This window comes from Microcaecilia unicolor, chromosome 1, assembly GCF_901765095.1.
Source record: "Microcaecilia unicolor chromosome 1, aMicUni1.1, whole genome shotgun sequence".
NCBI classification, from domain to species: Eukaryota; Metazoa; Chordata; class Amphibia; order Gymnophiona; family Siphonopidae; genus Microcaecilia; species Microcaecilia unicolor.
Genome location: NC_044031.1, coordinates 342,753,329 through 342,819,882, shown reverse-complemented (window position 1 = coordinate 342,819,882; position 66,554 = coordinate 342,753,329). Strand labels below are relative to the sequence as shown.

General features: G+C 46.2%; 1 long non-coding RNA gene across 1 annotated transcript; it reads left to right on the top strand.

The window, feature by feature from the left end:
- The first annotated feature begins 32,320 nt into the window (after positions 1 to 32,320).
- Positions 32,321 to 43,177, top strand: LOC115460257. The gene is made up of 3 exons (XR_003940435.1): positions 32,321 to 32,454; positions 33,183 to 33,185; positions 43,164 to 43,177. It is a non-coding gene; the product is annotated as an uncharacterized LOC115460257 (long non-coding RNA).
- Positions 43,178 to 66,554: the final 23,377 nt, after the last annotated feature.

Here is a 66,554-nt window from a genome sequence, read left to right as displayed (position 1 = left end):
ATGATGTTTCCAACACATCTTATAGTGTACTCCTTTTCAGACCAGATTCCAGTGTTCCGTCATGTCATCTCATAATAACTAACATAGTAACATAGTAGATGACGGCAGAAAAAGACCTGCACAGTCCATCCAGTCTGCCCAACAAGACAACTGATATGTGCTACTTTTTGTGTATACCCTACTTTGATTTGTACCTGTGCTCTTCAGGGCACAGACCGTATAAGTCTGCCCAGCACTCTCCCTGCCTCCCAACCACCAGCCCCGCCTCCCACCACTGGCTCTGGCACAGACCGTATAAGTCTGCCCAGCACTATCCCTGCCTCCCACCACCGACTCTGGCACAGACCGTATAAGTCTGCCCAGCATTATCCCTGCCTCCCAACCACCAGTCCTGCCTCCCACCACCGGCTCTGGCACAGGACCGTATAAGTCTGCCCAGCACTATCCCCGCCTCCCAACCACCAGCGCTGCCTCCCGATCTCGACTAAGCTCCTGAGGATCCAATCCTTCGGCACAGGATTCCTTTATGCTTATCCACGCATGTTTGAATTCCGTTACCGTTTTCATTTCCACCACCTCCCGTGGGAGGGCATTCCAAGCATCCAGTACTCTCTCTGTGAAAAATACTTCCTGACATTTTTCTTGAGTCTGTCCCCCCTTCAATCTCATTTCATGTCCTCTCGTTCTACCACCTTCGCATCTCCTGAAAAGGTTCGTTTGCGGATTAATACTTTCCAAATATTTGAACGTCTGTTAGGCTGTATAGAGAGAGGTGTGACCAGCAGAAGAAAGGGGGTGTTGATGCCCCTGTATAAGTCATTGGTGAGGCCCCACCTGGAGTATTGTGTTCAGTTTTGGAGGCCGTATCTTGCTAAGGATGTAAAAAAGAATTGAAGCGGTGCAAAGAAAAGCTACAAGAATGGTATGGGATTTGCGTTACAAGACTTATGAGGAGAGACTTGCTGAACTAAACATGTATACTCTGGAGGAAAGGAGAAACAGGGGTGATATGATCTCATGCATCTCACACCCATGTGTCTAGCCCAGGGCTCACCACTGACCCCACCTTTCCCCATTCCTGCCTCATGCCAGCCAGCTGCTGCACTTTGCAATGATGTTGAATGTGCTGATCTCAAGGACAATCCTTTTACATACACAGGGCGCCAGCAGCAGGAGGAAGAGGCAGGACTGCCTGTCCAGTGGTGGAGGAGGAGCAGGAGGAGGACCCCTGGCAGGACATGCTTCCGCATGAGGAGGAGGAAGGCTGAACTACTCCAGCCCTCTCGACACCAGCTCCAGTACCAACACTGCGCCTCCTGCAGCAACTTGTAAATAGCCAAAACCAGTTGCTGCTGGAGGTATCAGAGATGCGGCAGGCTAACGAGCAGCACTTCAGGGCACAGAGGCTGCTCCTGGTGCTGCTAGTTAGCCTGCTGCACAAGGCTATGCAGGGAGGAGGACGTGACCTCCCTTGAAGGACTTTGGTGGGGGGGGGGGGGGGTGGAATTGTACAGAGTTCCTTTTTTTTTTTTTGTTAAATACATGTTGGATACTTTTTCATATAACAGGGTGTGTGTCTCTATTTTGTGCACTACATCAAATGCTGGGGTTGATGTGAGAGGAGTCAGCAATCTGGGTTGCATGACAGATGAATTGTGACAAAGAAACTTTGGTACATATGTGTCATAAGTGTGGCCGTACAGAAGGCCATCTGTTCCTTCCAAACTGCATGGCTGTATGGTAATGGGGGGGGGGGGGGGGAGGCTGGGTGGGCATTTCTGTTGAGGAACAGAAATGCCATCCAGCCTCTCCCCCCTTACCATAGAGCCCCACAGCACAGAGTTGTGTACTGTAAATAATAGGTATGTTGTCTAGCACTCTCTCCTCTGTCCGAAGGCGCTGCACGGGCAAGAAGAAAGCTGAATCAGCTGATGCCTGCCTTCGCGATGGCGCGTCTTTCTCCTGCTGCGCCCGCCCCTGTCTGATGTCAGTAACCTACGTAGGTTACTGACGTCAGACAGGGCGGGCCCAGGAGGAGAAAGACGCTCTATCGAAGCTAGGCGAAGGCAGGCATCAGCTGATTCAGCTTTCTTCTTGCCCGTGCAGCGCCTTCGGACAGAGGAGAGAGGCGCTGCACGGGCCCGGTAAGAGGAAGGGGGGCCCGATGGAGGAGGGGAATGGCGGCGACGACCCCAAAAGGGGGCGGGGCACGGACGGAGGATGTCGGGAGGCGGAGCTGAGGTGAGAGAATAGTGAGGAAGGGAGGGGGGCAGGGGCTTCTAGAAGTTTGCTTTTTCGGGGGGGGGGGAGCGGCGGAAAGTGGGGAGCAGCGGGGGGGGGGGGGCAAGGCCGTCCGTACAGGACGCTCCTGATGAGCGCCCTTGCCCCCTCCCAATCCTTTTTTTATTTTTATTTTTTTATGTGTTTTCTGAGGTCCTTTGGACCAATCACAGCGCTTTTAGCTCTGCTAATGCGCTGGGATTGGCTCAAAGTTTGTTTATTTTTTCACTTAACACTTTTTCCTGGCACAGAGCTGTCCTAACGAGAGGTCCAGACCTCTCGTTAGTTTTCCTGCCTTTTTCCTGCGTAAAGGCAATCGGAAAAGGTTAGTGTATGTCGTTTCAATGGGGTTTTCACACTAATTGCTCATCTCCATTCCGTTTTCGTTAGCTGCTACTACCGTCGAAAAATAGGCTTTAGTGCATGGAAAGGATCGGAAATTCTTCCTTAAGGGCTCATTTAACGATGAAAAACGTTTAGTGCATCTGGGCCTATGTTTGTTCTCTGATCAGCAGACACCCTTACCCACAACCAAATCACATTGGTGAGGGCCAGAAAGGAGCTACAAACAGCTGGGTCATCTTTGTCACATTGAATATATCAGCAATGGTATATAATGCTGAGGAGAAAAGGGAAAACAACAGTAAAAGCATTAGATGGATGTTTAGTTCATCACAATTGCAATATAATACATCAGGTACAGAAGGGCACAGGCTGTAGCCACCTGCAGGTTATTTAGAATAGGAGCTGTAACCAGAACCCCTCTCCCTCACCATGACTTAAGGGCTCAAGGCTGTGGTAGGCACGCATCTGTGGCCACCTTGAAAATGGTTTGCAGGATAGAATTTAGAAATGTTGTTGTTCCATAACTATGGAGGATTGTAGGGCTGTGTTGAATAATGTGTAAAAGACATTCAGTGCATATATGCTCCCCTCCCCCTCCCCACCCTCAGCAACCTTGAGAATGGGTGGGCACTTCATAAAAGGGGACTGGGGTTCACCACATAAAGAAGGATGGAACCTAGTGGGGAGACACATGAGGTGCAAAGCGGGAGAAAAACTACTAGCTGTGGATACCCGTGAACCTGGTGAAAATAGAGGTAAGATTTGAATGCAGAGAACATACAGAGAATGAGGAGCCCTTGACCATGAGGGATACACATATCCATTCTCAGGGCCTCTTCCCCTCCCCCACCCCACAGGCAGCCACAACTGAGTGTGTCCAATAGAGAATGAGACATCTGTACAATGAATGGGGTAGAAACAATCATGGCTCTCAAGAGTCCAGTTTATTACAGTCCACTGCTGTCTCTTGCAATCCTCTTAACCAGCTGTCCTGCAAGATGCAAGAAGTGTTTGTTTAGCACCTACATAGCAGAAAGGGAAGAGGTGGCTGAGAGGTATGAGCTTACCTTGAACTTGTGGTGCAAGAATCTGTTGGCTCCAAGGGACCAGAGGCTGCCTACTTCAACAAAGGAGAGAGAGAATGGGGAGCAGCGAGGGAGCACATCAAACACAGCAAGGAGCTCCTAGAGGGTAGACAATGGAGAGTTGGTCAGATGTAGAAAATGCAGAGCTAACACCCAGTCTGAAACAAAGCCCACACATGGTTATCTTTCAAGAATTGGCCAAAAAGTAACCCCCCCCCCCCCCAAAAAAAAAAAACCCAAACAGGTATACAAAAGCATACAGTGGCAAAAACAAGGTTTACTATAACTGAAGCTAAAATGCTTTGAAATACCACCCCATAATCTAAAGAAAAACCTCTAAAGTACAAGCACAGAGAAAGCTGTTTTAAAGAGGCGCCAATAAAGGGAATGCAAACTTCCAAATGGGAAGACCAGCTGGGGACGTTTATCATTATCACCCATAATTGAAATGAGGACGCCCAAAACACAGCAGCTGGGGACGTCCATAGTTCCCTACCCATGATCGAAATGAGGACACCCAAATCGGAGGGAGCATCTGGGGACGTTTAGGGATTTTGTCAATAATCAAAATTAGGATGCCCATTGCATTCTTACATGAGCGTCCCTGGGATAGTATGTAAGCGCCCTTCTCTGTATTTTTGATTCTTTGCATTGCATTGGTACAATGGCACCAAAGCATCCACCCACCCGCAAGGGTAATTTCAGCGACCCTGAAATTGAACTGCTGGTTCAGGAAATCCAGAGGAGGCACATGCATCTATTTGCTCCCAAGGGCCAGAGGCTGGCTGCTACAACGAAGCAGCGAGAATGGGAGGCAGTAAGGGACCGGCTCAACGTGGTCTTCCACTGTGGCAGGGATGTGGAAGACTGCAAACGGAAGTGGTGCCGGCTCAGGCGTGATGTGAGGAAGAAAGCTGGTGCCACCTCCCCAGCAGATGACACCGCTAACTTGACCCCCATCTAGCGCATCATTCATGGGCTCTTGCCCCAGCAGGGGATGCACAGCATTGGGTCCCTTGACACATCAGCATAGCCTGAGGGCTCAGGTAGGTTGACCATTAAGAAGCTGGGGTATCACCACAGTGTGGTGCTCCTCAGTAGGGGAAGGGGTGAGAACACCACATGCAATACAAACCACTATTCATTACAGACCATGACACAGGGAGTAGCCGGGGGGAGGGGGAGGATTTCCAGCAATGTGTGTGTAGGTTACCACTGTTTCACAGCTTTGGGGGCCTTCCCCACTCCCTCCTCTTTTCCCATCACCAAATTGTGCATATATCCTTCCCACACCTCTGTGCTGTAGCCACTGTGTCCTCTGCACTCCTTCCACAGTTCTATGTCTACCCACCTGCCTGTGTGGCTCTCTTCCACATCAGTCTCTGTAGTACACTGCGCCCCTCATCTCCAGCTCTGTACCATGTACAATGACATCTGTGGCTTGCCTGCCAATCCCATCCCTCACCATCTGTTTGCTGGGTCTTTGCGTGTGGGGCTATGTATATGAATGCTGAAAAACAAAAGTGGGTTATTTTGACCAACACACTTCCTCCCCTTTTGCTATGCAGGTGATGACAGCCAGTCAGAGGAAGAAGCTGGCCCTAGTGGCCACCAGCCCCAGCGCACAGAGCAGCAAACCAGTGGGCCTGCACAAGAAAGCACACAGGACCATGGAGTGGAACCACAGGCAGGGCCACCGAGAGACTGGGCCGGGCCCGGGCCCCATCCCTGCAGACGCCCCGAGGTCCCACCCACGCCGCCGCTCCACCCCCCCCTTCTGTCCGCCACCGGGCTGGGCCCCCTGTATTGAAATCACAGCGCCTCTCACCTCCGTGTGAAAGCACTGCAGGCACCAGGGCAGCAGATCACCTCCATTCAGGCCTCCTTCCCTCCCGCCTTCACGGAAGTTACGTCACACGAGAGCGGGACACAGGGCAGGAAGGAGGCCTGAAAGGAGGCGGTCTGCTGCCTGCCTTGCTTTCACACAGAGGTGAGAGGCAGTGGCGTACCAAGGGGGGGGGGGCGGTGGGGGCGGTCCGTCCCGGGTGCCAGTGGGTGGGGGGTGCTCCGCTCCCGCCGCCTCCCGTGGCCGTTCCCGCGGTGCCGCAGATTAAAAAAACCGGCGAGGCAGCACCTCGTGCCCTGCTTGTAAAAAAAAAAATCAAATCTCCTTCCTTCTCCTCCTCGTCTTGACGTCGACTCGGGCCTTCCAATCAATTTGATTGAAAGGCCCGAGTCGACGTCAAGACGAGGAGAAGGAAGGAGATTTGATTTTTTTTTTTACAAGCAGGGCACGAGGCGCTGCCTGCGACGCTGCTTCGCCGGTTTTAACGGGACTGAGGTGGGGAAGGAGAGGGGCGAAAGGGACTCGGGTGGGGGTGTTCAGAGGGGAGAAGGGGACTCGGGTGGGGGTCTCAGACGGGAGGGGAGAAGGGGACGGGTGGGGATCTCAGAGGGGAGAAGGGAAGGGGAGGGGAGAAGGGGACTGGGATGGGGGTGTTCAGAGGGGAAAAGGGGAAGGGAGAAGGGGACTGGGGTGGGGAGAAGGGGACGGGTGGGGGTCTCAGACGGGGGGAGGGGAGAAGGGGACTGGGGTGGGGATCTCAGACGGGGGAGGGGAGAAGGGGACTGGGGTGGGGGTGTTCAGAGGGGAAAAGGGGAGGGGAGAAGGGGACTGGGGTGGGGATCTCAGACGGGAGAGGAGAAGGGGACTGGGGTGGGGATCTCAGAGGAGAGAAGGGAAGGGGAGGGGAGAAGGGGACTGGGGTGGGGGTGTTCAGAGAAGAGAAGGGGACCGGGGTGGGGTCTCAGACAGGGGAGGGGAGAAGGGGACTGTGGTGGGGGTCTCAGATAGGAGACGGGGAGGGGAGAAGGGGACTGGGGTGGGGGTATTCAGAGGGGAGAAGGGGGCTGGAACTGGGGGCTGAAAAAAGGGGCAGAGAGAGAGAGGGGACAGATCCTAGATGGAAGGGGGAGTGAGAGGGAGGGCAGACCCTGGATGGATGGGAGAGGGAGGGCAAATGGTGGATTGAAGGGGCAGAGAGAAAGGGCAGGCAGTGGATGGAAGGGACGGCAGAGAGGGCAGACACTGGATGGCAGAGAGAGAGTGAAGACAGATGCTGGATGGAAGGAAGATGGTGAAAAGAAGATGAGGAAAGCAGAAACCAGAGACAACAAACTGTAAATAAATATATTTTTTTATTTTTTTTGCTTTAGGATAAAGTATTGTAGATGTGTTAAATGTTTATAATAGAACATGTAAATAAGGTAATCTTTTTATTGGACTAATTTTAATACATTTTGACTAACTTTCGGAGAACAAAACCCCCTTCCTCAGATCAGGATAGGATACTGTAACAGCACTATACTGTACTGACCCGAGGACGGAGGTTTTGGCCTCTGAAAGCTAAATGTATTAGTCCAATAAAATGGTATTATTTTACTTTCTATATTTGTTTTATTTCTATTTGTTATTTGTAAAGTGGTGATTGGTACTTGTTAGTTTTTTTCAAATTTACATCTGCTGTCTTTATATTTTGCACAGTACTAGGGGACAGTTTCTGTTTCTGTGGTGTTGCATTGTATGCAGAGTCTGGCATTGGGGGTTCAGTTTAATTTTTGTCTAAATAGAAAGTTTATGATTACTTATTCTATAGTGGATTAGGGTGTATCTGTGTTTGTGAAAAAGACATGGCTTTCAGTTGGCATTGACTGTGCAGGATCTACGATCTGTACTATTCTGTCTGGTTTCATTTTACAATAGGTGAATTGATGTTCTAGTGCTCACTGTAATGTTTAAGATGCTTTCCTTTTCCTTGTGTGACTCGTAGAAATTACTGTTTATGGTATGGTAGAATTGCTCTATAGGTCCTGAGTGTTTTGTATTCTCGGCATGCCTAGTACTGGATTTGGGGGGGGGGGGGGGTAAAAAATGACCGGCCCCGGGTGTCAACTACCCTAGGTACGCCACTGGTGAGAGGTGCTGTGATTTCAATGCAGGGGGCCCGGCCTGGTGGTCGACGATGGAGGGCGGGTTGAACTGTGGTGCTGGGCCCAGGGAATTTTCTCCCCCCTTCCTGCCCCCCTCTCGATGGCCCTGACCACAGGACCCATCAAGCAGCAGCAGCGCCAGCTCTCCCTCCACCACCTGCAGCAGAGACTCTCCCTCCACCACCCACAGCCTTTGCCGATGGTGGCACTAAAAAGGAAGAAGATGCAGAAGGGGGCACCTCCTCAGCAAAGGCCATCCAGCCAGAGGAGGCAGCTACTGCGCCTCGCCACACAATTGATGGGCCAGAATGTGCACATGGAAGATTACCGGCGCCAGAAATTGGAGCTGCAACGGGAAGTGCTTCAGGTCCAATGTGAAGTGGTACAGCAGCTCCAACGGCTGGAGCACAGCATCGAGGGCCTACACCATGACCTGAAAGCACCTAGTACAGCCCTGATGCAGCATCAAGTGGCGTCTACTTCCACCACTGCACAGCAACCACCCACTAAGAAGAGGAGCTTGAGATCCTCATCCTCCCCAGCCACTGGCCCGGCAGCCACCACACCAGCTCCCCTTTTGAGTCCTGTGCCCAGGTTGCAGGGCAAGCCACAGACTGCAAGGTGGCCGGACTTCCACAGGGCAGCCGAGGCAGCAGGCTGCCTCGTGGACACAGAGGAGGAGAGTGGGAGCTCATTAGAGGACTATCAATAGAGTTCCCCTGCAGCTCCAGCTGCAAAGGAACACAGTGGGAGGGGTAGGAGGGACGGGGCCAGGGGAGGGGACGGGACGGGGAAAGTGATGGGACATGCTGGGGGGGGGGGGTGAGGGTTGGAGGGAGGGGAATATGCACAGAGCGGGTGATGGTGGTGGGAGGGGGGGGGGTGGTGGTGTGTAAATCCTATGTCATAGAAATAAATGTGAACTTACTCTCACACAAAACTTGTCTTGATCAGTCTTTGCCTGGCTCTGACCCCCAGCTGGTGTGCGCTCTGTCTGTGGGCGGGAGGTGGAGGGGGCTCCTCATCCTGTTCATCTGGGGCTTGCTGTTGTGGTGGCTGTGACTCTTCTGGGAGGGCCTGTCCTCTGCGCATTGACAAATTATGTAGCATGCAGCAGGCCAGGAATATCTTTGCCACCTTTTGGGGGCTATGCAGGAGCTCCCCTCCAGAACGGTTCAGACATCGGAACCTGTTCTTAAGTTGTCCGAAGGTGCGCTCGATGATGCCACGGGTGGTCCAATGTCTACTGTTGTAGTTCTCCTCTGACCCTGTTTCTGGGTGCACTATGGGGGTCATGAGCCAACTCCGCTGTGGGTATCCTCTGTCACCTTTGGGGAGAAGCAGGATGAGAAAGATGAGTAGGTACCTTGTGGAGGGTGGGGGGGGGGGGGGGGGGGGGGAATAGTGGGTTGTGGAGGGTTGCCCGGTGGAGGAGGTATAGTTTGGGCAGATCCATGCTGCACTTACCTAGGAGCCATCCGCCAGTGATCTCCCCTCGGTCAAACCTGCGGAAGATTCCTGAGTGCTGCAATATATAGGCGTCATGGGTGGAACCTGGGTATTGGGCACACACGTCTAGAATCTTCCCCTGGGCATCAGACCATCTAGAATCTCCCCCTGGGCGTCACACACAACTTGCATATTGAGTGGGTGGAATGCTTTTCTTTTCCTATAAGTGGTCTTTCGTGCCCGGGGGTTCTGAGTGCGACATGTGTGCAGTCAATGGCGCTTATGACCGAGGGGAAGCGAGCCAGGGGCGTAGCCAGACAACAGATTGTGGGTGGGCTTAGGCAAGAAGTGGGTGGGCACCAAATGTTCTCCATCCCCCCAACCACCAAAAAAATATCTAAACTGGCAGGAAACTGCTTCTTTCCACCTTGGCAGCCTGCAAAGGCATGCGCTGAAAACTGAGCATGCGCAGGTTCCGGTATCATTGCGAATAGCGTTTTTGTTACCTCTATTTTTTTATTTATTTTGTTACATTTGTACCCCGCGCTTTCCCACTCATGGCAGGTTCAATGCGGCTTACATGGGGCATTGGAGGGTTAAGTGACTTGCCCAGAGTCACAAGGAGCTGCCTGTGCCTGAACTGGGAATCGAACTCACTAGGCAGAAGTCTTCAGCTGGCGGAGCTTGGGATCTCCACCAGTTTCAGCTGGCGGAGCTTGGGATCTCCACCAGCTACCACTAAACTTGTGCTACTGTTGGGTGGGCCTAAGTCCTAAGTAGGTGGGCCCTGGCCCACCCAGGCCCACCTGTGGCTACGCCACTGAAGCGAGCTACAGCATAGAAGACAGCAATGTTGTTCTGCAGGGCCTGCGGAGTGGTGGGGAAGGTGATGTACTCAGAGGTGTGGGTAAGGAAGGCATCAAGGAACTGGGTGAGGCAGTTAGAAATGGAAGCCTGGGTGAGACCCGTGTTCACAGATAGGACAGACTGGAAACTCCCAGTGGCCAGAAATGATAGAGAAGCAGTGATCTTTTGGTGCACAGGGATGGGGTTGTTCTTATGGGTCCTGGGCTGCAGGAGGGATTTGAGCTGATCACAAAGGTGCTGAATGGCAGCCCTATCAAAGCGGTACCTAGTGAGATACTGCAGGTCAGTGAGGTCTAGGAAACTGCTACAGGGCCTGAAAACTCTGGGGCATGAGTACCTCCTGCGGTGCCTCCCCTCTTCCTCCAACATGTAAGCCACCTGGCATTTAGTGCCTCCATTTCCCCACATTTCAGGTGCAATGCAGTGACACCAGTGCTCACCTTTCCCTTCCAACTTGGTGAAACACATCAGCAACAAACAGAAACTGACACTCAGGCCAGATGCAATAAACGTAAGGAGCCATTAATGAGCAAGTAGTAAACCCTGGCATGCACTAAAGACTTTTTTCCGACCACAGAGTAGCAGCTAACGAAAACGGAATGCAGATGAGCAAATTGTGTAGAAACCCCATTGTAATGAGATGCACTAAACCTTTTCCGATTGCCTTAACGCTGGAAAATCTAACGAGAGGTCTGTACCTCTCGCTGGGGCTGCGCAGGATTGGAAAAATTATTAAATGTTAAAAAAAAAATCAGGGGGCAAGAACGGCCAAGTGCTCGTCAGGAGCGTCCTTTATGGACGTTCTTCACTATATATTAAAAAAAATCAAACAGGCTCCGATGCTGCAGGTTCTTTTATGGACATCATTCAACCCCAGAATAATAAAAACGTCTTTTCTGGCAGTGCTTCACTCAGCTCAGATACCAGGAAGTCTCTGAGCCAATCACAACGCGCTTAGCTCGGCTAAACGTGCTGTGATTGGCTCAGAGACTTCCTGGTCTCTCAGCTGTGAGCACTGCCAAAAAAGCGTTTTATTATTAAAAAAGGGGGGAATGGCCGGCCATCCGAAAAAAACAACCATTTTGGCCCCTTGCAATAATAAAAACGTCTTTTCTGGCAGTGCGTCACTCAGGTCAGATACCAGGAAGTCTCTGAGCCAATCACAACACGTTTAGCTCGGCTAAACGCGTTGTGATTGGCTCAGAGACTTCCTGGTCTCTCAGCTGTGAAGCACTGCCAAAAAAAAACGTTTTTATTATTGCAAGGGGGGAATGACAGCCAAAATGGACATTTTTTTTTTGGATGGCCGGCCATTCTGGCCGTCATTCCCCCCTTTTTAATAATAAAAACGTCTTTTTTAGCAGTGCTTCACAGCTGAGAGACCAGGAAGTCTCTGAGCCAATCACAGCGCGTTTAGCCAAGCTAACCGCATTGTGATTGGCTCAGAGACTTCCTGGTATCTGAGCTGAGTGAAGCACTGCCAGAAAAGATGTTTTTATTATTGCAAGGGGTGAAAGACTGCTAAAATGGGCGTTTTTTTGAATGGGTGTCCTCAACTGCACTTCTGCTGGATCGAGCTACATCGGAGGGGAGTGAGCAACGTGGCTTCTTCCGGTGGCACAGGGAGGCGTATTTGCCATATGCAGAGCAGCCAGCATAATGCTTTGCTGCTCTGCGCATGCTCGACCGGCCAATTGGCCGACTGTTTTTACGATGGAATAGAGAATGCAAGTGAGCTACATGAGTAACTCATTTACATTCCCTTTCCTTGATGCATAGCCATTCCCTACCGATTCGCTATGGAATTCGGTAGGGAACGGCTCTAACGACGATTTAGTGCATCTGGCCTTCAGTCTCCCACCACCGACAAACAATGCGGTCACACACAACAGAGCCACACTGCAACCACTCTCTGACCCACTACAAACTCTCCTGCCACACCCTCTAGCCACTCACTTTCTAAGCAGTCTTCACAAACACGCTGCAGCAGTACACAGGACAAAGAGACAAACAGAGACTACAAACAGGTAAGGGAATGAAATATGAACTTGGGGACAGTGAATGGAGAGGGATAGGGGGAGGAGATGGGGGAGATAGAGGAAGGAGTAGTGGTGTCTGGGTTTGGGGACTAGAAGGGGTAGGGAAAGCTGAAAAGGTAAAACACAAATGAGGCAGGTGAGGGTGAAAACGCTTTGACTACGGCACACAGACAAAGGTAACAGGTACTCAACAAACTCTCAGCTTTCTCTGCAAACAATGATTCAGCTTCTCTCCCAACAACGCTCTCGCCGTTCTCCAACTCCATCAAATCGCTAATGGGTCTAAGACGACTTCCCCCTTACCCTGGTCGCTTTTATTTCAGGTCTAACTAAAGTCGCCATGTTCCCACCCATGCGGAACCATTCACAAGCCGTCTGCAGAGGGGGGGCACCCAACTCGTAACGCCGCCCATAACACGCCCCTGTGGGGACGACCATAGATGGGCATCCTCGCAATGAGGACGTCCTTATGGCCCTGTTTCGATTATTGGATTTGGGCAACTTTCTTTCACGGGGACGCCCATGTGTCTTTTGTGTCGCTTTTTGGACGCCCTTCTTTTTTGAAAATGAGCCTGAAGGTAACCAGAACTGAATGCAATACTCAAGGTGCAGACGCACTATGGAGCGATACAAAGGCATTACAGTATTTTTGATCATATTCACCATCCCTTTCCTAATAATTCCTAGCATCCTGTTTGCTTTCTTGGCTGCCGCCGCACACTGAGCAGATTTCAGCATAATATCTACATTGACACCCAGATCTTTTTTGAGCGCTGACCCCCAAGGTGGACCCTAGCATCAGATAACTATGATTCGGATTATTCTTTCTAATGTGCATCACCTTGCATTTGTCCACATTAAATTTCATCTGCCATTTGGATGCCCAGTCTTTCAATTTTCTAAGGTCTTCCTACAATATTTCACAATCCACACGTGTTTTAACAATCTTCAATAGTTTTGTATCATCTGCAAATTTGATCACCCCACTCGTCGTTTGGATTTCCATATCATTTATAAATATTTTAAATAGTACCAGTCCCAGTACAGATCCCTGTGGCACTCCACTGTTCACCCTCCTCCATTGAGAGAAATTACCATTTAACCCTACCCTCTGTTTTCTGTCCAATAACCAATTCCTAATCCACAGAAAGACATTGCCTCCTATCCCATGACTCTAATTTTTTCAGCAGTCTCTCAGAGGAACTTTATCAAAAGCTTTCTGAAAATCTAGATACACTGCATCAACTGGCTCACCTTTTTATCCACATGTTTATTTACACCTTCAAAGAAATGAAGCAAATTGATGAGGCAAGACTTCCCTCTGCTGAACCCATACTGAATCTGTCCCATTAAACCATGTTTGTCTATGTGTTCTGTAATTTTATTCTTTATAATAGTTTCCACTATTTTGTCCAGCACCGACATCAGGCTTGCCGGTCTATAATTTCCCGGATCACCCCTAAAAATCGGTGTCACACTGGCCACCCTCCAGCCTTCAGGTACTATGGACAATTTTTATGACAGGTTACATATTACTAACAGTAGTTGTCTCTGTGAGTTTTAGCCTCTGCGGCAAGTTTCTCTTCATATTCTCTTTTAGCCTTCTTTATTAATGCTTTGCATCTGACTTGCCAGTGCTTATGTTGCTTCTTATTTTCTTTATTTGGGTCCTTTTTCCAAACCTTAGAAAATTCTTCTAATTTTTGTAGATCCCTTCTCATGTTGTCCACTCACGGGGTGTCCACTCTGTTGAAAATTTTGGTGTCATTTGCAAAAAGGCAAACTTTTCCTTCTAACCCTTCAGCAATGTCACTCGTAAATACGTTGTATAGAATTGGTCCCAGTACCAATTCTTCAGGCACTCCACTACTTACCTTTCTATCCTCTGAGTAAACTCCATTTACCACCACCCTCTGCTGTCTCTCAGACAACCAGTTTCTGATCCAGTTTACCACCTTAGGTCATAACGTAAGCCCATTGAGTTTATTTATGAGCCTCCTATGAGGAACCATATCAAAGGCCTTACTGAAATCTAAGTAGACTACACCTAGCGTGTGTCTTTTATCCAGTTCTCTGGTCACCTCGTCAAAGAAATCAGATTCATTTGGTATGATTTTCCTTTGGTAAAACCATTAAATTCCAGGAAAATCACTATCCTTTCCTTGAGCAGTGCCGCCATTATCTTTCCAACCACTGAAGTAAGACTTACGAGCCTGTAGTTTCCCACATCTTCTCTGTCTCTGTTTTTGTGAAGAGGGACCACATCTGCTCTCCTTCAATCCCATGGAACTTCCCCCATCTCTAAGGATTTATTAAACGAATCTTTAAGAGGACTGTGAGGGAGGGAGTGGTATAGCAGCAGGTGTCCCTAAGAACACTCCCTCAATGAGGTTGCAGTTTAGCCACTTTACAGCAGGTGGTGCTACACCAGCCATGTCAGAGGCTGAAGCAGAACCAATGTAAGCATGGGGATGTTGAGCCCCATCCTCCTGGCCAGATAGCCTAGCAGTGAGCAGGAAGTAAAAGCCCTCTGGCAGAACAGAACAGAGAAGCTACCAGAACCTAGCTAAGGTAGGCTATGCTTTAACTTTAGCTGTACAAGAAGTTGTGCAACCCAGCAAGTAGCTGTGTGTACTGTGGGCTTGAGGACTCTCAGTTGCAGGCCTGTGTGAACTTTGCCTCTGAAACTAAAGAGACCTTATTCTTTACTGTATCTGTGAGGTAATAGGGTCAGTATTTGTTTAATAAAATAAATTATGTTTTTAGTTTTCCTTGTCTGTATTTTGTGAAGGCCTCCCGCTCCAACCCCACTCACAGTATCATATATTGTGGCAGTGGTGTCTCAACCCACAGATCAGGGTTGGAGGCCTCAGTACAGCTTGGGGAAGAGTTTTGTAGAAAAGGTTAAGAGGATTAGTTTTGCCCTTAGAGAAAAAACACAAAAGTTAGTAAAAGCTGGACAGGCAGTTTTTTTAAAAAGTATTTATTTATTAGGATTTATTTACCACATTTTTGAAGGAATCAAGGTGGTGTACAGCAAGAATAAGTCAAATAAGCAATAGACAATTACAGCAATAAAAATATTCAAATAATACAAAGTATGGCATAGTATGCTTATGTCAACTCAATACACAATAAAACATTTTAATAGACAGTGTATATTCCTCCCTATACTTGCCCTGTAAGATGGGCCTACTAGCCCTCAGATTTGCTGTCATCAGCATAAATTTAGTTTCTCCCTGCAGCTGCATGTAAGCAGAGTGCTTGATCAGTACATGGAAAGTATTGGTCACATGTCGAGGAGGAACTGAGGCTATGCGGCCCATATATGGCAGATACAAATGGATATAACCTTGATGGTGAAGAGAGACTGAGGACCCTCCAAAGAAGGAATTGTTCCTCCAAAAATATGTGGTCAGATAGAAGGACACCAGGTGTTTCATACTACTTGTTTGTTTGCTGGTTTTGCATGCTGGGATCACGCTTTACTGATAAAGGATTAGCCAATGGCCACTAAGTGTACATGTGAAAACAAGCAGGAGAGGATGATAGAATAGAGGAAATTGCCATTTTTGTATACATATAAAAATAGCATAATATTACTATATTGTGTAAGAAGAAAACAGGAAAATCCTTATATGAACACAAGTTAGATTAGGAGAAATCACAGGATTTTGGAGAAATTAAACTTGTAACAGTATATAAATGACAACTGAGAAAGTTTTGCTGAGCAGATTTTGTTATTCAGTCTTTGCATCTGGCTTTTCTGTGTGACAACCTGCTCCAGAGAGAACAATTATTTTGTATTGGCTTAGAGAAATACCAATAAAGATTTTTACTGGTTGCGCCATATCTATGTCTGAATTGTCTCTCTTATTCCAGCTAAGGAGTTTATCTCTGAGGGCTAAAGTGTCCTCTTCTCCTAGGGGGCAAGGGACCGAGGGGACATTACAACAGCACAGGCTGTAAACAAATATGGCACAGGTAAACAGAAAAACTATCCTCCACAAAAACAAAGAACACCAGATACAGCAAATGTGATGAATGTCAAACGAAATTGTAAGGTGTGGCGATCAACTTTATTGATTGGCAGAATCAAGACTCAATACAAATCATGTTTCGGCCAAAAAGGCTTTCCTTAGGAGTAGACTTGACACGGACTGTGTTTTGGTAATAATATCGCCTGCCTCAGGAGTCAAGTGTCTGTTGTTCAACTGTTAATAAAACTGGTGGACCCAAGGCTTCACTGGTAAATCGAAAAACATGCCTCTAAGTGTCTTAGCTTCTGAAAAATATGTGCCCACTCAAATGCGTTGCAACAGGGTATTCAATTGCTTTTCATCTTTAGTTTTAAAATATACAGGTAACATTTGAAACCCATACAACCAGCAGGGTGCCAAGAACATATTAAAGAGACTAATCCATCCCAGGAGAGAAAGGGGATATGTCTGCAATGTGGATTTGGTGGCTACCAATAAGGAAGCTACATTAAGGGAATATAAGTGTGATAAATTAGCAGGAATATGCACCCCTAAGTACTTAAGACTACTCTCCACCCACTGCAGTGGAAAGGGACCCGTCCAATATGCCCGAACTGAGGGAAGAGCCAGCAAGGATAAGATTTAACTGAAAGCCGGATAAAAAGCCATATTTCTCCATCAGCTAGATCACCACTGGCGATGACTGTTGTGGGGAAGTAAGGATAAGGAGCAGGTCATCTGCAAACTTGTGCACTGCGCACTTTTTGGAGCTAATGCTACAGTAAAAACATGGAAAGATTTCTCCAGGCCTTAGTGGAGGGACAACAGCAGTTGCAACAAGTAGTACAGAGGCAATGGGAGCACCAGCAATCTCTGGAAGCCCAGCAGAGCTCCCTGAGCCAAGTGACAAGCTTTGCAGACTTCCAGGTTACATATTCCCATCCAAGTGTTACCAAAGATGACACCAGATTATGACCCGGACTATGTCCTGACCAATTTTGAAAAAAACACCCATCTTGTTGGTTGGCCAGAAGCATCCTGGACATCTTATTTAGGGAATTTGCTAACCGAAAGCAGCCAAACTTAATTTCAAGATGTCAATTCTGGTGGGATGACCTCCTATGCAGAAGTAAAAGCTGTCATTCTGGGGAAGGCAGGCTGGACTCAAGAGGCATACTGGCAGTATTTCCAGCGGGGAATCGGACTGTGACATTAGCCTGTCTGCATGGCAGCAAGTATACCTGCAGGTTACAGTAGGATAAGGAGTTCCTCCAAACTCAACTGGCAAAAGCTGAGGAGATTAGAAGGCAAGCTGAGAAATATGCGGAGGAACTCCAAGCTGTCTGCATTGCTGTGGAAATGGAGGAAAGGGAGCTAAATGAAATCATCGAGCAGAAACAGTAGGAAATCAAGCAGTTGGGGCCTAAAGGAGAGGCCTGGGAGGACTATATGGCATTTGAAAGAGGACACTCAGTCACCGAAACAGGTTGACAAGCTGCTCCAGGAATTGCAGGAAGCAAAGAAGATTGCCTGACTGGCAGAGGAACAAAATGAGAAGGCCAGGGGTGAGGTCAAATGGATGCAACAGCAGCTGGTAGGTACAGTACCTCTGTGGCAGTACTCCAAGCTGCAAAGGGAACTAAGAGGAACCTGGTAGAGCTACAGTACAGTGCTAGAACGACTTCAAATGCTGACCAGCATGAATACTGTACTGCAACTTCAAGTGCAAGAATGCCAGTGGGAAATAGCAGCCCTGGACCATACACCCAAGGCCTACTGCTTTGGAGTGGAAACTTTTGCCTATTGTTAAAAGTTCATCCAATTCCAAGAGTCTGCAATGGAGGAAAAGGGTGGAACTGATGAAGATGACAAAGGCGAAGTGGTTGCCCTAGATGGTCCCCAGGTCCTGGTCGGAGAGAACAAAGGGACATGCAAATTGGTAGATGAGAAGCCTGTACCCCACTGCCTATCACTGTGGCTGGTGCCACATGCCCAGAATCTGGCTGGTTTGAGGCCATTAGTGTGACGGGGCCCAGTGGCTGCTATGAGTTAATTGCCCCTATGTTTTAATGCTCGGAAGCCTTGCCTGTCTAGGGTGAGGGAGGGGTTTCTGAGTTTCCTCAACAGTTTTGTATGCACTGGGTGTTAGTGGCAGCCCTTGCCTTAGTTGCCAGGTATGGTTGAGCTGAGGGACGGGTATGTGAGGGAGTAAGTGGTATAACAGCAGGTGTTCCTATGAACACTCCCGTACTGAGGTTGCAGTTTAGATACATTACAGCAGGTGGCGATAAACCAGTCATGTCAGAGGCTGAAGCAGAGCCGATGTAAACATACCGATGTAAGGCTGTCTGGCCAGGAGGACGGGGCTCAACATTGAGCAGGAAGTAAAAGCCCTCTGGCAGAATAGAACAGAGAGGCCCTGGGAGGAGAAAAGTATAAGTCTCCCCTGCTTATGTGTAAGCTACCAGAACCTGGCTAAGGTAGGCTAAGCTTTAACTTTAGCTGTACAAGAATGCTATCCTTGAGGTCTGGCTGGAGCCAGACCTGTGTTCTGCAACCCTGCAAGTAGCTGTGTGTAGTGTGGGCTTGAGGCCTGTGAGCTGTAGGCCTGTGTGAGCTTTGCCTCTGAAACTAAAGAGACCTTATTCTTTACTTTATTGTACCTGTGAGGTAATAGGGTTCAGTATTTGTTTAATGAAAGGAGTTTTGTTTTTATTTTTCCTTGTCTGGCTGTATTTTATGAAGGCCTTTCCACTCTAACCCCTCTCACACTACCAGAAGGACCAACGAGAACCAATTGATGGAGCTTCCAGATGCATTTCTCGATGTAGACCCAGACATGAAGACTTCCAGGAGGCTTTGGAGACGGTGCATGCCATTACAGTGGTGATTGATCATGCTGATCATGGCATTACTTTCATTCAAGAATATAGTGGCCTCATGACAAGACAAGTCACAATTTCAGTTCTTTTTGCAAATTGAGTGGCACCAGCAAGTTTATCAAGTTAGCAAGAAACTGACATTGGCAGGACTACACTAATTTTGTTGCCTTTCTACAGCAATTCTGCATTATAGACTTGTACGTGCCAAAATGTTTGTCTGTATATGTTTTATAATTGATACAGAACTTATTCATCAAACAAGTTTGTGTTTCAGCATTTTTGTTAATAAATGTGTTATTTTCATCAACTGAGATAATTGAGCTACCTCCAGATATTCAAATAAAAGGTTTAAAGATTTGGTAAATATATTTAGCTAAGGTGGAACAGGTCTAGGGGTAAAACTATTGAAAATCAGCATATTTATTCTTTCAGTTCTTTAAGCTTCACCCTATTGTATATTCTTTTAATTCTTTCCTTCTCTGCAGCTTTGCATAAGATGGATCATTATACAGTTTTGGTCGTGCCTCTCTCTGTAATAGATTACTTATTATTTGGGCCTTGTTTAAGATTATCTCAAAGCAAAATTATGCAAACAAGCTATGATATCTTGTGGAATATTTAAGGATCTGCAAGGGCCCAGCACTGTGTCCTATGGGCTTTCATCTATACCAGCAGCAAGCACTGTTTTATGAATCTCCTTTTCTAGCTCCTCACAATTTTCTGTGCTCGATTTTGGGACTTCCTGGATCCACAAGTTATTTTCCCCAGAACAATTCTCCAAGTCCTCTGTTTTATTTTGTCCCACCAATTTCATAGCATGGGCCTCTAGCTCCTTCAATAAATCTGCTTGCTTATTTTTTGCTCCACCTCCTCTATCCGCTGATCCAGCTCTGCTTGCTCAATCAGCATTTTTTTTTTTTACCTCCTGCACACTCAGAAGCTGATGCAGAAAGTTACCATGGTTGACAGTGTGTGGTTAGTGAGAGATTAACATCAGTTTAAGAGCCACCTGATGCAAATAGAGGTTTTATGCTGAATGAAGGCAAGCACAATGTGAAAATTTTACTGTCAAGTCAGGTAGCATAGAAGGGTTGACTCGCCCTCTGTGTTGGGACAGAAAGACCAATAGCCCACTGCACAGGACCCCTCAAAAAGTTGTCAAGACATTGAACCCTCCCCCTCTTCCTACTCCAGATGACACTCCTCCCCCCAATCTCCTACCTCCAATACCTCAACAACTCCCTCAGAAAAATATCCCTGGTGACTTCTACCACTGAACATGGCATTTAAAAGTTATATCTGGATATTCAGCAGAGGCCGGTACCCAGATACCAATTCTGAATCTGAGTTATGGCTTATGGTTTGTTAGAACTTACTGAAATGCCTTCCCTCAATAAGATAACAAGGCGATGTATATAAAAAAATAGAAAGGTCAGAAAGGAACACCATCAAAATTGTAAAAGGAAAGAGAAGAGACACTGATAGAAAGACAAAATTGTGGACTAGTGGACCCCTCAGAGATCATCAGGTCCCTGATGAACAGCATAGGCTTTTTCAAATAAATGCCTCTTTAGTAATATTTTAAATAGGGTGTAAGAGCACTCAAGACAGATTGCAGAAGGAGGGGAATTCCATAACGATGGAGCCTGCCAAAAAAAAAAGGCACCGTCCATAACCGGGTCTGAATCCAGATTGACATGGATCTAGCCAGTTTCTCTCTTTTAGCCAATCAATAAGTTGAACACAAACTGTTCTATGAGTTTTCCTAGAAACGAGATGTTGGATACTGGCCTGTAACTTTCAAGTTTGACCTGATAAGATTGTTTTTCTTTAGCAGAGGGCGAACCACTGCCTTTTTTAATACTGTTGGTAGTTGCCCATTAGAAAGGTGTTCACAGTTTTTGTGGCGCCTTCTATAAGGCCCATACTTGCCTGCTGCACTATCTTTGATGGGCAGGGGTCGAGGGAGCAGGCAGTTGATCGAAGGACTCTTAGGATTTTGTCAAGGCTCTCCTCTGCCATTGGGTTAAAAGTGTCCTGTCTGTCTCTGTCAGGAGGTGGCGAGTTTGGGTTGGGGACTGGGTGGGGATTGCCTTTAAATCCTGGTAGAGACTTTTAATTTTGTTGGCAAAGTATGCAGCAAAATCATTGCAGTTCAGTTTAGACTGGGCAGGCTGGTTGTTGTGGGGGTTGCAGTAGGCTGTTTACTATACTGAACAACTTGGCAGCCTGTGCAATGCATTGAGAGAAATACTGGTTTTTGGTTGCTGTTAAGGCTTGGCGGTACTTTGCCATGTGCTTCCTACGGTTTAGCGTGTCTTTATCCTGGTGAGATTTACACCATCTCCTTTCTAGTTTTCATCCTTCGCGTTTAAGGATCCGAAGCTCTGGAGAAAGCCAAAGTGAACGTTTGTGAGTGGGGCATAATACCTTTTTAGTGGTGCTGTTTTCTCTAGGGTCTTGGCTAAGTGTGTATTCCAGAATCAACTTGTTCTGACACTGTTCTCTTTTCATCTACATGTGGATAGTCCAAGGCCTCTAGGAAATTCTCAGCAGTCAGCTTTTTTTTTTTTTCTCTGATCTCTTTCCAAACTCTGGGAGGTGCCATTTGTTTCAAGTGGTCACTTAGGGAGAGTTTAATTAGAAAATGGTCTGACCGTGATAGGGGTGTTATTTCAATAATGTTATCCCAGAATTCTGGGATATCCACTCATTTGTAGAATACCAGATCTAGTATGTGACCCTTTTCTTGGGTTGGAGAATTGATCACCTGTGTAAATCCTAGTGCTGTCATCGTGTCCAGAAAGGCAGCTGTGGTGGTGTTTGGGGTTTTGATGTGTAGCTTGAAGTCTCCCATGATCACCAGCCTAGGGTAATTCAGGGTCACTTGAGTAATCAGGTCTAGGTGTCACGTCCGTGGCCGTGACAACCCTCAGACTTACCCTGTTTCTGGGAGTCAGTGTCTGTGCTGGCTTCTGCTTGTCTCTGTGTCTGTGTCTGTCTTAGGTTCTCTCTGGCTCTGTGTGCTGATTGCCCTACTGAACCTCACCTGTGTGGGCTATGCCTCTTCCAAGATGGCTGCCGCCTCCTCCTCTTTGCCAGTATCCAAGATGGCTCCCGCTGTTCCTTCCTATGGGCTGACTGCTCTGTGTGTCAAGCCTCTGTTTGGTTGCAAGGTGATTGCTGCAGCTGTGGCTCTAGAGTTGAAGGGCTTTATTAATCACTTGGAGACTACAGTCCTGGCCTTTGCATCTCATCTAAAGGTCCTGGTGTATAGAGTGCTCTGTACACGGTTTCAGTGTTTGCTCTGTGTGAGTTTCTATGTTTGTCTAGCTAGCTTAGGCACCGTGTGGCTTGTAGCCTGTGTATAGCTTTGCTAGTGCTCTGTGTTTGTTTAGACTAGCTAGCTTAGGCACCGTCTGGCTTGTAGCCTGTGTATAGCTTTGCTAGTGCTCTGTGTTTGTTTAGACTAGCTAGCTTAGGCACCGTCTGGCTTGTTAGCCTGTGCATAGCTCTGCTAGTTCTCTGTGTTTGTTCCTAGTGTTAGACTAGCCAGCTTAGGCACCGTCTGGCTTGTTAGCCTGTGCATAGCTCTGCTAGTTCTCTGTGTTTGTTCCTAGTGTTAGACTAGCCAGCTTAGGCACCGTCTGGCTTGTTAGCCTGTGCATAGCTCTGCTAGTTCTCTGTGTTTGTTCCTAGTGTTAGACTAGCCAGCTTAGGCACCGTGTGGCTTGTCAGCCTGTGTATAGCTTTGCTAGTTCCCTGTGTTTGTTCCTAATACTTGACTAGCCAGCTTAAGCACCGTGTGGCTTGTAGCCTGTGTATAGCTTTGCTAGTGTTCTGTGTTTGTTTCCAGGGTATGACTTGTTAGCTTGGGCACAGCTTTGTTGTTAGCTGGTGTATAGCTTTACTAAGTCTCCTGAGTTTGCTCTGTGTATGTTTCTTGTGTATGACTGGTTTGCCTGGGTATAGCGTTCCTATTAGCCTGGGTACAGTTTACTAGTCATTGTGTTGAAACCTGCCGACTGCCAGAACCCGGACAGTCTCTGCCTGTCTGCCTTGCCTTCGCCTAGGTGCCAGGGGGCACTCCTGGATCTTCATTCCTGCTGTTCCTGCTTGCAAGTTCCAGTTCCGGGTTTTCCTGTAAGTCCTACCGGCTGCCAGAACCTGAGGGCTCAACCCTCGGGGAAAGGTGGTCAAGCATAGGTGAAGCCAAGGTCCAGTGTGTTCCAGTCCAGCGGGTTCCAGTCCCGTGGGTTCCGCTCCAGTGTGTTCCAGTCCAGCGGGTTTCACTCCTGTATGTTCCAGCCCAGTGGGGCCACTCCAGTGTGTTCCAGTCCAGTGGGCCCCACTCCAGTGCGCACCCGTCCGGTGCGTTCCAGTTCCGAGTATTCCTGTGTAGAACTCCAGTCCGGGGTTCCGGTCCAGTTTTGTCTCATCTCCACCTGGAAGGTGATCTTGCCTGCCACTGCCGCTCCACGGTAGTGGCCTATGGACTCACAAACCCCGTGCTCCCGGGGAAGAAGCCTGAAAGTATGCCAAGGTCCTCGAGAGCGCGGCAGGCGCGAGAGACGTGACAGGATGCAAAGGCCATGAGTTCGGCGAGATCATCGGTCCAGGTGGGCTACATGCCCATAAGTTCGTGCCCTATGGACAATCCGAGGGTAACTTCTGATTTTTTTTTTTATTCCAAGGACAGCCCAGTTTCTTTTTTGGATCCCTTTCTAAGGCTGTGGGAGTACCGAGAGGAACCTCTGTCGAATCCAGCCTTGAAAGCTATTCCTGAAGCAGTAGCGGAAAGAAAGCGTGTCTACTGGAGTCTGGTCCACCATAGCCCAGTTTCTGACATGAATCCGGCTATCTCGCTCTGCGAGTACCGCCTCAGACTTCTGGAAGACCCAGCTCTGCGGGATACTCCGGAAGCTGAGGCCGAAAGAAGACGCCGGGGACTTCTTCCGCTCGGGTCTCTTCAGCCACCTCAGCCGAGCAGCCGGCCGTACTATGGTGGGTTAGCTCTTCTTCAGGATCCCAGTCCACCTGTGTTGAGTCCAGTTCGAGGAGGGTTTCCAGTGGAGCCTTGGAAGCCTTTTCGAGGGAAACCTCCAGCTGAGCCGCTGAGGTCAGGCCGAGGGACGGTCCTGACCATGTCTGTGAGGACAGGCCGAGTGAGGCGTCGGACCAAGCCCCTGACCCCAGTTCAAGTAGCGCTACCTCTTAAGCGTCTGAGTCCAGTCCAGGGGATGCTTCATACTGAGCCTCCAATTCCAGTCCAAGTAACGATGCCACTTAAGTCTCCGAGGCAAGTCCGAGGGAGGCTTTCGATGGAGCCTCGGATTCCTGTTCGAGTGGCGCTCCTGGTCGAGCCTCCAGTCCTCGTTCAAGTGGCACGCCCTTTGAAGTCTCCGAGGGAAGCTTTCGATGGAGCCTCGGATTCCTGTGCAAGTGGCACTCCGGGTCGAGTCTCCGGTTCCTGTCCAAGTGACCCGTCCAGTCAAGCCACTGAGTCCAGTTCGAGGGGGGCTTCTAACCAAGTCTCCGGTGCCAGTCCACAGGGTGGTTCAGGTGGCACCTCCGCTTCCAGTCTTGAGGGCACCTCCAATCAAGCTCCGAAGGCCAGTTCGAGGGGCACTTCAGATTGAGCCGCCGATCCCTGTCCAAAGGGTGTGTTCTTCCAAACCTCAGTTAAAGTTCCGTCCCTGCCAGGAGGCAGAAGGCGTCTCGAGTTGCAGTTCCAGTCAAGATGAGGAGTCTGGACCGAGTTGCAGTTCCAGTCAAGATGAGGAGTCTGGATCGAGTTGCAGTTCCAGTCAAGATGCTGAGTCTGGATCGAGTTGTAGTTCCAGTCAAGATGCTGAGTCTGCACCGAGTGCAGAGGCCAGTCGAGATACTGAGTCCATGACGAGTGCTGAGTCTGCACAGAGTGCAGAGGCCAGCCAAGATATTGAGTCTGCTTTTGAGGATGAGATGACGTTCCAAGGGCACCGTGATAAACTTTGTTCTGATCCTGCCCTGGGGAATATTCCTGAAGCTAAGGCTAGAGAGACGTCCCAGTCCGGCCAGAGGGGTGCGTCCAGCCTTGCAGCTGAATCTCTTCCCAGTTCCAGGTCCAACCAAGATGTTGAGGTCGTCCTAAGTTCCAGTGTCCGTCAGGAGGCTGACCTTCTGCTGAGTTCCCGTTCCAGTCAGGCTCCTGAATCCAGTTCCAGTCAAGGGGTTGAGGCCAGTCCGGGTTCCTATCCCGGCTCCATGTTGTATGCCAACCCGGGGGCTAGTTCCAGATCCATTTCTGTTCAGACTCCTAGCTCCTGTCAAGATGGGAATGCCACTTCGAGCCTCAGCCCAGCTTCTGATGTCAGCTGGGGTAGTGACTCCAGCCCTGTTCCTGTCATTTCATGGATTTGCCAAGAGGTTCAGGACATTGTGGGTTCCCTCAGGGGAGGGTTACTTTTGAATTGTGTTCCTCTTGATGCATCCATGTTCCTGAGGTTGCCCCGTGGTGACTCGAAGGAGCTTCCTGGTCACAAGTTCTACTTTTGTCTGCCAGTTTTGAACTTCCTTGTGACTTCCAGCCCAGTGATCTATGTCTGGCTTTTGAGACCTATCAAGAAGTTTCATCATAGTTACCCCTGGATACCCGACCGCCTCCGGGAGACCGAGAGGGGGGTCTTGAGGAAGGGATACTGTCACGTCCGTGGCCGTGACAACCCTCAGACTTACCCTGTTTCTGGGAGTCAGTGTCTGTGCTGGCTTCTGCTTGTCTCTGTGTCTGTGTCTGTCTTAGGTTCTCTCTGGCTCTGTGTGCTGATTGCCCTACTGAACCTCACCTGTGTGGGCTATGCCTCTTCCAAGATGGCTGCCGCCTCCTCTTTGCCGGTATCCAAGATGGCTCCCGCTGTTCCTTCCTATGGGCTGACTGCTCTGTGTGTCAAGCCTCTGTTTGGTTGCAAGGTGATTGCTGCAGCTGTGGCTCTGGTGTTGAAGGGCTTTATTAATCACTTGGAGACTACAGTCCTGGCCTTTGCATCTCATCTAAAGGTCCTGGTGTATAGAGTGCTCTGTACACGGTTTCAGTGTTTGCTCTGTGTGAGTTTCTATGTTTGTCTAGCTAGCTTAGGCACCGTGTGGCTTGTAGCCTGTGTATAGCTTTGCTAGTGCTCTGTGTTTGTTTAGACTAGCTAGCTTAGGCACCGTCTGGCTTGTAGCCTGCGTATAGCTTTGCTAGTGCTCTGTGTTTGTTTAGACTAGTTAGCTTAGGCACCGTGTGGCTTGTAGCCTGTGTATAGCTTTGCTAGTGCTCTGTGTTTGTTTAGACTAGCTAGCTTAGGCACCGTCTGGCTTGTTAGCCTGTGCATAGCTCTGCTAGTTCTCTGTGTTTGTTCCTAGTGTTAGACTAGCCAGCTTAGGCACCGTGTGGCTTGTCAGCCTGTGTATAGCTTTGCTAGTTCCCTGTGTTTGTTCCTAATACTTGACTAGCCAGCTTAAGCACCGTGTGGCTTGTAGCCTGTGTATAGCTTTGCTAGTGTTCTGTGTTTGTTTCCAGGGTATGACTTGTTAGCTTGGGCACAGCTTTGTTGTTAGCTGGTGTATAGCTTTACTACGTCTCCTGAGTTTGCTCTGTGTATGTTTCTTGTGTATGACTGGTTTGCCTGGGTATAGCGTTCCTATTAGCCTGGGTACAGTTTACTAGTCATTGTGTTGAAACCTGCCGACTGCCAGAACCCGGACAGTCTCTGCCTGTCTGCCTTGCCTTCGCCTAGGTGCCAGGGGGCACTCCTGGATCTTCATTCCTGCTGTTCCTGCTTGCAAGTTCCAGTTCCGGGTTTTCCTGTAAGTCCTACCGGCTGCCAGAACCTGAGGGCTCAACCCTCGGGGGAAAGGTGGTCAAGCGTAGGTGAAGCCAAGGTCCAGTGTGTTCCAGTCCAGCGGGTTCCGGTCCCGTGGGTTCCGCTCCAGTGTGTTCCAGTCCAGCGGGTTTCACTCCTGTATGTTCCAGCCCAGTGGGGCCACTCCAGTGTGTTCCAGTCCAGTGGGCCCCACTCCAGTGCGCACCCGTCCGGTGCGTTCCAGTTCCGAGTATTCCTGTGTAGAACTCCAGTCCAGGGTTCCGGTCCAGTTTTGTCTCATCTCCACCTGGAAGGTGATCTTGCCTGCCACTGCCGCTCCACGGTAGTGGCCTATGGACTCACAAACCCCGTGCTCCCGGGGAAGAAGCCTGAAAGTATGCCAAGGTCCTCGAGAGCGAGGCAGGCGCGAGAAACGCGACACTAGTTCTTGCACAGATAATGTGTTGTTACGAGGTACTCGATATACCATGAGCAGCCAGATTGGTTTCTCCTCTGCAAGTTGGATTAAAAGAGATTCTGATTCATGTAGATGGGGCATGGATATTCTGTGCAGTTTGATTGTATCCCGAATCAAGACTGCTGCCCCTCCACCCCATCTTTCTGGTCTTGGTTGATGTTGGATGTTGAAACCTGTTGGGCATAGTTCAGCCAGTGGTAAACCCCCAGTTTCATCTAGCCAGGTTTCATTTATTCCTAGGATGTCAAGATGCCGTTCATTTATGGCATCATGGATCAAGAATTTCTTTGCAGCTGATCTGGCATTCACCAGTCCTATAGTTCGCAAGGGTGGTCTGGGGGTGCTAGGGGTAGCTTTGGTGTGGTAATGAAGTGATCTTTAAAGTACTGCTATGTAGGTATTTGATCTCTTGAACTTTTGCCTTCAATTTGGTTGGTGGGGATTATGGTTTCCTCGCCTACACACCACTTGCATGCTCGCATAGTCTTTGGACCAATGCACATTTTTTTGTGTCAGAAGCTAGTTAGGCAAAATTTCACTGGGTGGCACTGCAGTTCACCCTGTGGAGTTCACCCTGTAGAACAGCAATCTTACTAGTTGGCAATGCAGGGTTAAGGCTTTAAATAATCTAAAAGAACAGGCCTTTTTAAAGTTGTAAATTCAGACCATACCTGAGAGGTAAAAGGCTTCCAGCAATAGAGAAACAAATGGCTGTACTTAGCACTTCTATGTGAATTTCTTTGCAGAGAGATTGATAGTTGCCTTTAGTTTTAAGGAATCTAACATTCAGAATTTTAGAAATAGATTATACAGTTAAAATAAAATTTTAATTCATGGATTGCAGGTATGAACTTTAGAGTTTCTGGTTCTGATATCCTTGGATGGTCCAATCGATGCAGGTTGCTGTATGCTTTTTCTTTGTTTTCCAGGAGGAAGGTTAGATGTAAATAAGGATCCAGCTCTGATCACACGGCATGAGGAGAGTTATTTGTAAGGTGAAGGGAAAATAACATTTCCTTTCTCTAGCCAAAATAAATGGAAGAAGTTCAATGTAAAATTGAGGACTGGGTGCGTCAACACTGACTGAGCAGAAGACAGTAAAAGTTTGGGTTGTAAATAAGCAGAAAATGTAATTATTTAAGTTGCAGAGCCTGATATGAACCCAGCCAGCCAGCCAACCAACCGTTACCGTTAGTTTAGATGCATAGTGTACATCCCCACCACCGAAAGCCTGTTTATCCAGAGTGAAATAAATACAGTGGTACCTTATCATTTTATAATGATTTTCTTTAACTTGTAACTTCCTCTATCCCATGTGTCCTTCCATTTGGCAACATTAAAGGTGAGCTGACATTATGCTCCTGTTCCTACATATATATACTTCTGACAATCCCTCTTCCTCTGAATTGAAAGATATTTTCACACTCATGGTCAATTTTGGTTTCTCTCAACTTGTCAGTGGTCCTTCTCACATTGCCAGACACCTGTTTGACTATCTTCTCCTGCAACGTTTCACATATTCAACCTAATTCCTTAAACATGATTTCTCTTTCTTGGCCTGATCCATCCCTAGTTTACTTCATCTTGTTTTGTTCTCAGATGTTTCTTTCTCCATATTCTTGCTCTGTCCTTGCTACCCTTTCCCTGATAACTTGTAATATAATCCAATGAAACTCAAGTGTCGCTATGGAATTCTATATTAATAAATGGTCTAAACAAGGTCACACCTCTAAAACCTACTCATTTGCCTCTAACAAAGATTCCACATAGTTCTTACTGTGAGCTCTGGCAATACTATGCACAGAGGCAATGGAGGAAACATGTATTGTGTGAACTTACTTAAGTGTAAAGAATATGCTAGGTGTAAATAAAACAAGCAAAGAATACCTAGAAAAAATTGATCCACCATTATAGCCACCCTGCCAGTCTATTTAAGCTCCTAAGACCAAAAGAGGCAAAACGTTTAATATGCCAAAATGAATTGTAGCAGTTTGTGTTCAAAGTCCCCTGGTAAACTGTACCACCCAGTTTTAAGCCCAATCAAATATTTACTCATCAGTTCTAAGTGCTGCAAGATTTCTGCAGCCTAATTATGTTAAATTATATTTTCTCATGATAGGTACCATATTTATAAATTAAACAAAACTCTAAAGTATCATTTTCAGGTGCAAAGCCAAATTAAATAGCCTTTATACATGAACCGTAAAACAAAGCACCAGTGAAAGCACTGGTTTAGATTTGTATCCCACATCCGGCAGTTGTGCTTGAGCTATGGGACAAGAGCTGATTTTTGAACGTTACTTTGTCATGTGGAAAGTAAATTTATAACAGGTCAATTCAGAACTGGTGCAAGGATAGTGGACGCTCTAGGCGAGTGTTTCCAAATCTCTGCCTGTGACCCAATGATTGCAGCCAAATAAAATTGTGTGACAATAATGTGCACCTATGGAGAGTCCACCTAGTTCGGACCCCAAACTTAGGTTTTGTGACACATTTGAGTCCCAACCCACCGTTTGTGAAGCTCTGCTCTAGGCAAACCTTCAACCTTATACCACCCCTTCCTGCAATTAACGTTCATGATCATTGCACACAAATCTTGTAAAAATTCAGATTAAACTATGAGGTGATGGTTCCTTGCATGTATGCGGCTGTCGGGATCTATTGTTTTGCCATACTGCAGCTGTATCACGGTCGTCGACATCCGTGCCTTGCTCGTCAGTGCCCTATTCCATTTAGACCCATTAGATTTACCTGCAGTTCTAGACAGTGACCTGTGGGATCACTGTAGTGTGGTGGAAGCCAAGCTGGTGATGTCATTAGTGCTGAGCCCTTCTTAAGCTGGTTTCTGTGTGCACTCAGTGTTCTGGCAATAATCCTTGATTGAGCTTAGGCCTGCCTTCGGCTCTGTTGGTTCCCTCTTCTGTTTCCTTGTCAGGCCATGGCCTGAAGCATTGCTGCAGCTTTCTTCTTCTTGCTTTGTTCCAGTGCAGCCTGCTTCCTTGCCTTGAAGTCCTGAGAGCTACTTGCCCTTCAGCTGAGTCCCCAGTCGTCCACAGTGAGTCCCTGGTCGCTGGCTGCAGTGAGTAGGCTCTGTGCTGAGTTTTGGACTGTGTGTGCTGGAAGCGTGGAGGGATCCGCGCGGGTTGTTCCTGTTTGCTGCACTGTGCCTGTGTGTGTCTTTTGCCTTGGGAGCATTCGGCTCAGGCATTTTCAGAGACTGTTATTGATTTGCTTGCTTTGGGAGCATTTGGCTCAGGCATTTTCAGAGACTGTTATTGATTTACTTGCTTTGGGAGCATTTGGCTCGGGCATTTTCAGAGACTGTTATTGATTTGCTTGCTTTGGGAGCATTTGGCTCAGGCATTTTCAGAGACTGTTATTGATTTACTTGCTTTGGGAGCATTTGGCTCGGGCATTTTCAGAGACTTATTGATTTACTTGCTTTGGGAGCATTTGGCTCGGGCATTTCAGAGACTGTTACTGAAAGGCTTGCTTTGGGAGCGTTCGGCTCAGGCATCTCAGAGACTGTTATTGATTTGCTTGCTTTGGGAGTGTTCAGCTCAGGTGGTTCAGGGACTGTTCGTTTCTACAAGAGACTATTTTGAGTTCCTTTTGCTACCATTAAAGCTACCTTAGTTCACCTCCGCTTGGAATCCAGTCCAGTTCTTTGAGATACTCTTGGGATTCCGTCTACCCAGAGGTGGTTGAGTGATCCTCACGCAGCCGCCTCTGGGCCAAGGGCTCACAAATGTCACAAGCTGCTGTTTGCGGCTTCAAAGAAGCTGCTGCCCTGGATAACTGCTTAGTCTTGCCTAATGGTTAGGTCAGCCCTGGGTCAACTAAGTTGAAAGTCAAGTTAGGCATCTATTTTGAGGCTAATCTATAAAGGCACATAGGCACCTATGTGTCATTATAGAACAGCTTCACAGAATCTGTATAATCACAATTGCGAGCCATGTACTGCTATACCTGCGCAAGAGCTCCATCTGTACAAGTACTCCAGGACTTCACTCACAGTCCATCCAAACTACACCTCTGAACATGCTTACAGATGTGGTGTGTAAACATATTTGCCTTGTTGCCATGTATAACCTGAGGGGTAATTTTTTTTTATATATCTTTATTTATACGAGAGAGGATTACAATGAACAATAATCACTTGTAACATTTTCCAACATTTGAGGGGTAATATTTTTAAAAGGCCTTTTATATATGGGGAAATGTACAAAGAGTGCTTGGAACTTCTATCTTATTTTGCCAGAACCAGAGCTCTAGAGGTAGATCTGGGTCATTTTGCACTGTTCCCACCTATCTATCACTTTTGCTGGTTGTTCCTTCATTCCTATAAATTGTGATATATGCTTTTGTAGGTTCAGTTCTTTTACACTTCACTGGAAGGAGCAGACAATACAGCAAGGAGAAAGGGGCATAGAATGTGATGGGCTTTAACTTAATAAGGATCTGGGTTTTCTAACTCATTATAAAACATAAAGCTGTATTTCTCTGTTTATTTCTCTGTTTATTACCCTCCTCTCACCTACCAACACCCATTCTGTTAGAATATCAATGAAATGCTTTGATGTCCCCATGTATACCCCCACCCTCCCACTCTGTCAGACTGTCAAAGTAATGCTTTGATGTTTCTCTCATATATACTATCTGCTACCACATTTGCTTATTTCCAATCTGAGGAAGAAGGGCAACCTTCGAAAGCTAATCAAGAAATGTATTAAGTTATGTCCAATAAAAAGGTATCATCTTATTTTCTTTTCCATGTTTTATTTTGTTTGATTTCTATTACCATATGGAAGAATTCATTGAATGGTGGTATGAAATAATACTTGTTCTCTCTGTGTGGCTAAAACTGGATTAAGGGGTTTCTAAGGGGTTGGGACTTATGTTTTATAGCTGATTTAAAGGGGGGAGGAGAGGGGTATGATGTGCAGAAATGATGCTTTGACTTGCCTCTCCCAATACATGGGTTGCCTTCCCTGTGCCCAACAAATACTGTTGTCTAGTGACAGCATTGTCCTCCCCAGGAACTCCATTTATCTTATCTGTTCTCTTCTCTTCCACTGCTAATTCCTTTTATCCTACTGCATTGTTTGCCTGGAATAGACTTCCTGAGTCACTACGTCAAGTTCTGTCTCTAGCTGTATTCAAATCTTAGCTAAAAGCCCATGTTCTTGAGGCTGCTTTTAACTCCTAGCTTCCTATTCACTTGTTCTGTACCCATGTCTGTTTTATCATTTCCACATAAGTAATTCCCTAATCCTATATAAGTGCATAAGTATTGCCATACTGGGAAAGACCAAAGGTCCATCAAGCCTGGCCTCCTGTTTCCAACAGTGGCCAATCCAGGTCACAAATACCTGGCAAGATCCCAAAAAAGTACAAAACATTTTATACTGCTTATCCCAGAAATAGTGGATTTTCCCTAAGTCCATTTAATAACGGTCTATGGACTTTTCCTTTAGGAAGCCGGCCAAACCTATTTTAAACTCCGCAAAGCTAACCGCCTTTACCACATTCTCTGGCAACAAATTCCACAGTTTAATTACACGTTGAGTGAAGAAAAATTTTCTCCGATTCGTTTCAAATTTACTACATTGTAGCTTCATCGCATGTCCCCTAGTCCTAGTAGTTTTGGAAAGCGTGAACAGACGCTTCACATCTACCCATTCAACTCCACTCATTATTTTATAGACCTCTATCATATCTCCTCTCAGCCGCCTTTTCTCCAAGCTGAAGAGCCCTAGCCGCTTTAGCCTTTCCTTATAGGGAAGTCATCCCATCCCCTTTATCATTTTCATCGCCCTTCTCTGCACCTTTTCTTATTCTACTATATCTTTTTTGAGATGCGGCGACCAGAATTGAACACAATATTCGAGGTGCGGTCGCACCATGGAGCGATACAAAGGCATTATAATATCCTCATTTATTTGTCTTGTTTGTCTTGATTAGATTGTATGCTCTGTCGAGCAGTCACTGTCTTACATGTTTAGTGTACAGTGCTGCGTACATCTAGTAGTGCTATAGAAATGCTACTACTTGTTGACTTAAACCACAATGTATGATACCGCCATAGATACTGATGTTAGTTTTTCACATACCATGACAGAAAAGAACCTCACCTCTATTGCAGCCTAAATTTGAAAGAATGCCAATCTCTCGGATTCCATACTAATACTTGCATTGTTCAAAAGAAAGCCACCTTCCGGAGTTCATAAGGTTTAATAGATACGGGCAACATAACGAGATACATCTTTTTTTTTTTTTTGTTTACAAGAAGTCTTTATTAAACCAAATATCAATACAATACAGCTTCATATTAGTTGGGTACAATGCGCTTCTGGTGTGGATAGTAGAAAAAGAATAAACACCTACCCAGCACGCTACATTTACATTGTAACTTTCCCATAGGTAACTTCTGAATTGTTTTTTATTTTTTTTTATTTATGTTAATTGTTTTATATTACATGTATTGATTAACTGGAACTTAAATGAACAATGGGAATCCCTAGCCCCCAACCCCCCACCCTCCCTGACCTTCCCATACCCCTGCTCTTTGACCCTATAGTCCAAATGTAACAGTTCATCTTTCGTTTGACCTGTAAAGCTTACTTTCTCAAAAAGTACTCCCATATAGACTGCCATCTGTGCAGCTGATGTTTTCTTTCGGCCATCAGCCGCTCCATTTCACATATGTATGTCAACTTGTTTTCCCACTTCTTAATGGGAGGAACCCCCTTCTGCTTCCAATGTGCTGCGATTACTACTCTAGCAGCCCCCACCGCCTGCCGCAACAGAGCTTGATGATGTGGTTTTAAGCCATGCATGTCTGCAGAGAACAAGAAAAACTTGGGGGTCCACGGAACCACAAACCCCACCCAACTCTGTAGCCGGTGGTGTACTGAATTCCAAAACGCCCGAATCTTCACACATCCCCACCACACATGCCCCATAGTCCCCTTATGGCCACACCCTCTCCAGCACAGGCCCAGTGTGGTCGGAAAGATGCGCTGGAGACGATCCGGTGTAAGGTACCACCGAAACAGAACCTTCAACGCATTCTCTTTAAGGGGGACATGAACAGACACACCACTCGCTGCTCTTTCTATTCTCTCCCACTCGGGTCCACCCAGAGACACTCCTAGTTCCCGCTCCCAACTGGACCTATGCTGGGTGTAGCTGGAAACCTGTGCATTGACACTTTTGTATAAGCGTCCTATCAAGCCTCTTGATGAAACAAATTTAAAACAAATCTCCTCCACTTCCAGTCTTTGCCTCTGTATTACCTGACCCACCGCCTTCGTTTTAAGGAAGTGGGTAAGTTGCTGATAGGCATATGCGTCCCCCTCTCTAACTGAATATGTAGATTGCAGTGTGGCAAAAGACATCAGCGAACCGTTCTCTAACAATTGTCCTCAATCCCTCCCTATACCACCTCCTGAAAGGTCCAGCTACTGTCCCTGGCTTAAGCAATGGGTTAAAGGCTATGGGTGACATCTGGGTTAGCACACAATGACCCTGGGGAAATAGACTATCCCAATAGTGGAATGTGACACATATGGACGGACACACCTCCTCACCCAGCTGTCGAAACTGCCTAGGCAGCCACATGAGGGCCCCCAACGGCGTGGACCCCAAAGAGTGTTGCTCCAGGTGCACCCATTGTCGATCAGGGTATTCTTGGTACCATTCAATGGCGGCTCTTCCCTGACTAGCCCTATAGTACCAATTAAGGTTAGGGACCCCCATCCCCCCCCTTTTCTTGTCTTGATAAAGCAGCTTACGAGCTAGCCTTGGACGCTTGCCTGCCCAGACGAAGCGCATTACTGAATCCTGTAAGGAAGCAAGGAATCGCCTGGGCATCATCACAGGCAGGGCCTGAAATAAATAAAGCAGCCGCCGCAACACGTTCATCTTGACGATGACTATCCGCCCGAACCAGGAAAATTCCTGATCCCCCCCATTTTTCCAAATCTCCCCTTATCCTGCTAGCCAGCCCTTTATAATTAGCTACAAATAACTCTGACAAATCTGTTGTTATATTTACCCCTAAATATTTAATGCTCTTGGTTGCCCACCGAAAAGGCGCCGACGCTTTCATGGAAGAAACTACTTCTGCCGGGAGTGTCACATTCAAAGCTTCTGACTTGCTCATATTAACTTTAAATCCCGACACTGCTGAATACTCCTCTATGTGATTCAACAAGGCAGGGACCGTAGTCACTGGGCGAGTAATATACAACAGGATATCATCTGCAAAAAGGGCCATCTTATGCGTAGTCTCTGCCACTCGGGCTCCTGAAATGCCCACATGAGACCGCACCCGGGCGGCGAAGGGCTCCATAACCATGGCGAACAATAGCGGTGAAAGCGGGCAGCCCTGTCTTGTCCCCCTATGCAACGCAAACAGAGCGGAGTTACTTCCATTCACCCTGACACAAGCCTTGGGTTCCGCATAAAATGCCCTAATCCAACTTCGAAAGTGTGCACCAAAGCCCATAACCTCTAGGACCTTATACATAAAAGGCCAGTGGACTCTATCAAAGGCCTTCTCAGCATCTAAGCCGAGAAGGCACAATGGTTTCTGACTTCTTTTTGCAAAGAACATAAGGTCCAATGTATGCCGAATATTATCTATGGCCTTACGATGGGCCACAAAGCCCACTTGGTCAGGGTGAATAAGAGTCGGCATGAGAGGTCCAAGTCTATTAGCTAATACCTTAGCCAGTATTTTTACGTCTGCGTTCAAAACCGAAATGGGTCGGTATGAGCCGCATTCCGCTAGATCTTTATCGGGTTTGGGCAATACCGCGATCCATGCCTCCATCATAGAGGAAGGCAGAGCACCCTCCCCTCCCACCTGGTTAAAAAGATCAGCAAGCAATGGCACCAAGTCAGGGGCAAACTTTTTATAGAATTCATTGGGCAATCCATCCAGCCCAGGGGACTTGCTGGAGGGCAAACCTCTAATAGCCTCCTGCACCTCAAGCGGGGTAACCGGTTCCTCAAGCTGGTCCCTATGCCGACCCGCCAGAGGCGCAAGTGGGCAGTTCGCCAAATAGTCCTCGATAGATTCCATAGAGGGGTGAATCTCATGATTGTATAGTGTGGTATAAAATTCCACAAAACGGTTACGAATCTGCTCAGAGGTAAACAGCACTTCGCCACTCTCATTTCTCACCTGCTTCACCATGCGGTCTACCTTCTGCCTACGTAGCTTAGTAGCAAGGAGCCTACCCGCCTTATTAGAGAACTCATACGTTCCCACTCTATGCCTGTCCCGTGTCCAACTCAGCTGCTCTGAGTAAATAGAATCTAACTTCATCCGTTCCCCACTCAGTTGTTGAAGGGTATGGGGAGATCGGTCTACTTTATGTTGGCTCTTGTTTATTTTCTCCGAATCTGCCTTTGCTAATCCAGCAGCGGAAGCAGTGGCCCGTCTCATCTCTCTCTGGGCAAAGTTACACATGCCCTCCAAATATCTAGCTTTCCCAACTTTGAATCTGCTCATGACAGGCTTACACCATCAGGCAGTATGGACTCTTGTAATTAGAAAGGAACCCAGTATGTAGTAGATATAATAAGATAGTTTATTACAATCTTACCAATGGTAATACAGGTAGGTTAAGCATTCACATAATGGAACCGCATATCATGGCATGTCCTCTCTCTCTCTAGCCTTCTGGAGTCTCCCTTCTCTGTTCGTCTTCTCCTCTCATCTCCATCTTCTTCTCGTCTCGTCTGAACTAATACTCCTCAAACTGCTGCTTATATACAATTTTGGCCCTATTCATTTCAATGGATCCCAGCTGTCTCAACTGGGCTCCTAGTCCTTATCAGTTGATCAGAATGACTTGACATGTACCCAAACCTTCCTGTAGCCCCCCCTTTGGATGTTCTCACCCGGGGTGCAGCTGACCCAGCACTATCTCTATGTAACCATAGCAACTCTTGCTTATGACGTCTTGCAGGTGCCAATCTCAGGATTGTTTATAGAGTAGATTGCCCCCACCCTTGCCAGTTCAGCACTTGCCACAGTGAAATGTAACTGTGTCAAAGGTGATCTCTGATTTTTACAAGCTAGCTCTCTTTTGTATCAGAGATGATTCTGATTTTAAGAAGCCTAGCTCTTATTATGAGCCATTTGCTTGCAGAGGCCTAGCTCTTTAGCCTGAGCCATTGACCTGTATTTTACTGAGAGCAAGGGCGGCCATATATATACATTTCCCCTCTTGCCAGGCCCCTCAGAGGGGGCTGGCACACATGACTACTAGTGGGTGTGGCCGTCCTTTCCAGAGGGCTCTTAGAGTTCTGTGGGGGGGAATGTATAGGATTGAGGTGACATGGGTGCTCTGGCACAATAAGGAACAAGGCCATAGCAAGAGTCAGTATGTGGATACATAATTATATGCTGGATGAAATGCAGCATTAGGTTTCCCCTTTTATCATAACCAACCCAAGGGGCCCAACTTTCTTACACCCACCCCTCTAGGGCGGAGCTAGACTTGGAAACATGTGAAGTCAATTAAGTCTAGGTACCATACAATGGAATCAATAAGGTCAAGTGCATATGATTGTGATTGATTAATATATCATGATTACAAAGCTGATGTTGGAAGGCGGGGGAAAGAAAACTTTCAATCAAAGTTTATCATTAGTCAAACTTTGAATGTGTAAATATAGCTAAAACTGGTGTTAATAGGGAACAAATATTTCATTTTAGCATTGAAAAAGGATTAATATTGGCCAAATAATGAATAACTACTGCAAATTCAGGAGCATTATAATTACAAGTATTGCAAAGGCTAAGCTATGGGTGTTATAGGCCTACATTATATATGAAGTGCCTGCTGCTTAAACTGCAGTAGTCTTATAATTATGGGCAAGATAATAGTTTTGTCATTATCTTACTGCTAGGTGTAATGGATCTAGATCATATATGAAGGCACTATTGAGTTATAGTGTTTTTGGAAAATACATAGGAACATAATCTTCTTGTTCCTTTATACAGAATATGAAGCAAATATGTGTTAAAGAAATGAATTGATCTGCTTCACTTTCACTTGATGATTAAGAAATCATCAACAGTAGAAAACAGTCTGCTTAGTTACTATTTGAGGTATAGTGATGAAAGGTACAACAGTTAAAAAATGGAAGGAAAACAATCTAAACCTGTCTATACAAATTAGCAAAATGTAACAAACTAGAAAGAAACATATGATAGTTCGATTAAACAGCATAAGCAGAATAAATATCTTCCTTAATAAAAGAGGTGTACTTGCGTTACAGGCAATAAGAGTAAAATAAGTAAAATAAATAGCAGTGGTCCTACATTTATGGTGGAAATGTAGTTTGTCTTGTACTGAGAGTAGTAACAAGGAGGCTTAAAACAAACCTCTGAACATAGGGAATAATGTACCAGATAACAGTATCAACACCTGATTTAGTAGCTAATTCTGTAGGCTAAGGCAAAAAGGTCTTATAATGCCTTTATGATGGAACCTATCAGTGTCAATATTATTGGGAATGTAAGTATAACAATGATTTCTGGTTTTAAATTAATCAAGTACCCCTCTTGATAGTGACAATAGAGGATGAAAAACCAAGGATGCCACCTACTTTGACCAATGTTATAAGTGACATACCAAAAATATACAGGTTCTCTGATAGAGGGTCTGATTATTGGATATGTACTCCGTTAATTTTAATTTGTCCACATCCCTGAAAATTTTCAAAGTTATCAAACAAAACAAATGATGATTGGTATTGTCAGGAATTATGTTTCAATGTTTTTTATTCAAGCTGTGACACATTAACCAATTAACATTCAATGTTCATAATCTTTTTATAACATGTCTTTCCTGGTTAAACAATAGCAACACTTCATCAACTTTCCCCCCCCCCCTCCTCCCCCTCCTTATTCCCAACCAATTAATTAACATCAGATTACCCACCTAGATTATGTGACTTTTAACAGTAGTTAGATTTTCTAATATCATTGAACAGTATACTTTTCTTTTCAAAAGGTGGTTCAATTATCTAACTCCCCTTTTCCTTGCTTCGTAACAGCACAACTACCCACCCTTCCCCCTTCCCTTCTCTCTGCATTATAAATTCTCTTCCTGCGGTAATCACAGTCAACATTCCATTCAAATGTTCAGTAAATAACTTCTGGCCGCTGGGGTCATTGTGTCCCAAAAAGGGCTCCACCTTTGTTGAAATTTTTTCCCTTGTTCAGAGTCAAGTGGTGTTGCACCTAGTCTCTCCATACGCACCAAAACCAGCATGCGTGTGCGCCATTGTTGTTTCGTTGGGTATCTGTTTGTTAACCATTCCGCCAAAATGACTTGTTTTCCAATTATTACGGATCTCTTCACAAATGCTTTATAGCCTTTCTTTAATGATGAACCAAGGTCCAGGCTTCCGAACAGCATGGCCGGGTCACTCCTCCAGGTCTGCCCCCACATGCTGGAAACACATGTTGTTATCAATGTCCAAAATTTCTGGATACCTGTGCATGCCCAGAACATGTGGCCCAATGTTGCTCCACTCTGTCCACATTTTGGGCATTCCCCCCAAGGGGAGAGTCCCATATGGAACGCCCGTCTTGGTGGTATATATATGCGCAAGGCCATTTTATACTGCAGTTCCCAATGTGAGGACCAATTTGTAGTTTTTCTAATCTCCAATAAATGCTTTTTTAACAGTGTCTCTTGTACCGGTGTTTGTAAATCCGTGGACCACCGTTGTGCCAATTTGTGGAATTCCAATTCCGGTGTTGTCTCTCGTATCTGCCGGTGGTGGAACGACATGGGCACTCTTTGTTGCGATCCTAAAGAAAAAACTGATGATAATTCCTCCTGAACGTCCTCTGTAAGAGAAGTCCATGGTAAAGTGGACACGTAATGGCTCAGCTGCGTATAATAAAATTTGTCTTTACTTGGGATATCGAATTCCCGTTGCAAGTCTGCAAATGACCTCATACATCCTTCCCGGGTCACCACCTGCAGCAAATATATAACTCCTCTCTTTCGCCAGTTTTTAAAGACGGTATATATCTGACCAGGTATAAAAGCTGGGTTGTCACATATTGACAGAAACGGTGTAGCTTTTGCTGAGAAACTATGTAGACTGCATATCCATTTCCATGTTGTCCTTGCATTCCCCATAATTCCAGAGAGTTGTAAGGCATATGGTGTTAGTATCTCGGTCCCGTGTAGGAAATTGCTGAAATGAGTCTTTGGTGTTAATCCCAGCTCTATACTAGTATTTGTATAGTCCTCGGTATTCCGATACCAGTCATTAATAATTCTCATGCCTGCAGCTATGTTAAGGTACTTCAGATTTAGTAGCCCCAGGCCTCCGTATTCTACTGGGATACTCAATATTGAGATGGAAAGCCGAGCCTTCTTCCTTTTCCAAAGAAACTTTTGTAACGTTGCATTATGGATACGTTCATCCTTTTTTTTCAAGGATACTGGAATTGTTTGAAAGATATATATCCATTTTGGTACTATTATCATGTTGTATAGGGCTATGCGTCCCAGCAGCGATATAGGGAGTTCAGTCCAGGCTTGTAGTTTTGTTTTACTTTCCGACATCAATCGTTGTATGTTTAACTCATATAAATCTTCTAATCTAGCTGGGACACACACTCCCAAATATTTAATGTGCGTGGTAGCCCATGTGAACGGCAGTGTTTGTTTCCAGTTATTACTACTAGCCTCTACCACTTCCAGGGCTGATGATTTTGTTAAGTTCAGTTTAAAACCTGACAATTGGCCAAATATTTCTAGTTCTTCCAGTAGTTTTCCTATAGATCTTAATGGTTCTTTCACCGTCAGTAATAGGTCATCCGCAAATGCCAATACTTTTACTTCTTTTTCTGCTACTTGGACTCCCTTGATATCTTTCTGTGTCCTAAGTGCACATAGTAATGGTTCTATTGACAATACAAACAGCGCAGGTGAGAGGGGACATCCCTGTCTTGTGCCCCTCATTATGTCAAACTCAGGTTCCTTTATACCATTTACTAATACATTTGCCCCAGGGTTGCTATATAGGGTACGTACAGCTTGTTGAAACCATCCTGTTATTCTCATTGCTGTTAGTGTATGAAATAGGTAGTCCCATCCAACCCGATCAAAAGCCTTGTCAGCATCAAGGCTGACTACCACTGCCGGTGTTCCATTTTCCTGGCATGTTGCCATTGCCAGTAGTAAACGTCTGACATTGTGTGTCGCCTGCCTTCCTTTAATGAACCCCACCTGATCTTTACCCACCAGCTTAGGTAAATATTGAGCTAGTCTGGCAGCTAACATACTTGCTAGTATTTTGATATCCACGTTCAGTAACGAGATTGGTCTGTAATCTTCTGGTTTGTCTAAGGTTTTCCCGGGTTTCGGTATTAGAGTAATGAGGGCCCTGTTGGCGTACTGCGGGAATTGTCCTTTGTCTATAACCGTTTCGTAATAGGCCAAAAGTGCCATATTGGCCTCTGCCGGGAGGACTTTGTAATATTCTCCCGTGTACCCATCAGGGCCAGGGGCAGATCGTAATTTCAGCCTCTTAATTGCCTGTTGTAGTTCTTTTAATGTTAGGGGTGCATTAAGAATATTAATTTCCTCCTGCGTCAGGGTCTTAAGTCCTACTTTCTGCAAATAGGTTTGTATTTCCTGTGTTGTTGATGGGGTTGTAGCGCTATATAGGGAGGTAAAATATTCCGTGAAGAGTTGCCCAATTTCTTTTTAATTTGTTGTAAGTTTACCTGTGTTGTCTTTTAATGAGGCCACCGTTCGTGTCCCCCCCCCCAATTTTTTATCACCTTCGCTAATAATCTGCCTGATTTATTGCCATAACGGTGTAGTCTATATTTGTAAAAAATGAGGGCTCTGGATTCAGTTTCATGAATTAGTGAATTTAACGTGTTCTGTATTGTTTTCCATGTCTCCAGTGTTCCTGATGAGGGGTGGCGTATGTGTGTACTTTTAGCTTTTCGCAACTGTTTTTCTAGTTGCAATATACTAGCCGCCCGGCGTTTTTTCTTTGCGCTACAGAATGCAATAATGTCTCCTCTGAGGACCGCCTTAGAGGCCGACCAATACAGTGTGGGATCTACTAGGGCATGTTCTCCATTATATTTTCTATATTCTTCCCATCTGTCTGCTAAGTACTTCCTTAGTTGCGGGTCTATATGTAGATATGCAGGATATCTCCATCCTACTCCTCCCAACTTATCCACCGGAGCTTCCAAGTCTACCCAAACTGAGGCGTGATCTGAAATTTCCTCTGGCCCTATCGATGTTGCTTTCACCATTGGGAATACTGAGTGTTCCATTAATATGTAATCTAATCTCGCTAACGTACCATGGGCACGCGATCTATGGGTAAAGTCTCTTTCTCCAGGATGAAAAGTTCTCCAGACATCTACCAAATTCAGTGTCTTCGCAAACCTCTGAAGTTCTCCAGCCCTCTGTCCAGAATAATGAATTGAATTTGGTTTAGAGGAATCCTCTTTAGGATCTCGAACTAAGTTAAAGTCTCCCAGAACTATCAAATTTGAGTTTTGTAAACATTTGCTCTCTAGAGAACCAAAAAATTTTGGGTCGTGTTCGTTAGGACCATAAACCACCACCAACGAGATTTCCACCCCATGTAGCCATACTCTCAATATTATGGTTCGCCCCCTCTCCCCTTTTTCCATCTTAGTTACTTTGTATGTTAGCCCTTTCCTGAATAATATTGCTATTCCACCTTTCCGTCCCTTAGAGGCCACCGCATAACACTCGCCCACCCAGTTCCTTTGTAGCTTTGCGTGCTCTAAATCGCTTAATCTCGTTTCTTGTAGACAAGCTATGTCCGCTTTATGTCTTTTTAAGAATTGCAATATTTTATTTCTTTTTATGGGAGACGTTATGCCCCCCACGTTCCAAGTTATTATCCTCACTGGCATGGCGATATTCTGTGGGTGTTGTTTCTATCTTTAGAATTATCTGTTATCTCATTAGCTAAGTAAATTCGACTTTTTTCTAAATATTTTCTGCTCTTTATTCCTTTAAGCATTTTTAAATGTCTGGAATTTATTGATGTTGTGTCCCTTTGATTGTGCAGAGAGAACCCACCCTTTCCCACCCTTGTCCAACCCCCCTGTTCCGAATTCTCCCCTACCCCACTAGTACCCTGCCTCATCTCCCAAGTTCCCTTAGTAAGATGAGAGTGACCCCGGATTCGGCCAGAGACCCCAGCCCCGCATTTACTATAACTTTATATATTCTTATATCCATTCCTATACCGCAGCATTACTTTTTATCCCAAAGACCATTTTGTCATTGTGCACTTAGGACCATTTCAATCTTCTTCTATTACCTTGTTTTCCATCAGTTGCTTTCGGGCTTCTTGCACAGTTGTAAAAGTTTGCCATTTGTCCTGATAGAAAACTTTTAATTGGGCCGGATACTGCAAAGCAAACTTTACTTTCTGATTTGCTAGTTTTGCACATAGTGGGTGGTATAACTTCCGTTTTTCTTGTACCAGAGCTGAAAAGTCTTGGAATATTAAAACATTCTTGTCATTATATTTGAGGGTGTTTCTTTTGATTTTGAAGCCTTGGATGACTTCTATCTTGTGCTTGTAATTCAAAAGTTTTGCGACAATAACCCTCGGCCTGTTACGATCTGGCATCCTCCGGCCTACCCGGTGCGCCCGTTCAATCACAAAAGGGCCTATAGTGTCCGTTATCGCAAGTTCGTTAGAAAGCCAGTTTTCTAGCCATGTGTCCAGATTCCGTTCCGGAAGACTTTCATCGAGTCCTACAATCCTGATATTATTCCTGCGCGCTCTGTTTTCATAGTCATCAAGTAAGTCTTTTTGTTCTTTCAGCTGCTGGCGCAAGTTAGCGATGTCGGGTCCATACCCCCTTGTTTCGTCTTCCGTTGCCGACGTTCTGGCCTCTAGGTCCCCCACTCGAATTGTGATGCCATCTAGTTTAGTTTGGTATGCTTCTAACTTGGCTGTTAATTCAGACCATTTTGGAGTCCATGCCTTTTCGATCGCCTGTGTCAACTGAGCGAGTTGCGCCTCCGTGAATGCGGTTCCCGGCGGGGCCTGATCGTCCGCCATCTTGGCGTCTCCACTGCTCGCTTTAATTTTCTCTTTTTTTTTGGCTTTTTTGCACCATTCCTGTAGGTGAAGTGATAAGGAACTTTTCCATATACTGATTTAGGTCTTTGGGGGTTTTTTTTCTCTTTCGTTCAGCGGTATTGCAGAGCTGGGTGTCTCGGAGCTTCGGTAGTGCTGCTCCTTAGCTCATGACGTCACCGGAAGTCATTGTCAGGAATTATAAAATTAAATAGAATTAAAAAGGCAAGTAATGATTAGATATAGGGTTTCAATTAAAACAGGGTAAGTCAACTGTTGGGATACCTAGGGTAGATTCTTGTGATTATTACTATGTATACTGAAAAAACCCGTGAGTCTTTTCAAATGTATAATAGATTAGTCCTGGAACCAAAATTAGGAATAATATAAGTACAACGTCCCAATACAGTTGTTGGAGTACAGAGTAGAGTGTCCTCTTGTGGGTAGGTGGACTTGCATCACACGGTTCCACTGGAAAGATGGCAAGTGCAGTAGTAGGCTCTCTTTGATGGGAAATGTTCCATTCAGGTAAGGTGGTAACGTCTGTAGTTGTCAGATGCTTGGAAAATGTTCTTGTAGTCCATCAACTTGAAGAGGTGGCGGAGGCTGCAGAACCAGTGGTAACTGCTGAGCTGGTGGGGATGGCTTGAAAGGGAATGAATCAGGAGCCTTGTATTATTATTTTGTTAAAAATTTTTAGAAAGCATCTATGCAGACAAGCAGGTACCTTTTATCTTTCACAGGTATCTGCATATCTGTAAAATCAGTATAGGCCTGGCCCTTGCACAAGTGACCAGTAGGTATTCAGCAGATGATACACTGATCTGGAATGACATTAGATAGAGAAGCTTTCTCATATGGTATTCAAATTTGTTGCCAGTAATTCTTATACATTGCTTGAGAAACAGAAAAGCATTATGAACAGAAAAATTTAGAGAATTAGGGAAATTCAGTATTGGGTATATTCTAAGGGATACCCATTCTTGTGAAATACCTAATCCAGGAAAGGGTGCTTATTATTATGAAAAAGAAATAAGCAGTTTGTGTAGAGACTTCAACTATTGTTGTGTGTACATAAATGTGATCTGTTTGAGAGCATATAAAGAGAAATAGAAACAAGATATAGATATTATATGGTCATAACACTGTTTGTTGTTATTGTGTAGACAGACAAAAAGCATTATAACTCAAAAAGCTTAAGGTAGAATAGAAGGCCTCATATACATAGAGCACAGAGGATAGCAGATACATTACCACATTCAAACTTGTCAAAATTCCTCTGGACCTTCTACGACTTTTCTCTTCACCATCGCGACTTGCGAAAATCTTTCTTAAGGGTCTGTCATGCGAATGTCTACTTATATGCACTTATAGAAAGCACATCCAATGATACATGAACAGCTAGACTATTTTACATTGCAAACATTTCTGAAACCTATCATATTTGAAAATATCATTTCCTTATAACCTTTATAATTATCCCAAAAATGAATGGGATTCTCACATCCAATTACCTTCCTCCGCAACTTAATCAAAACTATACTGGAAATTTGTATCATGATAGCCCCCATGGTGGCTAAAAAGAAGGAAAAAAAAACAATTTGCAAAGTCAGAAAAATAAAAATAATTTAAAATAAATAAATAAAGTTGAATGGCAGGCTTTGAACCCATCAACTTGGTCATAAGGAATGAGTGCAGTAGAAAAGAGAGTATGGACTGAGTAAATGAGCAGGATTGAGAAAGCAGCCTGTTAATTTCCATTGCATAAGTTTTGCTTGTGTAACTGAAGACTGCAAAATAGAGAAAAAAAATAAAAAAATCTTGTGAAGGGGGGTGGAGGGGACGTCAGGGAGAGGGGGTAGGAGGCATAGAGGAAGGAGGGGCTATGCGGGGAGAGGAAGGGAGGGCTGAGGGGGAAGAGGAGGGGCTATGGAGGGAGAGGAAGGGAGGGCCGAGAGGGAAGAGGGGGGCTATGGAGGGAGAGAAGGGAGGGCTGAGGGGTAGAGAAAGGGAGGGCTGAGGGGGAAGAGAAAGGGAGGGCTGAGGGGGAAGAGGGGGGCTGTGTAGGGAGAGAAAGGGAGGGCTACGGGGGATAGGGGAGGGGTAGAGGAGGCAGAGGAAGGGAGGGCAGCGGGGGATAGGGGAGGGAGAGGAAGGGAGGGCTGCGGGGGATAGGGGAGGGATAGAGGAGGGAGAGGAAGGGAGGGCTGAGGTGGAAGAGGGGGGCTGTGGAGGGAGAGAAAGGGAGGGCTGAGGGGAAGAGGGGGGCTATGGAGGGAGAGAAAGGGAGGGCTGAGGGGAAGAGGGGGGGCTGAGGGGAAGAGAAAGGGAGGGCTGAGGGAGAAGAGGGGGGCTGTGGAGGGAGAGAAAGGGAGGGCTGAGGGAGAAGAGGGGGGCTGTGGAGGGAGAGAAAGGGAGGGCTGAGGGGAAGAGGGGGGGCTGTGGAGGGAGAGAAAGGGAGGGCTGAGGGAAGAGAAAGGGAGGGCTGAGGGAGAAGAGGGGGGCTGTGGAGGGAGAGAAAGGGAGGGCTGAGGGAGAAGAGGGAGGGCTGAGGGGGAAGAGAAAGGGAGGGCGGAGGGGGAAGAGGGGGGCTGTGGAGGGAGAGAAAGGGAGGGCTGAGGGAGAAGAGGGGGGCTATGGAGGGAGAGAAAGGGAGGGCTGAGGGGGAAGAGAAAGGGAGGGCTGAGGGGGAAGGGGGGGCTGATGGGGGATAGGAAGGAGGGGGTAGAGGTGGAGTATGGGGTGGGGTTAATGCATCCGGGGTGCTCAGTGGCAGGGTGAGATCAGGACCAAAGGACACCTGACCTGCTGTTACCTGGCGTGCCAGGTCATCAGCTAAATTGCTGTTATTAGGGGATTGGACGAGTGATCTGTATAATATAGATCAAGCATAAAGGAGTCTAGAATTTGGGCATGAAAAAGTGCAGTGCATTTTAAATATTCCTCTGTCCTGTAATTCAGCAGCTGTGAAACAGAAAATAATTAATTTGTAGGCAGACGAATCTGCGCTTGCGAACAGAAAGACAGTTCATAAATCTTTACACACACAGTGACGTCGGAGAGAAAATGGAAGGGAAAGAATTTCCTTTAAAGTTCTCCGGTAGCAGAAAATACAAATATAAATCAAAAGTGAGTTGAACAGAAAGCAGTAAACGGTGGGAATTTATTAAAAATCAAAAGTGAGAAATAATGAGTTTTATCTTGTCAGCGGCATTGCTTATCTTTAAAAGTTTAAAGAAAACTGTTCAGTGCTACAGACAAGTATTATAGACAAGTAGCAGAAGAAAATACAGCTGTTAATCAAAAGAAAGTCAGAAGGCAGTGAACAGTGAGACTTCATTATTCAGATGTGTGAAATAAAGGAAAAAATAAACAGAGGATCACATTTTTTCTTTTTTCCCTTTTTGTTTCCAGTCTGTGAATAACAAGGTAAGGAAAAAAGTAACAGAATAGATAACTCTATCTGTAAACCACTAGTTTGCGGGAGTTCATAGTGAATGTTTAAAGAAGCAGGCTAGGGCTTCCGGTGGCTTTAGGGGGAAGCGCCGTAGAATTCTGTCTCAATCAGGTAATAAAGTTTTGGAAGTAGCGGCACTTCTGCTAGGGGAGGGGGAGGGGGAAGAGTACTCAGCATAACCTTGAAGTACAGAAAAATGAAACTGTCAGGCTTTCCCAGTGTGAGCATTTACACAGAGAAAAGCAGAGATGCAGCTTTAAGCATGAAGCACAGAAGAATGCATTTGTAGGTCTGAGTAACTCGGGCTCAAACCAGATGGACACAAGACCATTCTGTTGTATTTTTTTCTCTAAGAATGAGTTGCACAATATATTTAAAAAGTTAGCTAAAAACAAATCTATTACAGGGGATTCTGGAGTGGAAAAGCCTGATGAACTGGGACCATTTTATTCCTAAGTAAATATCAGATAAAGTAATGGCATTAAACCATGGCATGTTAGCACAAGGTATGGTAAAAAAACAAATATGGATAATACAGTAATTCAAGACAGTGTAGGAAGTAACCACTATTTAGAATTAAGTCAGAAGAGACAGTAGGACTACTAAAACTAGAATATTACCAAACACACTCAGGATAACTTCTAATCTTTAATCTAATAGTTTAAGCATTGTTCTTCACAATAGTACAGTTGAGCAAAGTGATTATAGGGTCCAAATAATTTGCTCAGGTACAGTCCACGCCTAGTTATTGAGAATGGCTTTGGTCTGGGTTCCACAAAGGGAATGATTGCTGGACAGGGGGATTATTACGCCGGGCATGCTTATGAAAAGACTGTCGACATATGGCAGAAAAATGGCCCAACCTATGACAGCGCCCACACCTAACATGCTCGTCACAATCTAGGCTGGCAACTTCTGGTTGTCGCAAGACATTGGGAGCTTTGTCTATTTTGTCAAGGGTAGACACAGAGTTAATTTGTAACTGACTTAGATTAGCATTGCCGGAAGTGATAGGGAGTGACAAGGGGTTCACTGGTTTAGATGGCTGTTTAAATTTTACTGTTTTAGAGGGTTGTTTAAAGGTTACAGATCTCGGGACTGAAGGACGGGTCTGGAGCCAGGATTCTGGTCCAGAGCTAGAAGGGATTGCAGTAGTAGGGACACTTGGCAGGGGTACAGGTTGAGGAAGAACGGGAGGAGGAACAGGTATAACAGCACCTGGGATGACAGGTTGAAGGATAATAGGGATAGCAGTACCTGCAACTGTGGTGGCGGCACCTGGAACAATGGTTGGAGGAATGGCAGGGATGGCAGCACCTGGATCAGTGGGCTGGGGGATGGCAGGGGCAACAGCACCTGGAATCATGGGTCCTGGACCGGAAGGAACAGGGACAGGTGACAGATCTACCGTACCAGAGATCTGTACAGATGTGGGCTTGTCCAGAGTGATGGGATGGGTGGGGGGAAGTGGAGGTGTGGGATTCAGAAGGTGGGGTGGTATGGGCGTATATCCAACGGCAATGCCACAATTTAAAAGTTTGTTGGAAAGACCTGGCTCATTGGAGGCGGAGTCCCCTCATATGAAGGTACAGCCATGGGTGCAGTGTCATCCAAAGGTGGATGTGCTGGGCTTTGGGTGTTGAGCAGAGGATTAGAATTACCTTCTTGCTCCCCAATAAGAATAAATTTGTCTATGGCATTGAGATCTTTATCTCTGGACTTCACTTTTTTATGGGAGTTGTTGTAAGTAATTAAACCACGTAATTTGGCAGGTTCAAAAAAGCTGGACATGGGCCAATCAAGGGTCTTATCCTTGGCATTCCAAACTTTGAACCATTTCTTACAGATACGGGTGAGAGCCTTTTTTTCATTCTGGAAGAACTTTAGAATTGTGTCTAAGGGCTTGGGCTTGGTCATAGTCAGAAAAGTATATGGCACAAAGGGTGGTACAACTGGTGTTGTGTAATTATGTGCTTAACTTTATTACAGTGTGAAAGGGGTTTAATAGACTGACTAAATCTTCATTAGAAATTGATTCTAACAAAAATGAAGTGAATTTTATACTTACCTGTCTTCAGAACTTTCCAGTGTGCAGGGATACTTCACAAAAGGGAAGGAAACCTGTGAATAAGTCTAAGTAAAAAGAAAAGGTTGCCTAGGGCAATTTCATAAAGGTACAATTATAGCTGAACCGGTCAAAAACAAAAAAAAGAAAATTACAATGTGCACTCAAACAAAAAAAATTCTCAATATGTGTTTGTAATAGTCAAGGTACTTAGCAAAACCCCGCGGTCTAAACCTGGCCCATCAATTAGTGCGTCCACTTATTGAGAGTACACTCAGGATCCATTACAAGACACTTAAGACAGGGTGGCTAAAGGTTACCTGTATTACAAAAAAAAAACCGCGGTTCACCTGAAACCGGAAGAAAACAACCCTCAACCTCTGTCAGGAGATTGGACAAAAAAAAAACAACAAACCCTCAGTTACTCTGAACTGGACCCTCAGTGTCACTGGACTTGACCCTCAGTTTCACTGGACTGGACCCTCAGCCTCTTTGGACTGGACAAACTCTCGGTCACGGTAGACCAGGGAAAAGAAGAACCCTCAGTTCCACACCTAGAACTGGAATAACCCTCAGTCAATTTAGACTAGAATACAAAAATATCCCTCAGTATTAAACTGGAACTCTTGGTCACCTTGACCAATATAAAACCTCTCGGCCAACTGTAGACCGGTGAACAAAAAAAAAACCTATTTTAAAAAAAACGTAATGGTCAGCTAAAATTATAGTACCTGAATGAGGGCAACCCCAAAAAACCACTTGTTAGTATTCACAATAAAAAATTAATCTGGGGGACAATTTGGAAAGTACCCCATATAGAGGCACCTAGACAATCAATTCTATATATTCACAACGGGCTGGGACAGTAAGGATAAAACTACTTTTAAAATCAGCGTGGCTATGCTGCTTCAGCAGGGCTGAATAGGTAAGCAAGCTAGGATTGGCAGCCTTCCCAGAAACAAGAAACCCTGAAAACAAAGTAAGTGTTCCGTTCGGTACCCAATTTTAAAGATGCCCAGATTTAAAGGTGGCAGATTTAAAGAGGGACCCTAAGAGAAACCCACAGCTGTGCACAAGGACAGTAAAAAGTGTGTTTGAAATCAGCGTGTCTATCCTGCTTCAGTGAGTGTCTTTAGACAGCACAAGCAGGGCTGAATCGGTAAACAATGTATGGTTGGCCACTTGCCCAGAAACAAGACAAAGAAAATGTACTGTGCAATGGCCAGTCTCAAAAAATTGTCCTGCACAAAGCCTAAAACTTTCAAAAGTACCTTGGTAGAGGTTAGAAGGTGCTTCTTACTCCCTTTATTAGTACTGGGGAAAGCGCAGCAACCCACAGACTGTAAGAAGTCCGGAACCTGCACAAAGGGTGGGATCAGTCTCCAGTAATTGGAAACTGGCTAACTAAAAAAAAAAAAAAAAATTAACCCAGCTAAAGGTGGTAATTTGGGACCGCAGCCAGGGGAAGGCTGTTTGTGTTTCAGAAAGTGCTGCCGAAGGAGGCAGACTGAAAATCTAGAGATAGGGAATCATAAATCTCATCGGCGTTAAGGGAAGGACACTTGCATAAGTCCACCGTCGAGAATATATTGAAAAAAAAAAGTTGTACCAGTTTTGAGAGATGAAACGAAACTGGAGTTGAAAGATATGAAAAAGATAACAGAGTTAGTTAGATGGATTTAGGAACAATACAGTTGACAGAGGATAGACAGCGAGAGGTTAAAAAGAATACCTGTGTAAATGACTGTTTAACTTGTACCACTTCAGCATAGAACAGGGACAAAAAAACGAACGGAAAAGGGGGAAAAAAAAATCACTTTCTGAGCTTTTAAAAGTAAACTGTAGAGCCTCCTCTGCCGAAGCAGTGCTGGACTGATAAGGCAGCTAAAGTGGGCAAGCTTCCCAGATTCTCATGTCCTTGAGATAGTAAACTACAGCACTTGTTAGGGAAAACTTTTAAAAGCTACAGAAAGAAATGGCAATTTCGGGAGCCTGGATAAGGATATTAAAAAATGTGAGAAAAAGGGTTTAGAACTTACAGCTCTTTGGGCAATTTTAAATAAATTTACAAAGGCAGATTCGAAGCCCAAGAGGCAGTAACCATCCTCTGGTTACCAATATGTTTATTTTCTCCGAATCTGCCTTTGCTAATCCAGCAGCGGAAGCAGTGGCCCGTCTCATCTCTCTCTGGGCAAAGTTACACATGCCCTCCAAATATCTAGCTTTCCCAACTTTGAATCTGCTCATGACAGGCTTACACCATCAGGCAGTATGGACTCTTGTAATTAGAAAGGAACCCAGTATGTAGTAGATATAATAAGATAGTTTATTACAATCTTACCAATGGTAATACAGGTAGGTTAAGCATTCACATAATGGAACCGCATATCATGGCATGTCCTCTCTCTCTCTAGCCTTCTGGAGTCTCCCTTCTCTGTTCGTCTTCTCCTCTCATCTCCATCTTCTTCTCGTCTCGTCTCGTCTGAACTAATACTCCTCAAACTGCTGCTTATATACAATTTTGGCCCTATTCATTTCAATGGATCCCAGCTGTCTCAACTGGGCTCCTAGTCCTTATCAGTTGATCAGAATGACTTGACATGTACCCAAACCTTCCTGTAGCCCCCCCTTTGGATGTTCTCACCCGGGGTGCAGCTGACCCAGCACTATCTCTATGTAACCATAGCAACTCTTGCTTATGACGTCTTGCAGGTGCCAATCTCAGGATTGTTTATAGAGTAGATTGCCCCCACTCTTGCCAGTTCAGCACTTGCCACAGTGAAATGTAACTGTGTCAAAGGTGATCTCTGATTTTTACAAGCTAGCTCTCTTTTGTATCAGAGATGATTCTGATTTTAAGAAGCCTAGCTCTTATTATGAGCCATTTGCTTGCAGAGGCCTAGCTCTTTAGCCTGAGCCATTGACCTGTATTTTACTGAGAGCAAGGGCGGCCATATATATACACTCTCCAATTGGCGTATCCGCTCCAGACAACCGGCTATTTGACTCCTACGTACCCTAGCACGCTTACTGGCTACCTGCAGGAAGTAACCCCGCGAAACCGCTTTCATAGCATCCCAGACAATGGACAGGGGTGGTCCTGATTGTCTATTCAGCTCCAGGTACTCCTGCAACATAATGCGATAACCCCCCTCCACCTCTGGGTCAAGAAGCAAACTAGTGTTTAAAGTCCATCTCCTTTCTTTGGGTTCAGCCCGCAGGGTGGGCAGTGTAACCCACACCGGAGCATGGTCCGATACTGTCGCACTGCCCAATCCCGCCACCGGCCCCCTCTCCACCAAGGCAACATCCACAAATATGTAATCTATTCGTGAATATGAGTCGTGAACCCGTGAGTGAAATGTGTAATCTTTGTCCGCCATATGTGTCAGCCGCCACAAATCTAAAGTTCCCAGGGAATGTACCAAAGATTCTAAAGCAGACGCCTCCCTCTTTCCCCCTTCAGTTTTAGGATTTCCAGAATGGTCCTGGGCAGGATTCATCACTGCATTGAAGTCCCCCCCCAGAATTAGGGAGCCCTTTACAAACCCTGCCAAAGAGTTCTTCACCTTAGTAAAAAATTCCACCTGCCCAGTATTGGGAGCATAAACAGATGCTATGGTTAAATCCACCTGTTGAATTTGAACATGCATAAAGATAAAACGTCTACCTGGATCCCTCTTAATGTCCATTACCTGCGCCCCCACCGAAGAATGAATCAAAATAGTCACACCACAGGTTTTAGAGGCCTCTGCTGAAGCACAATATACCCCTGGGTAACCCGGACAGGAGAGAAGCTTAACATGCCTACGACGAAGGTGTGTCTTTTGTAGAAGTACCACTTGTGGGCTATAATGCTGTATCTCTTTGTATATCTTTTGCCTTTTTTGGGGCATATTAAGGCCTTTGACATTATATGATAATACTTTCAAGTCCATACTCAACATTTAGCGCGTAGTAAGCACATGTGCAAAACAGTGAACACAAAAAACAAACAAACTGTGAGACAGTTGATGGCACCTCGGAAGGTTAGGGTCAATGCTACTCCCCATGTCCTACCTCTGCGGTCCCTGTTCCATTGCCCTTGTCTATTCCACCCCTCGCCCCCAACCCCCCTCCCTTCCCTCCTCCCCCTTGCCACACACACAATATGCATCCAGACTCCAACTTCCCCCCCTCCCCCCTCCTTCCAACCACCAGACAATGCCATCTAGCACTGAATGGGATACGAAGGATAAAGTGAGCCACCAACCCAGCAAACCACCCGACTTCCCCTCCCCCACCCCACTCATACACCTTCAACGCCTTTTATTCTATATCACATAATTACAATATACCCAATACCCCTCCACCACCTCAATAGGAATTACAGCTGGAGCAATGTCCATCTTATGGTATAGCAGACTTAACCCAAAAACAATAACACTGCACATTTAAGCAAAGTTCAACTATAAGCAAACCAGTTCAGGTCCCATGCTTTGATGACTTCTGCCCTACTCGCTTCCACTTCTGAAGTTTCGCTTGCGTAGCTGGAGTCAGCCCCATCGGAGGAGTCTCCGTTGCAGTTAGGCCTGCTTCATGAAGGTTGTGCCAGGCTTCCACCACTCGGCGGAACCGGAGTTGCTTGCCTCTCAGCGCAAAGCACACCGCAAAAGGAAAACTCCAGCGGTAGGCGATTTTCTCCTTTTGCAAAATTTCCAGGACAGGTTTCATGGCCCGTCTCTGTGCCAGGGTGTAAGTCGAAAGATCCTGATAGACTGAAACCCGAGCTTCATTATATTCCAACGTGGTCAATTTACGGGCCTGTTGCCAGATGCGCTCTTTAAAAGGGTACGACGCAAAGCGCACTACTATGTCTCGTGGTCGGTTTCCCATAGGTTTTCCCAACGACCGATGCGCTCGCTCAATCAGCAATTCACCCGGGGTAAGTGCTTCTCCCAGGATCCGTTCACAGAGTGCACGAATTATAGTAGGCACATCTTCTCCTCCTCCACTCTCCGGCACCCCACAAAAGCGCAAATTATTCCGACGACCCCGATTCTCGAGATCGTCAAGTTTATATTGTAAATCCTCTGTTTGATCGGTTAATTGGGTTATACGGGCGTCCATTGCCGCGCTGGCTTCAGTCTGCTCCTCTACCTGATCCTCCAGGCTCTCAACTCGTCCGCCCAATTCCCTTAAATCCAAGCTAATAGCGTCCACGTGTTCAAGAATCTCCAAACGGGAGGCCTTGATTTCCTCTCTAATTGCCTCTAAGCATTTCGTGAGGTCCTTGGGCGTAGCGGTCTTTTTTATTTTTTTAATTGTACCTCGAGGCTCAGCAAGAGAAGAGGCAGTGTTGGAATCAGAAGACCTCTGTATTTCTGGGGACGCATGGCGGGACAGGCCCTTCGCCAGCTGTCGGGTGGAACATCGCTCCCCCTCTCGCTGCTGTGATCCCGATGTTTTGCTCATTGTTGGCAGCAGTGTCTGCGCTCTCTTTCCAGCCGTTTAGATAGCAATACGACTGTGGATGGGCATGGATACTGGCTTAATGGTGTAGGGAAGTGCGGGAGCCAAAACTCAGGCAGCCATCTAGTCTCGTGACGTCACTTCCTCCTCCGAGATACATCTTTTTGATCAGGATGGTGAAGCACAGAAATACCCCCCCCCCCCCCCACCCGATATTCAGAGGCATCTAACTGGCCAAGATCGGCACCTGGCTGCTTAAATGCCCACTAACCAGCTATCTGCTGATATTCAGCGGAACATAGTCAGCCATGTACCCCTGAATATTGCTGGTTAGTGGCTAACAGCTAGCTGGTTATATCGGGTGATTATAACTGGCTATCTGCAAATTTTTAAAGTTTGACTAGCCAAGTTTGGCAGCCATACTTGGCCACATTTAGCCCCTGGTATATCTTTGGCCAGTCTGACTTTAACCAGCCAGTGCTGAATATCGGCTTGGCTGGTCAAAGTCAGATCGGCCAAAAATAAACCAGATATTCAATGCCGGTCACTGGAAACAGCCTGGCATTGAATATCCTTTCTCGGTGCTGACCGCGAGAGTTAGCTGGTGTAACTCCCGTGGTCTGAAAATTGGCCTCATTGAAAATGATGAAAGATAAATCCCATATGGCCTATCCAATCTGCCAATCTACACAAAGTACTAAGATCTACAATCCCTTCTCCCTCACAGATCCTCTGTCCTTGTCCCATGCTTTCTTAAATTCAAATACCATTTTCATCTTCACTACCTCTGCTCAGAGGTTTTTCATGCATACACCACCTTTCCTGTAAAGATAACATTTCCTTGGATTACTGCTGAGTGTAACCCCTTTCACCCTTATCCCATGCTTTTGTTCTAGAGTAGGGGTTGGCAATCTCAGTCTTCGGGGCCGCAACCCACTTGGGTTTTCAGGATTTTGCTAATGAATATGAGACCAACGAAGTTGAACTTTTATAGTTGTCATCAAAACACTTGTAGATATATGTTTGATCTAACAGTGATAACTCCAAAGCTTGTAGGGCCCCATGATCTGGGACAATCTCTCCATCCACCGCCATCTTGGAAGCCAAACGCGTTGCCGATGTCCGGCGCGTATTTACAGAAGATTTCACAGCAATGGGATTCTGCCACGCTGACATCGAACCACTAAAGGCAGAGCACTATCCAGACTGCCAGGGTGCCAGTTTCTGCAGTAATTAACTGATATTCACATCTTGTACCCACCACTGCTCCGGAGCACCAAGCTGAAGCAGCCATTCAACCCGGTGATGTCACTTTCTCCAAGCAACAGAATTTTAAAAAGACCCTGGCCTGAATAGGGAGCCAATTGATTTTTAAATAGAACAGGGATATACTTATCTGATTTCTTCAAATAAAAAATTTAATGTAAAGCTGCATTCTCCGAGGACAAGCAGGCTTATATTTCTTACAAGTGGGTAACACGACCCGCATTGCCCAGTTCAGAGCTTATATCAAGCTGAAAAGAGCTCTGTGGACTTGGTCCACTGCACATGCACGAGTGCCCTCCTGCCCTCCTCAAGAGCACAGGACTGCCAGTTCTTTTTTTTACCATGGTGGGGAGTGGACTCCATTTTTCTCTGCTTCTCACAGGCCCGGTTCGGAAAGAGCGTAGAGTGCTTTTCAGCATCTTTTTTCACCGTGATTTTCTTGTTTCCCGTGTTTGTGTTCTTCCACTTCCATCCCCTTATTTTTTTAGTTATTTTTTCTTGCTTTTAAACTTCCTTTCCTTTAACACATCTTTAGGCCGCATTTAGGCCTTAACTTTGGTCAAGTTCTCCCTTTGTTGTTTCTCTGGTGCTTTGCCCACTTTTTGACACTGAGTCATTTGATTTGGCCACGGACGTTTTTCCTTCCATGTCCACGAAGGCTCCCGGTGGCTTTAATAGGGTTACCATATGGCTCCAGAAAAAGGAGGACGGATTGAGCTAGCCGGGTTTTACTTCCATTGCTTTCCATTGAAAGCAATGGAAGTAAAACCCGGCTGTCTCAATTACTTCCAATGAAAGCAATGGAAGTAAAACCCTGGAAGTAAAACCCGGCTGGCTCAATCCGTCCTCCTTTTTCTGGAGCCATATGGTAACCCTAGGCTTTAAGCACTGTTCCCAGTGCAATAGGACCATCTCTGGTAAACACACATTATTGCTGTCTTCATTGTTTGGGGCCTGATCATAGCCCTTACAATTGTGTCCTGTGTCTTTGCATGAAGAAAAGGACCCAGTTGGCCAGAGAGGCTCAACGAGAGAAGATTTTTGGAGCCTGGTCTGAATCCTTGACTTCAGCATTGGCTTTTACGTCATCGGCATCAGGTGTTGCATTGGCAGTTCATATGGCTGCTGGACCTGTAGACACTGGGAGCAGTTGTGCATTGAGTGGGTCTCCATCTGCCTTGGTGCCGACTGCTTTGCAGAGCCCCTGGGACTGACCTGAGGTGATGGGAGGATTTGACATCATCCTTGTCAGCACTGAGGAACCTCGATGACCAGCATCAGGTGAAGGCCAAGAAGCATCGGCCGCGATTTTCCTCGACATAGTGCTGGAAGCGCCAGGATAGTGAAGGAGTCAGCACCTGAGAAGCATCAGTGCCAGGAGGACTGCTCCCCCTGACTTCATTCAATAGAGTGCATCGGCATCGAGGGGGCTTGCACTTGACATGCCGCTAGTTGCAGCCCTGCTTGGCCCTCAGCCTGAGGTGAGGCCTCCAATGCCAGTGTTGCGTGGAGTCCTAGCGTCAACTGCCACCCAAGCCAGCACTCCCTCGACCTTGGTGGAGAAGATTCACCAATGTCGATGCAGAAGCTGACTCCTCAACGCCCCTCTAGGAGACATGGCTCCTCTAGATCAAGGCAGGCTCAGTTTCTGCCTTCTCCAAAGGAGGTTTTGGCTGATACCGATGAGGAGCACTCTTGAGAGTCAGATGATGATTCTTGATAGTTCTAAGAGGGGGAGTCTTATGGGATACCATTTGACCTCTCCCCTCCACAGGAAAGGAGAAAGTCTCCTCCAGAGAACATTTTATTTCCCTCTTTTGTTAAGGAAATATTCCATTGCCTTTGGAGGTGGAGGACGAGCCCAGGGCCAAGGTGCTCAAGGTCCTGGACTAAGAGTCTCCTCCTAGAGAGGCTGTGATGGTTGTGCTTCATGAGATCTTACATGATGTTCTCTTGCGGAATTGGGAGTCCCCTTTGTCTGTCCCGGTACTCCCCAAGAAAATTGACACCATGTACTGGATTTAGAGTACTCCTGGGTTTGATAAGTCTCAGCTGCCTCATCATTCCCTGGCAGTTGAATCTGCCCTCAAAAGGGTCAAGAGTTCTAGAGACTATGATTCGGTTGCCCCAGGCAGGGAAGCAAGAACCTTGGACTGTTTTGGGTGTAAGATGTTTCAGGCCTCTATGCTTATCTCTTGTATTCAATTTTACCAGCTCTTCACGGTTATGCCCTGCATTGGTGATATAGACCACCAACTTGCCCACTGAGAGCTCTTTACCTCAGCTCTTAGCATGAGCAAGTTCTTGCAAAGGAGCTCTCAGCTCCTCTAAAGACCCATGCAGTCGAGCCCGTTCTACCAGGGGAAGAAGGGCAGGGATTCTATTCCAGGTACTTCTTTTGTGCAAAAGAAGACAGGGGGGATGTGTCCCATCCTAGACCTAAGGACCCTGCACAAATTCCTGGTCAAAGAAGAGTTCAGAATTGTTGCTCTAGGCACCCTTTTCCCCATGATTCAGGAAAACGATTGACTGTGCTCTCTGTACTTGAAGGATGCTTACACACATCCCAATACTTCCAGCTCTCAGGAAGTATCTGCAATTTCAGCTGGGAACACAGCACTTCCAATACCATTGGCCTTGCGTCAGCTCCCAGGGTTTATACCAAATGTCTGGTGGAAGTAGTAGCATTGCTTCACAGACTGGGAGTCATATGTTCCCTTATCTGGATGATTGGCTGGTGAAGAGCACAATGAAGTCCGGTGCTTGAGCTACTAGGGTTCATTTTAAACTACCCCAAGTCCCATCTGCACCTTCTCCAGCAATTGGACTTCATTGGAGCCTTGCTCAATACACGGAAGGTTTGAGCCGTCCTCCTGGGGCCGAGAGCAGATGCTGTAGTCACATTGGCTTCTCAGGTTTGAACTTCTCAGCAGGTCACAGCTCAGCAGATATTGAGGTTATTGGGCCACTTGGCATCCACAGTTTGTGACTCCCATGGCACATCTTTGCATGAGAACTGCCCATTAGACCCTAGCTTCCCAGTGGTACTAAGCCACGGGAGATCTGGAAGATGTCATCAGAGTGTCACTGGAGCTTGCATGTTCCCTTTTGTGGTGGACTATTTGATCCAATTTGACTCTAGGACTTCCATTCCAAATTCCTCAGCCACAAAAAGTGCTGACAAAAGATGAATCTCACCTGGGGTGGAGAGCTCATGTAGATAGGCTTCACACTCAAAGTGCTTGGTCCACCTAGGAAACATATCAATCTCCTGGAACTTTGGGATATTTGGAGTGCTCTAAAGGCTTTCAGAGATTGGCTGTCTCACCAAATTGTACTCATTCAAACAGTCAGATTGTGATGTATTACGGCAACAAGCGGGGGGGGGGGGGGGGGGCACCAGATCACGCCCTCTGTATCAAGAGGCCGTTCAGATGTAGCTTTAGGCTGTTCAGTATGCAATTCTCCATCACGCCACTTATCTAGCATGCAAAGCCAACAGCCTGGCTGACAGACTGAGCAGGGTCATGCAACCACATGAATGATCTCTCAACATGGGCATTGCTCGAGAGATCTTCTGAGCATGGGGCACCCCTTCTGTTGATCTCTTTGCCACTCAGATCAGTCACAGTGTCCCTTAGTTCTGTTCCAGGTTTGAAGCCCACGACAGACTGGCGTCAGGTGCCTTCCTCTTGCATTGGGGGACAGATCTTCTGTATGCGTTTCCTCCCATACCCCTCGTGGGGAAGACTTTGCTGAAAGTCAAGGAAGATCGTGGGACCATGATTCTGATCACTCCTTACTGGCCCCAGCAGATCTAGTTCCTCTTCTGGAGTTATCCTCTGAACCATGGAGATTGGAGTGTTTTCCGACCCTCATCATGCAGAATGAGGGATCTCTTCTGCGTCCCAACCTCCAGTCTGGCCCTCATGGCCTGGATGTTGAGAGCCTAGAATTTGTTTCCTTCTGTCTTCCAAAGGGTGTCTCCCGGGTCTTGCTGGCTTCCAGGAAAGATTCCACTAAGAGGAGGAGGTTTGCCGTCTGGTGTGAGGGCAGTACCCTAGAACCCATTTCCTGCCCTACACAGACCCTGCTTGAATACCTTCTACACTTTTCCGAGTCTGGCCATAAGACCACGTTTGTAAGGGTTGACCTCAGTACGATTAATGCTTATCGTCTAGAGCGTAAGCCTATCTCTGGACAGCCTCTAGATGTTTGCTTCATGAGAGGTTTGCTTTTGTCAAAGCCTCCTGTCAAACCTCCACCAGTGTCATTGGACCTCAACTTCGTTCTCACTCAGCTGATGAAAGCTCCTTTCGAGCCACTGGATACCTGTCATCTGAAGTACTTGAAATGGAAGGTCATTTTCTTAGTGGCTGTTACTTCAGCTTGTAGGGTCAGTGAGCTTCAGACCTTAGTAGTGCATACAACTTATAGTAGGTTTTATCACAACAGAGTAGTCCTCTACATGCACCCTAAGTTCCTTCCTAAGGTGGTGCAGGAATTCCATTTGAACCAGTCAATTGTCTTGCCAACATTCTTTCCCTGATCTCATGCCCATCCTGGTGAGAACACCTTGCACACCTTGGACTGCAAGCGAGTATTGGCCTTTTACTTGGATCGGACTAAGCCCCACAGACAGTCTACCCAACTCTTTGTTTCTTTTGATCCCAACAGGATGAGGGTTGCCATCAGGAAACACACAATCTCTAACTGGCTGGCAGATTGCATTTCTTTCACTTATTCCCAGGCAGGGCTGACTCTTGAGGGTCATGTCAGAGCCATGGCTGCATCGGTAGCCCACTTGCAGTCAGCCTCCACTGAAGAAATTTGTAAGGCTGCGACGTGGTGTTCAGGTCACACATTCATATCTCATTACTGCCTTGAGCAGGACATCCAACATGATAGTTGGTTTGGACAGAGAGTACTGTAGAATCTATTTGTGGTCTAGAATCCAACTCCATCCTCCTAGGCCTATTTTGTTCAGTTCCAGGCTGCACTCTTACACAGTTTATATATAGTTTCAGGTTGATTCGTGTTATGTCCTTGCCATTGTGAGGACCAATTGACCAATGGTTGTTGTTTTCGATGAGCCTGGTAGCAAGGGATTCCTTACATGTAAGAATTATAGGCCTGCTTGTCCTCGGAGAAAGGGAAGCTCCAAACAGTTCAAAAAGCGAAGATTCTTATCAGTAGCAAGAATTCTCTGAGGACAGCAGGCCTTGCATTCTCACAACCCTCCCATCTCCCTTGGGAGTTGTCTCTTCTTTTTTTCATATGCTATAGTATTGGACTGATATAAGCTCTGAACTGGACAACGCAGGTCACATTACCCACATGTGAGAATATAAGGCCTGCTGTCCTCAGAGAATACTTGCTACCGATAAGTATCTTTGCTTTTTGAACTGTTTGGAGTTTTGCCAATATAGATTTTGAACAGCCCAATAAATAACATTACAATAATCTAAAGAACTAAGTATAAGAGATTGAACTAATATACGAAAGTGGTCGGATTCAAAATACTTAAGTATCGAAGATTATGCATAACATAAAAAGATTTCTGCATCAGATTATTAACCTGTGTTTGCAATATTAAATGTGTGTCAAGGAGTACCCTCAGAACTCTTAACAGAGGAAGAAAAATCAAATCCATTGTTATTAAATATTGCAAAATAGCATAAATTTTGTCTTCTCCACATCAGTCTTAATTTATGTTGTCTCTTTCAGTTTTCCAAAATGTAAAAAAATATTATGAATTAAATGTAAGTATGCAGAAACTGTAGAACCGATAGGAATTAACAGCGCAATATCATCCACATAACTATAAAAATAAATACCTATTTTCTCTGAACAGTAACCTAAAAAGTGTACATAAGTGTTAAAAGGGTAGAGGACAAAGTGGAACCTTGAGGAACCCCCACAAACGTTAGACCCATTGCTCCGAGAACTTATCCTCTATTTTAACTCTATAGGACCATTGAGTAAGAAATCCTTTAAACCAGTGATTTATACAGATGTACTATCGTGTATTTGTTTCTTCTTCTCATTTCTCTTCCTATGTACCCAAGCATCCCTCTGGCTTTTGCTTTTGTCTTTTCTACCTGTTTGGTCACTTTAAGATAATCTGAAACAATCACCCTGGTATCAATATAACTTAGACAATTTATGAATTTTTCTGCCATATTTTCTATGAGAAAGTGCTAGAATCTGGTTAAGGTTAACTGGAATCTAGTTATCTAAACATCTTTGCATGTTGATGAACTTGACTTAATTTTAATAGAATTAGTTTGATAATTGCTTTAGCCTTGAAGAACAGTTACCAAGTAAATAAGGGGCAGTGCCCTGGTGCAATAACTTCAGGTCAAATGCCAAGATGAAGGCCTTAGGAAAGTAATTATGTTAAATCTTTTTATTGAAAGTATAATCAACATTCAAGTAAACAATATAATGTGTCATTTGTTTACTTGAAACACAATTCCTGTCACGTCTGTAGCCATGACCACCCTCAGACTTACCTTATTTCTGGGGGTCAGCTTCTGAACTGGCTCCTGTCTGCCGTGTTTGAGCTAGCTCTGCCTCTGTATGCTGGCTGCTTCCAGCATAGCTCTAATTGCTTTATACAGCACCTGTGGGTGTTGCCTGAGTTAGCTCTAGCTCTGCCTCTGTATGTTTTCCTGCCTGGCCAGCTTCCAAGATGGCTCCTGTCTGTCTTTCCTGTGTGCTCCAAGCCTTTCTCTGGTAGCAGTGTGTTCCCTGCTCCTGTCCTGCAGTGGATGACATCATCAGGGAGAGCCTTGATAAGGAAGTGCTGTGCTGGCATTCAGGGCCTTTGCATTGATATGCCAAAAGGTAGTCAGGTTAGTCAGTGTTCTGTTGCGCTGCTACATAGCCTTTTCTGGGTTCTTGCCCATCCACTATTTGTGTCTGTGGACTGCTAGTCCTTCCGTGTGGGCTCCTGGCCTTCTGCCTTGTGACTGTGGACTGCTAGTCCTTCTGTGTGGGCTCCTGCCCTTCGGCTTTGTGTCTGTGGACTGCTAGTCCTTCTGTGGCATTACCCTGTGTTTGAAGCTGCTGAAGCTTCAGCAAGTGTTTGGTTCCATGCCTGTGTTTGGAGCCACTGAAGCTTCAATCTTGACTCTGCTAGTTCCTGGTTTATTCTACTGTCTGCTGCCTGTCCAAAGACTCTGCTAGTTCCTGGTTTATTCTACTGTCTGCAGCCTGTCCAAAGACTCTGCTAGTCCCTGGTTTATTCTACTGTCTGCTGCCAGCCCAAAGACTCTGTTAGCTCCTGGTTTACTCTTCTGCCTGCTGCCAGCCCAAATACTCTGCTAGCTCCTGGTTTACTCTTCTGTCTGCTGCCAGCCCAAAGACTCTGTTAGTTCATGGTTTACTCTCCTGCCTGCTGCCAGCCCAAAGACTCTATTAGCTCCTGGTTTATTCTATTGTCTGCTGCCAGCCCCAAGACTCTGCTAGTATCCTGGTTTATTCTACTGTTGCTACCTAGCTAGTGTATATCCTGAGTGTATATCCTCAACCCTGCTTCTGACTAGCTAGTGTATATCCCGAGAGTATATCCTGAATCCTGCTTCTGCCTAGTTAGTGTATTTCCTGAGCCCTGCTTCTACCTAACTAGTGTATTTCCTGAACCCTGCTCCTGCCTAGCTAGTGTATATCCTGAGTGTATATCCTGAATCCTGTTTGTGCCAAGCTTGCTTGTATATCCTGAATCCTGCCTCTGCCAAGCTTGCATGTATATCTTGAATCCTGCTTCTGCCCAGCTTGTGTGTACATCCGAAGTCCTGCCTCTGCCAAGCTTGCATGTATATCCTGAATCCTACTTCTGCCCAGCTTGGGTGTATCTGTCTGGTGTTTCTTGCTGGTGGCTGCGCAGCAGCTTTCAGTCCTAGTCTAGTATTCAGCCTAGCTTCTCTCGTGTATCCCAGACCCAGGGTGGGTCCTCTGGATCTTCAGTTCCTGCCCCAAATTGCAAGTCCTGCCAGCCACCTGAACTCCGGAACTCAACTCCGGAGGAATGGTGGTCAAGCGCAGGTGAAGCTGTTCCTGTTCTGCCTATGCTAGTTGCCTGCCTCTGTTTCTACGCCAGTCCAGAATTCCAGTCCTGCTCTTCCTTGTATCCGGCTCCAGGGTGGTCTTGCCTGCCTCTGCCGGTCCTCGGCAGGGGCCCAAAGGTGCATGAATTCTGGTTCTGCTTCAAGGACCTGACAATTCCAGTTCCTAATTTATCACCCTTCCCAACTCTATCCCAGAATCCCCTTTAGCATTATAACAAACATCAAGAAACACAGCCAACACAAAGACTACACAATTTATGAAGAGTACAAATTAGCGGGAGACAACAGGACTTAGCAGAACTTGCAGTGCCCAGTTTCCTGTATCGTTAAACCCAAGACTGCTGTTATAACTTTTACAGTGTCTAGCATTGTACCTGATCACTTGAGGTATGTGCTATACTGTTCTGTTTTATATTTGGAGTCATGTTAAATCTCATTATTAAAAAAGTCAATAAGGAAGCCAGTAAGCAAAACAATGTTTCCGTCCTGTTATTAACATATTCACTTTCTAATTGACCTGCCCCAAACTCTTCCAAATACCCACCCCCAACAGTAAAGAACTATACACCAGCAAGGGAAAAAAAAACAACTTACAACGTATCTGCAGGGCCGCCGAGAGACTGGGCCAGGCCCGGGACAAGGCCCCCCCCGGGCCCCCCCACCACCGCCGCCGCCCCCCCAAAGGTCATTGTCATCACTGCCCCCCTCCGTCCACCACCAGGCCGGGCCCCCCTGAATTCAAATCATAGCACCTCACCTCGACCTCGCTCCGTGTAAAAGAAGCGCGGCAGTCTGCAGATCGCCTCCCTTCAGGCCTTCCCTCCCTGTGTCCCGCCCTCATCTGACATAACTTGTCAGGAGAAGGAAGAGAGGGCTGTTGGCTGTCATTAGAGCTGGTAGGCAGGTGGGGACTGCAGCGACAGTGACCTTTTCGTGGGAGCAGCGGGAGCGGAGCACCGGGCCCTCACCAGCTGACACCTGGGGCAGACCACCCCGCCCCTGGTACGCCACTGAGCGCCGGGCCCCCCTTGGAGGCCCGGGCCCGGAGAATTTTGTCCCCCCTGTCCCCCCCTCTCGGCGGCCCTGCCTATCCGTCCATGGATGGCCAAGACGTCGAGAATTTACTGTTATAGCCTGGCCAGGATAGTACCAGATCCTGCCTAAAATAAGAGGGAAAGGATCTGTACTGTGGGAAACGGTAATTAAAGGGGATTAATAGCAGACATGCATGTAAGTGAACATAATTCTTACTGGGGTTAGACTTCCTAAAAGGCTGATGTTCAGAACCAAACACGGGCACCAGAGGAGATTAACGCCGGACTAGTGCCTGCATTAGTGAGTGCAGAATGCTTGGAGGCTCTAGTGTGGGAGACCACGTGAGCGCCAAAGATTAGTTCAAATAGCATGCTAATGTAGTCAAATGGATGTTGATGAGCTCATTTCCTATTCCCTCCCAATGCTCAAAGAACAGCGCACAAAACAAAGCTGTCTTACCACTGAAAAAATAACGCTAGCTTGGAGCAGAGAGAATTTGAAGAGAGGATTTCTCATGATTCTTTCTTTAAAATCTGTCAATTTTATAATTTGAAGCAGAAGAAAGCCTGTGCAAGTCCCTAAGCGCTGGTAGTGAGAGACGAATGTGTATGAGTCAGAACAAATCCAAAAGTGAAAGCACATATTGGCACTTGTCTCCTGCGTTTAAATATAAGCCTTCCAAGTAAAAAAAAAAAAATTGAAACGCTTATTGTTACCGGCCCTCCCTGATAAGGCCTGCGATGGCAGCTATAGTGTCTCTGAGTGTTAGTTATTTGTAGTCGTGACCACACTCAGGACTCTTTGGCCACACAGGGAGAGAGATATCAAATACACTAACCTCG